Below are 72,089 nucleotides of genomic sequence, written 5' to 3'. Positions count from 1 at the left end.
ATGGGAGATGATATCTTTTACTCAGAACATTAAGGGGCTTGAAATCAACTTCATGAATGAAATCAACACATACTCTCAATTTACCATTCTTCTTTAGAGTGATTACCACTAGAGAAGCCCATTCACAATTATCAAGTGGAAACATAATCCCTACTTTCAACAATTTATCCACTTTCTCTCTCATCTGGTGTTGTATGATTCCCAATCTTCTCAACCTCTATACAATTGTTTTAGCCCTTGGTTTCAGTTGGATCTAATGATGCACTATAAACACCTCCCTAGAGCCTGTGTATGAAAAGAGATGAATAGGTTTGGAAATTTCTACAACATCCCCATATACTTCCTTCTCTTTACCTCACTGATCCTTGGCCACCATCTTTTGCAAAAATTCTTCCCCACTTGGCTGTACTTCAATTTTAGAATTCAACTTATTCCCTTCCTCTCCACATAGCTATACATAGTAGAGTTGGTTTCCTCATCTTCTTCTTCTGATGTACCACTCTCCTGAATCAACTCCCTTCCCTTAGCCATATCATATCTAACTTATCTTCTCATAGGCTGGTCCAACCCCAAAATCAGATGGCCCCTTCACCAGTCTTGTCTTGCCCTCATAACAATTAGCCATGGCCTCCTAAGAGCTAGTGGGTATGCTCTTAACTTTGCTAGTATCACATGTACATATAGTTCAGATTCTTGTCCCAAAACAATCACCTACAACTTCTTTACAATTCCTAAGCATTTGAACCTTGCATTATTTGCCATTATAACTCTGAATTCAGATGGTCCTCCTACTTTCAATATCAAATCCTCCATTGTCTGTTGGGTCATTACACAATCTTTATCCCTTTTCACTTGCACTGCATTAATCTTACCTCCCTTCTTCTCTTTCTTGGAGCTTCTTGTGTTGAGACCAAATTACTCCACGTCCTCCTAAGTCTAGGACATATGTACAAGAGCTAGTGACTAGGCTCCTTCTGTTGAAGATCTTTCATCAGATCATATGATTCCTCATGAAGACCTCAGGGAAAATGCTACATGCCAATATGTCTTCTAGACCTGGTGTTCTTCTTACTCTACTTGGGGTTGATCTTCCACTTACTTCCCCTTCTTCCTTTTGGAAGGTCCTGGCTCATCATCTACCTATGTTCCTCTGGTTCTCTTATTTGCTAAAATGTTGACTTCTTCATCCAACCCAATTAACTTCATCTCTCCCTGTCTTGGACCATTCCCTGGCTGTGTGCTGAGCCTCTGGTACCTGTTGATTTGACATTTCCTCTTCCCTCCTGACATCCTGCTTGTCTTCCCTCCTAGGTACCAAAGGATAAACATCACCTCCCATCTTCCCGGGGTAAGGGGATTGAGGAGATATATGAACTATCTCCATACAGTTGAAACACACAACATTCGTGCTTGGTCCTCCTCTTCCCCTAACTCTTAGACCATCTATGTCTCCTACCCTGGGAGAATTCTTGCCTCCTTGCAATAGGTTCAAGTTCAGATTCTTCATCTACTAAGTTAGATGGGTGATTCCTTGCATGAGCTGATCAATAACCACTAGGACTACTAGAGCAACTTTGCCTTCTTCTACTCTTCTCTCCCCAGACACATAGCTAGCCTTCCTTCAGCCTAAACTTTCCTTTTCTTCTGAGGCATCCTCTCGAGCTTCCACTCTTTCTCCCTAGCAATTCTTAAGGCTTTTTCAAAATTTCTTGGCCTATTTAACTCCACTTTCTCCCTCAGATCTACATGAAGGGACTGGATAAACATGTCCTTCTTGAGAAGAATAGGTGGGTGCTCTATTCCCACGAAAGTGTCCCATCTTCCCCACATGTCTTTAAAATGATCCAGAAACCTATCTAAAACATCACATAAGTTACACTTTAAATTATTAATCTCCTTCCATAAAGCCTGAGGGGATTCACTTGGCTTATAGTACTACACCAAAGCCACTTTAATGTCCTCATAGGTCTACAGGTTTGTGGTTGGGCTCTCCATGTCTGTAACCACCTTTCAGCATCTCCTTTCACCACCACCATAGTCAACAAAGGCATCTTATCCGCATCTCTCTCTCCTTTCCAAAGGTAAAGACTGTCAATTCCATTCCTACCAAGAACTCCTCTAGATCTCACCAACATGGCCATGAAACACCAGATATATTATCATGGTATAAGAAAAAGTTTGTATTAGTGTAAATTTGGGTAATGTACTTATACTTACATGTTAACTTACTCAAAAAAAGTTAATACTAAAGGCATAAAACAAATCGAGAGAGGGAACAACTAGTTATAGTATCAATTCTTCATGATTATCCATTCTTGTCCTTATTTAATCTCTATTGAATGCATCAATAATACATAGATGAATATGCACCTTGTAATAAGCAATGTGAAAATATATGGGAGCAAGTTTTTTTGAGGCACTCCCTTACCTAACATTTTGTGTTAAAAAGGGTTATTGAAACTATTTCAATGAGTCTTAGTATTTTAAAGAGACCATCTCCTTCTACTTTAGAGATATAATATCCTTATATGTGTTTTTAAAATAAACAATTTCTCAACAAGCTAAAAAACTAGCACTTTTTTCCATTTCTTTTAAAATTGACAAACTTTAACTCATTTGGTAGTGCCTTAAGCCTAGTGATCCGTGGATCTAGCATACAAAACTTACAAGTTAATATATTTAAGCTAGAAAATAGATAAATGAACTTCAAGATGCACAACATTGAAGTTTGGGATATTAAACAAGTTCTTTAAACTATCTATTTTTAAGGAAGTACAAGACGATGATAATTAAGTTTGAGATATTGAAGTCATTTTCCAACTTTAAAATACTTACTTTAAAGGAACACAATAACAACCTACATACAACTCTCTCATAAGATCTCTTATAGCCAGATGTGAATCTACATCTTAGCTTTGTGTTTTCAAATTCGATATGTCACTTGAGGCTAGCTTATCAAAATTTGGAATGTGTCTTGTTTATCAAATTTTCATTTTAAGATATGAATTCTTACACATTTTTCATTTTTCTTGATTAGTACAATTTCATTTGATTATTAATTTTAGTGATATTACCTTAATAAAATTCTTTTTAAAAAAAGTAAAGGTTCTATGAACTTAATGCATTACAAATATAGTATCACAATAACATGTAACATAAAATCAATAGATAGATCTTCACGAGATAAGTATTATGGCATTTCTCAAAAGAGAAAGGAGAAGGGAGACACAAAAAAATGCACATGACTTTCACAAAAGAGAAAGGAGAAGGGATACACTAAAAAAAGCACATGAATTTCACAAAAGGAAGTATATTTCCTTGTAAAGTCATAGAGAATTTAGATAATAAGGGGGTTAAAGTTGATAAAGGGATAGAACCTATACGGAAGGTGTAATTTATTATGTTAGAATTTAGACCTATAAAAGAAAGAAAAAAAAGAAAAAATGAATATACCCAAAAAACGCATGATAAATGAATAGCTATAGGCTTATTAAAAATTTTGAACAATGATGCTAAAGCTTGGGGATGAATAAAGAAATATGTAAGATAGCATACTTGGGTTTTCTTTTCTTGTGGAATCACCCAAAACTTTACATTTAAAAAGGTGTTGTTGATTCAAAAATTAAAAAAAACATGTAGAAGGTGTACTTTATGATTTTAAAATTTACAAAAGAGTTGTATTTAAATCACCAAAAATCATAGGTAGGGGTTTTCCAATTACCCCTTGCACACACGTGTATAGTCTCCACCCTCCCGTCACAATGACAATGTCCTCCTCCTCATCGTCTTTGCTAGTCCTCTCAATTTTTATCAGTAATGTTTGTTTTCATGGCTACTTCTCAATTGGAGACTTTAAGGTATAGACTGTGAAGTCCAGTATTGGTAATGACTATTACAAACCTTCTTTATGATCATTGACATCCAACAAGGTTCTTTGATGTTTAATTTTAATAAAGTCGTAAGATAAAATTATTATGATTTTTCTATATACACTACAAAAAAATATCTCTACTTTCTAAGCATAATTTTCAATCAACTAGGTATATGTTCTAAAGAGAATGAAAATTTAGAATCATTGAAATACTTTCTTAAAATTTTAGTTTTTGTATAATAGTGAAAAAACTCTTATTTATTCTTACTACTTTCAAATCATGACATGGCATGTTTGTTATCATGGCTACTTCTGAATTGGAGAGTTTAAGTTACAGACTATCAGGTCCAATATTGGTAATTACTATCACAAACTTTCTTTATGATCATCGATATCCAAAAATGTTCTTTGATGTTTAATTGTAATGAAGTTGTAAGATAAAGTTATTATGATGTTTCTATATACACTAAAAACAAATATCTCTACTTTCTAAGCATAATTTCAAATCAACCAGGTATAAATTCTAAAGAGCAAGAAAATTTAGAATCATTGAAATACTATCTTTAAATTTTAGTTTTTTTACAATAGTGAAAAAATCTTATTTATTCTTACTACCTTCAAATCATGATGTTTTTGTGTAGTAAAGCAATTTTTTTCGTAAAGCAACCCAAAATGTATTATTTTTATATTTTTATCGAGAAAAGGGAAAAAAATTTGTATAACTTTCATTGAAATCATCATAAAAAAAAGTAAGTGATGCGATACACTAAACAAAAATCCCCAAAAAGAAAGAAAGTAACAGCTCATAATAGTCATTATGTTCTTGGTAACTTTTGAATCCTTTATCTTTATTATTCCATGAATGAAACTTTCCACATTCTCTAGAATGGTAAGAGCTTAAATTATATATTTTTTCACCTTTTGTGTTTGCATTATACATCATAATCTATGTAAATATATATATTAAATAGATAAAAGTAGCATCTCCTTTGGTGTTCGCATTATAGATTGTAATCCATGAAAAAATACATGTTATAGAGTAGATGTAGCATCTTATTGGACTTGTTCACAAAACTAATACTTTTAATATGAATTTCTCTATTTTAATGAAAGTTTAAATTATAAAACTTCTACCCTTAATATGTGTAAGCATCCTAGAGTTATCAAAGAACTATTTTTTTCATAAGTTTTTAGTTGAAAACTCAATTATCATAGCTTAAAATCTTATTGGTGTGTGTATCATTGTGTGAAAGCTTCTTTAATGAATTGAGAAGAAGCATGGATATAGGATTCATACTCAATTGTTTTCTCCAAACAATACCATGAAAATGTATTATGCTAAAACAACTTGGATATTATCAATTTTTTTACCATGCTAAAAAGGCGTATTTCTACTCTCTTTTGATCTTTTTATGTAACCTAATGGATTAAAATAAATTATAATTAAATATGTAGCTGTATTTTTAATTTTTGGTAATGTGGTTATTAAACTTAATGTCTTATAGTCTAATCAAATTTGTATAATTACATCATAGTTGTGGATCATGGATTCGGTGTATTAAAATATCTTATAGAACACATGTTTGTAACTTTGAACCTCTACATAATGAATTATTTCTAAAGAGATTTATCATTCAAATTCGAAAGAAATTTGGTATCCAAGAAATCAAGTATGAGATTATGATAACAATTATTTCAAGAGCTTAAAGCTCTTTCAAATGTGGGCCATGGCACCACCATGGATTGAAAAATCACTTTTTAGGCTTGCAATTCCTATGCACATTCTAAGCCAAGGGAGAAAAAAAATACTCTCCTTTAGAATCCACTGGGGATTCTAGAAAAAATTGGTTTTCATTTAGGTGATGTGTCAAATAACAATAGCGCTAGACATGTAAAGAAAAAACCACAAATGTTTACTTTGTTTATTCCCTAGATAGTCCACACATAAAATAAGTCAGTAAGAGTTTGGCTATATTATTATTGTATAGGAATCATAATATCCAAGCTTGGAGAAGAGTTTTTGGTTGATCATTTCTTTATATTGTAACAAGAGATGTATTTACAAACTTATTTGGACTCAATGTTTTGGATTTAAGAATCAAAAAATGATTTTTAACACTCTTAAAAATCATTGTAACAAGAGATGTATTTACAAACTTATTTGGACTCAATGTTTTGGATTTAAGAATCAAAAAATGATTTTTAACACTCTTAAACTAAAAGTGTTTTCTAGTAAATCAATATTCAAAGACCTTTATTCCAACCTTCAAATTATGATTATTCTTGTATATATATTTTTCATGATGAGAGGAGAGATTTTGTGTAATTAAGGTTGCATTATAGGTGACATGCAAGGTTGAAGACCTGTTAGTTTCATCAACAAATCCTAACGTTATATTAAGAATTTAAGTGTGGTTGTCTTGCCAAGTCAATTGTTTGGGGTCATATTACTCTCCAACAACCAATGTAAAAGGTATACCATAAAGAATTTGTCATAAATATAAGCAACGAAGGGTGTAATAATTTGGCAGTAAGGGCGGGGGGAGGGCATGCAACCTTAGGATATAATGCTGGAGGTGGATTTTATGTATCTTGTATGCATAAAAGAGAATGTAATATGTATAAGAATCAGACCCAAACTAGTTTAAAAGGAGGTCAAGTGGGCTATTTTATGCACTTAAACATGAGGGAGGTGGACCTTGATTAGTGGGAGCTTCATTAAGAATGATTATGGAGGCAAAATAGTGGCTATTAATATAAGGATATATTTAAGAGGTACCATATAATGTAATTCGTGTGTGTTTATCTCATATCATAATATAATGATATATTTAGGAGGCACCATATAATATGATTTATGTGTATTTATCTCATATCATTTCCAATGGCTAATTATCATTGATCTCTATTATGCTGAAAATGAGGAATGCATCAGATCTTTATGAGTGCAAAGTAGAGAGGTGAAATTGGTGATCTTTGGAAAAACATTAAAATATTAAGTTAATTTGGATATGATAAATTAATTACATGTTTTTCATCTTCTTCTTATTATTATTAAGTCGTCATTATCATCATCCTCATCACATCATTATCTTTTTCTTCTATTTCTTATTCCTCTTCTTCCTCCTCCTCCTCTCCACTCCCCCTTCTCTATTTCTTTCCTTCTTCTCCTTCTTTCTCCTCCTATGATACCTTTTCTTCTCTTCATGTTTCTTTAGTTTTTTATAACATTATTTAAAAATCCTTAGCTTACATGTCAACATATTTATTTTGTTAAATATACTAGCTATGCAGCAGTACTTTCAACCGTTATGCATCATAAAGCGCATGCATCAGCATGTTATTATGAAAATTCTTGTGTGGGAAGAAATAATGGTAGCATGCTATGAGAAGTAAAAAAATACATTTCTTGTAAATATAAAATATAAACAACATGGAATAGTTGAAAGATATAAAGCTAGAATTCTTAACATAATATTTTTTTTTTAAAACATGGTTTTAATTAAGATGGGGACCATATGCCCCCTAGTGGAATAAAATACAATCATAATAAATTAATGGAATGATGATCACATGGATATATATTTAATAACAACAAAGAAGAGGTGTATACATGTCTATCCTTTGATCAACTAAAGTACCCAATGAAGAAGACATGACCCTGCTATGACTAGCATACTCGTTCCACTTACCCTTATACCCATGGACCCATAAGCCTATAGACCTACCAACCCTCTTGGTTTACATGGTTTGTTAATATGATCTACCTATTGAGGCTACCTAGTTTACATGGGGATATTAGTTACAATCGACCCATCAACCCACTAATGTACACTATAAGAGATTTAATCTAGTACTAATGTTCTCTACCACTGATGTTAGTATTATTTACAATCGACCCATTGACCCACTAATATACGTTGTAAAACATCTGATCTTGTACCGATGTTTTCTACCAACATTTTAAAGTAGATGGTTGCTTCCAGGCATGCGATCTTACAGGCCTTATTGTTGTCACCCAATAATTGTGTTGGTAGAAGACATTAGTATTATCATCAGTATATGCATTAGTATTTTCACCGATATGTGCATCAATATCTGAGGATAAATTTACTTACTATATTTTATAAAAAATATTAGTAAACACACTTGATTTGAGAATATACAAGAAATTTTTTATTGTTTATCCTATACAAGGTCCATGGCTTTGAAGAAGTAATTTTTTGATGCAATGATATACGAATACATTCAAGGCCTTGGAATTCTTTACCTTCGAGGTAGAGGGGTCTCCCTCGTAAGTAACACCCTAAGCTTTCTATGATGAATATTTCCTAATAGAGAGCCAATTCTTGACTATCTGATATACGAATACATTAATGGTCTCGGGAGCCTCACCTAATATTTATCTATATTTTTCGCTATGGAAAGTACCCGACTAATCAGATCCACCCACTTTCCAGATTCGGGATACGGTCAGCTATGAGGTTTTTAATTACTATAAGCACATTTGTTGGTACAGATGCAACACATAACGGAATTCCTTTGTTTAGTTCCCTTCACCTTTATCCCTTGATGCCAACAAATCATTTTAAAAACAATATATATACATTCATAAACTTGAATTACAACACAATTTGGAAAAAAAACATCCCTCAGCACACCAAGTTATATACAATCTAGGCATTGTGATCGTGGCAATAAATTATCACATATTAGTAAGGTGAAATATCCCCTCACTCACCTACACTAGCATGAAACCTATCAAGCTTAGGTTTGCAATCCTAGAAGGAACCCTCGTCCTACTTTGTGGTGGGTTAACCATCATAAGCAGTTACCCCAACTATGTAAATACTCAAGAGTTGGATTCCCTTGGTGGGGAAATACCCAGTTGCCCCAGACTAATCACTTGGGAATGGTTATCTCTAAGAGAACACATCCCTTATTTTATCTTACAGTTACAACTTTACAATATATTACCAATCTTGTCATAATCTTGCATCCACATTTCATGTAGTAATCCATGAAACAAACATACTCACATTAGAGAGATAACCTTTTCTATTTTCTTAAAGAAACATTCGCTAGTTAATAGCATCAGAAAATCCATTTTTGTACTCAAAAACTTCTAGGGCTGGTCCGACTTACACGACAAGTTGGAGGTCCAATATTTTCAAGTTATCGAGAGGTGAGGTGGTCCTCCACTTCCTTGGGAAACATTTGCATCTACTGCTATTTGAGGTTCAGTTGTATCCTCATCACGATTAACTACCCTTGGGCACCCACATCCTATGCATTTTGCACATCCTCTATTACCCATTATTCTTTGTCATGGTTAAGCCTTTGTTTATTTCCAGGAAGTAACTCACATAACTTGGGAGTTGAGTGGAAATCCTCTCTCAGGTAAAATAAATCGAGAACTTCTTTGTAGATAGAACCTCTCATCTCTCAGTTTATTCCTTCACCACCAGGATTTATGAATAATATATGATTAATAAAATCAAGTTGTAATTAGTAATGAAGAATGGAAGAAATAGAGAAATACATTGAATGATTGAGAGAGAGATATATATATGGGAGAAAGAGAGTAAGGGATGTGGAAGTAGTTGGAGAATAGACCGGGACAAGGAAAGAGGGAAGAGTGTGAAGAAGACTAAGATAGAGAATCTCAGGGGGAGAAGGAAGTCTGTGAGTGGTGAGGGGTTGGTTGGTGAGGAGTTTGCTAGTAAGAGAGTGTAAGACTGGTGGCGAGGGCCGAGAGAGAGGGTGTGCATACTAGTGAGGGTGGTAAGGGACTACGCATGAGCAAAGCAAGGAGAGTGAAGGGGCTGGTTGCTAATGAGTGAGTGGGGGAGGACTCTCAGCGAGAAAAGGTGAGGGTAGCAAGGGTGGTGAGTAGATGAAATGAGGGAGTTGAGAGGGGAGTGAGTGCAAGAGATAGGTAAAGTGAGTGAGAGCTGGACTCGAGGGTCACCAGAGGGGAGGGAGAGGCTGGGAGAGTTGGAGAGGGGCAGATAGCACACGAGGGGTGGTGAGGAGGTGGTTGGATAGATCCACGAGAGAGAGTGCGGTGCCATTGCATGAGAGAAAGGGAGTGCGAGCGATTAATCCTGGAGAGGGGGTCGCCATTAGGGAGGAGGAAGGAGAGAGAGTACGAGAGTGGTGATGAGGAGCCGTAAGGGAGGGTGGGGATTGCTATACCCAAGAGACGAGGGGGGCTGGCTTCATAGGAACAAGGGATTGGGGCATGTAGGAGAAAAGGTCAGTGCCGGAAGCACATTGACATGAGAATGCCAACCAAAGGAGATTAGAATTCTTATGCGACCGTATGGGCTGGGTGGCCGTTGGAGAAAAATTGACAAGAAGATCTATGCAGAAATCATGGGGCTGGCCACTACCGACATGCAAGGAGGGTCCAGCCGATGCCAACATAAAAGGAGTACTTGTCTGGTGTGGCCATAGCACTGACGTGCACAAGAGGTCGAGGGCTTAGTGGGCCAAAAGAAGAAGAAGAATGGTGGTGTGGTCCGCCGCCTCTATTTTACTATATATATATATATATTATGTATGTATAAGTAGAGGGTCACATTTGCAAGCCACAAAAAGCAAGTATTTTACATCCTTCCCCTTGAAAGAAATTGAGATGTTCTTATCTTAAAAATAGGTAGGGAAAATCTTGATACAAATTAGACTCATCTTCCCAGGTAGCATCTTCTATTGAGAAATCTTTCTACTGAACTAGATGTTTCCTAATGACTCTATTTTTGAGAGTCCTTTCTCTAGAACTAAGGATTCTATTGTGTTGAATCTCCAAAGTGCTTTGGTATGGCATAACAATTTTCTCATCATCTAGGATATGGTCAGGACTAGATACACAACCTTACATGGAATACATTATGGACTTTTAGATGAGGGGGTAACAATAGCTCATAGGCTTGGTCATTGACTATTTTGGTGATGACATAAGGTCCAGAGTAATGAGAGCTCAACTTTTTATACTTCTATGAAGATATAGAGCTTCTTTTTGGATGTAATCTTAGGAAGACCATATCTCCTTCTTTGAATAATTGTTGAGTTCTTTTGGCATCAGCGTAATGCTTTTGTCTGTCTTGGGAAGCCTTGATCTCCTTTTAGATAGCTTTCATTTATTGATCCATGTCATCTAGCATTTGTTTAGAGGCTTCTAATCTATTCATTAGATCCAACCAATTTAATTTTGTTATACAATCTTGACCATATAAAGCCTTGAAAATGGGAAATACCTATACTCCTCTGATGGACTGGGATACAGGAAAATTCTACCAGTGTGGTAGGTAATGAAACCATATATTTGGCTCGTGCAATTGCAATAAGCCCTGAGTATGTCTTCAATGACTTGATTTACCCTTTCAATTTGACCATCTGATTTTGGGTGATAGGCTGCTGAAGTTTAACTATGTTCCAATCACCTAAAAAAGAACGGTTCAAAACCGATAAGTATACTTTGTATCTCTATTTGACAATCCTTTTTTGCAAACCATGTAGTTAAAATATCTCTTTCATGAATATTCCTGCAATATCCATTGTCTTCAATGACTTGATTTATCCTTTCAATTTGACCATCTGATTTTGGGTGATAGGCTGCTGAAGTTTAACTATGTTCCAATCACCTAAAAAAGAATGGTTCAAAACCGATAAGTATACTTTGTATCTCTATTTGACAATCCTTTTTGGCAAACCATGTAGTTAAAATATCTCTTTCATGAATATTCCTGCAATATCCATTGTCTTAAAGGTCTTTTTTGACAAGAATTAAATGGGATATGTTCATCAGCCTTTCCCACCAACCACCATGATAGAGTCATCACCCCCTTATATAGAAAGAAGACGTGATGAAATCCATACTGATGCATTCCCACTTTATTTGTGAAATGCCTAGTGGGTGCAACTTGCCTGGCATTTTTACCTTTTCAGTCTTGTTGCTCCGAAAAGCAAAGCATTGTGTGACATATCTAAGAACATCCTTCTTTAACCATGGCCAAAATAAAGTCCTTTGTAGAACATTCAACATCTTCACATATCTTGGATGGTCGATAGATGGTCACTTTTTAGAATCAAAACACACTTGTATGAAACCTCACAGCCTCCTCACCTCCCTTTCTCTCCCTATGTTAAGATAAAGATAAACACATCAAAGGTGAGATCATAATTCATGGAAGGAAAGATAAAAGGCTCAGGAGAAGTAAGAATTTCTGCCAGTCTTGTAGCTCCAAACAAGAGGGCAATTCTCTGTTGGAAGAAAATCTTCCGACTCAGGATTATGTGAACGGAAACATACGGGGAATGTTGGTAAGGTTCATCTGTTCGAATAGAGCGATTTCGACGGAACACCTTAAAGTAAAAGAATATAGCAATCACTTACAAGAGGATAAGATACATGGGATTTTCTTTTTGATAATAGATTAAGAGGAATTATTATTAAGAAGAAATAATGGCCAAAAGTCTATAAAAACAGAGATACACAGAGAATTACAGTTTTAACTCCATATAGACTGTACAAAAGACGATTACATAGGTATGTAGAGTTTGAAGAGAACTTCACGCCTATATAAAAACTTTTGAAAACGGGCAACCGAGCGAAAAGTTATGAAAATTTTACTAAAAGTTAGCAACTTTGGGAAAAATTTTGATCCATCAATGAAGTAAACGATTAAGAAATTAGTTACATGAGTGGAAAGAGCATATAAAGAGATTCCTAGCCATATGATCAATTTTAGAAACCAATACCCGAGTGATTAGTAATTACCGATTGAAATTTGGGTATTAGACCACAAAAACTGCACTTCCCTCTCTTTGCATGAAACCTCAATTTTCACATACCCTCTTGCCTTTCATCACCTTCATGATTCAAGCTAGAGGGTAAATTAACATTGCTCAGCGGACAATTGTAAAGATCTACCTATGGTCCCCAAAGTCTTTCCACATACTCATTACCGCTAAAACCATTGGTACCTCTAAAGGAGGGCGACAATAAGGCAAGGGCTACCTTGAGAAGTCACAGGCCCACCAAGATAATAACTCCTTATCCCACTTATCATGAATCATCAAAGAGGTCCAAAATTGGGTTAAACATGAGGAGCTAATGCTAAATGAGACATTCACATGTAAAGAGAGTGTTTGAATAAGGGTTTGAATGTAAGAGAATGGCAATGACACAAAATGCTCAATTGAGGAGGCTTCATTCACTAATTTGAAAGGGAGAAGAGGGCTCCTTTTATAGGTGGAGAATCACCCTCTCTTCCATTGTTACAAATTACAATATAAAAATCTTCAACCCTTCAGTGACATAAGGGTAGATGTCACCATCAATTGTCCTCTTAGGCTAAGTCTTCTATTGATTATTAAATTGAAGACTTTTTTACTTTGAATAATAGCCAAGTCTAAGTGGCATCTAGGTGGAGGTCCCACTTACACATGGCGGAATTCTCCTCTTCCATGTAGGCATTCTAGAAGAATCTTTTCCAATTATGCACCTACACACACTCTTCCACATGCCTTCCACACTCCCCAACTTGTAGCCTTATGGTGAATACTATATTAATAATACGATTAAAATCCATGTGAGCATAAAGGCCCACTTTTATTTTCCACATCACTAGCCTATCTACCACACCAAAGTATTTATCAAGCATACTTGTGGCATTTACAATGTGTGCACCCTAAATCAAGTAAAACCATTATATTTGAAGATAGAATGCTATTATCACGGTAGCTGCCAAGCTGTCGCATCACCACGTCGTTATTCCATTGTGGGCACCCCAATCTTCTTGGACAAGCTTCCACCTTATTACCATTGAGAAACCATCAAAATATGTACAAAATTGAAAATGAAAGATATCAATTTTTCATGTCACATCTTTCCCCCCCAGCAGATCCTCCATGCTTGTCTTGGGGGTCTACTGGCCATGGTGCTCGAGAGTAAATTATCTTTAGCCAGTACTCATTGGCATGTCCGGGAACCTCTTGGCTACTTGCATCCTCTAGAAGATAGGTGTTATTTTTGAACTTTTGCTTTATCCTGAAGGGGCCTTCCCAGTGTCGAAGAAGCTTTCTATCTAGCCGTTTCTCCACGCGGCCATCATACCTCATGAGACCCATAAGCCTCAAAGTGTTGGAACCTTTTCAACCCGCTTTAGCTTCTTGTGAAACGGCACAAAGAAAGGTTGTCTTTTTTTTTTTGTTTCAACCTCTACCCAATCCTCTCCACCCAAATCAAAAGGAAACTCTTGAGAAGGGTCAAGAGTAGGCTCTTCTATCACCTCAGTTGCATAATCTTGAAATTCAGCCTCATCCACATAATCCAATGGTACCTCTTCATCTTCAACCACCTCAAAGATCATGTTAGTTATCGCCTTCTTTGCCTTGCAAACCTTTTTATGCTCACGACTCCATTTCTCATTGCAAAGGAAGCAAACCCCTTTCTTCCTCTTATATGGGAGTAGAAGTTGGAGTGAAGCTTGCATGAGTTACATATGGTGTTGAAGAGGTAGAAGAAGACCATTTTACTGCATTTGGGCTGAAAGTAGATGGCTTAGTTGCTCCTGCATTTCATCTATTTGCAACATTCCCCTTATACTTAGATTCAAAAATCTCCACATAATACATGGCATCTTGCAAAGTTTGAGGTCTTTGAGCCTTCACATCAGCTCCAAGTCAAGTGAGGACTCCAATCCAAGTATGTACTTCACCATTTTGTTGTATTCGTTCATTCCTCCAACAAACATGGAAAGCTTCCTAAATTGGTTGATATATTCCTCGACGGAACTTCCCTTTTTCTCCAAGTCATACCATTATCCCACCAATTGAGCCCGTTCCAATGGAGATGTGAAGTTTTGAAACATGGCATCTTTGAATGCTTCCCAAGTCTCAAAATGCAAGCCTTCATGTTGAGTAAACCGTCATGATCATGAATGGGAATAATCTTCCAAATGCAACACAACAAATTATACTTTGTCTTCTTCATCACGGGGATACAATGCAAAGTACATCTCCATCTTGCTAGTCCATTCTTCAAATTCCTTGGTGGTTGTGTTCACCCCTTTTGAACTTGGGAAGTGTAATCTTATCTTTCACATCTTTGGCTCTTGGTGATTCCAATGTAGAGAAACCAAGGGTATTGTGCGGTATATCCCATCTCCCACTAACATTGTAAACATCTCTTAAAGAGCCTTCCACCATGGGATCCAAAACTATGGGCTTCATCCCCAACCTAGAACCCAGAATATGTCTACTTTAATGGTCTCTTGAAGGCATATTGAATTTCCTTGCATACCACCAAGATTCCCATGTGGATTTGATGCATGATCAAACCTGTCCACACCTCTTTGTACACCTAAAATCTAGTCTTCAAGAGTTGCAAACCTTTCCTCCAACTTGTCCACCATTTGATGCATCAACTTGGCATTCCCATTTCCTTGCCGCACAATCTCACTACTAATGTAGAGCACCTCTTTTTTAGCATCCCTTTGAGCATCTTTAATTACATCGATGAGGAAAATCCTTAACATATCCAAAGTAATGTTACCCAATGATATTTGATCATGTCCATTAGTGTGTGGTGGCATTCCTTCATTGACTATTCTCCCACTAATGTCATGAAGAGGTACTTTATCTTGTTGCATAGCCCTTGAACATTGCCCATGTTCAACATTGGAATGTGGATTCTCACTCAATGGAGCATCACCCACCTATACCATATCATCACGAACAACTTCATTGACATCATCACATGATCTTGGTTGTCTTCCAACGAGAACTTGTGCTTAAGATCTCGATGGCCTTCCAAAGTTCCCCATGCTACCAAGTGGTTAATATAGCAAACGGCAACCAAATTCGGATTTCTTTAGTTTTCCATGTTTGCGTTGATGAGATGAACACTTCTATCACCCTAGATCACCACTTTTAGCACCCCTATACCTCTCTATTTTGATTTTTAGCTGAAAGTAAACTATGAGGGTTTGACTATCCAAACGGTCATGGAATTGGGAATTTTTTGGCTCATTGGGAAGCTTTTTAGTAGTGTTCTTAAGCTATGTAAACACCTTCAATTCAATCCACCCCATTTTTCACTGAATTAAGATTTTTAGCCTGATAGAACTGTCCACTTTGTACCCTAAGATGGTGTCCAAACCAACCACTTGATGGCTAGTTAGGACCGCCGTAAGACATCTTTTTAAGGCTTCCAAAGACCCTTGAGAGATCTTGAGCGGATTGGGACTGAATTGCACTTCTTTACCCACTGTAGAGTGCAGGAAAATCACAAACATGTTGCCATAGTATCCCCACAATTTGGCCCAAATCTCAATCAAAATGCATAAGCACTTGCCCAATATGCACTCATGATATCATGTCCCAAATGGTCATCATAAAAAGCATATACTTGCTCATGTAACCCTTATGCTTTGACCACTATCAAACATCCATGGCATGCCCTTGGAATCAAGTGACAATTGGCTTCCATATTCTCAACATGCTTGCAATATAGTCGAGTGTGTGTCAAAGAAGAGTTTTATGCTTTGCCAATCTCTCGGCCAACCCTTCCCACCCTTGTACCTAGTCCGATTCTAGGCACAAGATGGGGCCAAGTCTTCACATCCAAGTACCTAATTCCCCTCCTTGTTGCCACTTTACCAAAAGCACTGACGATAAGAAGAGTTCATGCCATGGTCCCCCCTAGGCCTTGCCTCCAATGCCTGAGGTACCCTCACAAGCATACTAGTTACTATGAATTGAAGTGGGATACAAGTGAAGTGTATGTGGATACAGCTTCAAAAGGATAAGGTAGGAGCACTTACAATATTTTTAGCATGACTCATGCTATGTCATTTCATCATTACTAAGAGCATGTACTCATGCTTCCCCATTCATCCAAAGTGGCTCCGTCACACCAATCACCACAAAAACAACATCCACATAGCATCCAACCTCATGTGATTCACAAGCACAACTCACTGATTTGCATCACTTTAACCCCTTTGCCTTTACTCCATAGCCCTCATCAATGAACAAAACAATCAACCAATGGCGGATGTAATGGCCATGCAAAAACTTCCCCATGTCATGAGTATTCCACACTTGCAATTAGCATGCAAGTGTTTGAAAGCATGCAAGTGTTTGAAGCATTGACAATCAAAGAATTCAATCTATGGTTTCAAATAGCTTGAGAAGAGGTTTTCAAAAAGCCTAGAGCCATAGTGATCAAAAAGCTGGAAATGCCTTCATGATGCAATGCTTTCTTCAATGGTGTTCAAAGGTATAAGAAATCTTACTCCATGATGGTTTCTTGATGGTTGATCCACATCATGTGAAATCGCAGCTTGAGACATCTTTCTCACGGCCTCTTCACACATCCACTTCAGTAGAAAATGCTGACTACATGAAATCTTTGTTGTCAAGCTTAGACTTTTGAATGCGTGTAGTGGTACCCCTTGACTTTTGATATGCTAATTAATTACTGCAGTATGTGTATTTGAGTAGGTTATCTATCTGCCAATGGTGCATGACATTAAATGGTGGTACGTCATCCCTATTGCACCACGTTCCAAAGTGATGTATAATACATTCACTGATATGGAGCATATGGAGGATGTAACAAGCCGCAATGAAGATGATGTCGAACATGCCAATGAAGATGTTGTGATCGATGATCAAGAAATAAGAGATGATCATGATAATGAGGATGAGCGTGCCATTTCTCATGATCATGAGAATGACCCTACCATTGAGGATGATGGTGATGTTGATGAGGATGATCAGGACATCGATACCAGTATCAATGGACATAATATCGATAGTGGAATAAATTTAATCGTAGCCTTACAAATTGATCAAATGGATATTGATGTTGATCGTTTGGCAAGGATGGATCTTATTGAAGATAAGATCGAACCCTAACCAATCCATCACTGTATCATTCTAAATTGATGACATTTCTATTGTATATGTTGTCTTTTAATTATCATCTTATGATTTATTTTTGAATATATTTCATTGTTGTCAATGCATGTAGTGGGATTGTGTAATGATATATACTGTAATGTACTATGAGATGGTTTAAAGAAATTAACCTAGGGAGAGAAAGGGAGGTGAGGAGGCTGTGAGGTTTCATACAAGTGTGTTTTGATTCTAAGAAGTGATCGAAGTCAAAAACCCAACTTTGTGTCACATCTTTTGGTGGAGACGACGGGTAGGTTTTACTTAGAATTATTCTATTTTAGCCTGAAGGTCCCGCATGATTAAAGAAAAGTTATTTTGAAATAAGTAAGTTTTCCTTGTTGCTACTCATCTTTTGGTGCAAGATGTTCAACATTCCGGTGTTCCAAGGATCGGAAAGAGAAGACCCAAGGAGTTATCTCCAAGTGTTTAACCGAGCATGCCACTTGTTGACGGGTTGGTCTATGAAGGAGAGGGCAGAAATACTTCCAGATTTCTTGGAGGGTGTGGCCTTAACTTGGCATGAGGCTTTGCCAGAGGAGTCCAAGAATGATTGGGAAAGGTTGACCAAAGCCATGAAGGAGAGATTTGGGATAATGGAGTCACCAAATGCTTTACTATTGCAATTGGATCAAATTTTCCAAAAGGAAGGGGAGTCAGTTTCTGCCTTTTCAGTGAGGTATGAAGCTTTGTTCATCAATATCAACAAGCGGCTTTACATGTTGTTGCTTCTTCTTTTTCACCTTCTATGGGAGATTCAAAGAGTTCTTTAGCAATGGAGCGCCTTAAGATTAGCAAGTTTATCATGGCTTCGGATCCGTGCTTGCATGGAAAATTTCTTAGTAAAGATTCCACTAATTTTAAAGAGGCTCTTTGTATTGCTTTGAAGAAGGAGGCCACTCTTCATATTGAGTCCACATTCCAATCTTCTCCGAGTGTGCCAATCCCACCACAAGTAGAGATAGCCTCAACATCTCAGGTACAAGCTCCATCCTTGGATCATAACATTGCACAATTTATGGTAGAGTTTGCTGATTTGAAGTTACACTTAGTCAACGCAAGGCCACCTAACTAGGGTTCCACGAGTTGAGGATAAACCTAGGGATAGAAGTAGTGTCACGTGCTATGAATGTCAAGAGAAGGGGCACTATCGCACTGAGTGGCCAAAATTGAGAAAAAGAGAGAATAAAAGTTTAGCACTTTTAGAGGAAACATGCTCAGAAGAAGAAGAGGAAACATTGATGCCATTAATGGCAAAAAGGGGTCTTAAAACTAGGAGCCAAGAAGAAGAAGAACAAGAAGATAAATCTGAAGAAGAGGAGAAAAATAAGAAGAAGAAGAAGTTGTCTAGGAGAAAAATTGGACAATCTGACTTTTCTCTTGGACAAGGATATCTTAGTTATAACCTCTTAACAGATCTTAGGGAGAAAACGGCACAAATCACATTTGGGCAGCTTTTGGCACTCTCTCCAAAGCTCAAAAAAGAATGGGGTAAGCTGTCTTGCACAAGGGAATCTAAGAAAAAGAAGAAGAGGGATAATGGGACTTCTATGGTTCAAAAGGTGGATATTGATGTAGGAGATGATGTGCCTGTGGATTGATGTCATCATTGAGGGGCAAACAATTTCTAATGCATACATTGATGGAGGTGCGTCAATCAATGTCATGAGTGAAAAAAACAATGAAAGATGTCGATTTAAAGTTGTCTTCTACTAACTCTCCCTATCGCATCAAACTTGCTGATAATACTAGGGTGAAAACCTTAGGAATTGTCAGGAATTTGGCAGTGGATGTATGTGATATTTCTATGCCTACAACTTTCCAGGTCATTCCTACAAAGCCTAATGCTAGGGCTTACCCATTGATATTGGGTAGGCTGAAGGGCAATTCAAAAGTGGGAGACAGGTGAGAATAAGAAGGTCCACTACAACATCAAGAGTCGTCACAAGAAAGTGGTAAGAGGTGAACCTTCTACTTTCGAAAGTTCAAAGTCAAAGTCATCCGATAAAGAGGAGACAAGTGGTAGCTCCAAGGATTCCATCTCAAAAGGGGAGGTGGAGGGAGTTGCATTTGGTCTTTCCCCGTGGGAAGGGATCGAGGGGATGCTGAAGACAATGGAGCCTTGAAAGGGGAGGTGGAGGGAGTTGCATTTGGTCTTTCCCCGTGGGAAGGGATCGAGGGGATGCTGAAGACAATGGAGCCTTGAAAGGGGAAGCTTCTTCAACCATGTTCAAGAAAGGAGATGTGGACCTCACTAGTCTTCACCCCAATAGAATGAACTTCTTTTTGATGAGTCCATAGCAGGTACTGAAAGGGAGAATTACTTTAAAATGTTGGATGGATTTCCTAACCTTTTTGCAAACAGCTACTCACAAGTACGCCAAGCTACCCTAGTAGAGCACAAGATTGATCTCAATCCCCAAAGTAAGCCAGTGGTACAGCGGCTAAGGTGTTTGTTTGGGAGTAGTACAAGGAGGTGCTTAAGAATGAGGTAACTAGATTATTATCCTCTACCCTTTCAAGATGAGATTTAGATCAAGTTGCAGGTCATGAGTTGTATTGTGTGTAATGGATACTCTAGATACTTTGAAATCTGGATTTGTGAGTGAAGACGATAAAAGGAAAACCTCATTTATCACCCCTTGGGGAGTGTATGCCTATAGGGTGATGCCATTCGGCTGCTTGACCAATGCACCAGGGCAACTTTTCAATGCTTCATGAGTCAGGTATTTGCACCTTACTTGGGAAAGTTTATAAGGGTCTTTTTGGATGATTTTTGCATTTATTCAAGCCGCATGGATCACTTGGAAAAGTTGAGGTAACTGGCCTTGCAAAGTATTGATGATGCAAAAGGGTGTCTTAATCCTGGAAAATGCCACTTGGCATGAAGGAAGGTGGTTCTCTTGGGACATGTTATCTCAGAAGAAGGCATAGAGATGGATCCTGAGAAGGTGCAGGCAATTGTGGCGCTCCCACCACCTACCAATGTAAGGGAGGTAAGGAGGATTTTGGGTAAAACAAAGTATTACCAACGCTTTGTTGACATGTTATCTGAGAAGATGTATCCTATAAATCTGTTGATAAAGAAGAATGTTTCTTTCCAATGGGGGCCCGATCAAATTCAATCTTTTTGTTTTCTCAAGGAATGCATGCGTCAAAGTCCAATTGTGCAGCCTCCTAGGTGGGGGGAGGACTTTTATGTAAATCCAAGTGTCTCATCACATTCAGTGGGCGCTATACTCTTGCAAAAGGGAGAGCAAGGGCGTATGCAACTAGTGTATTATCCAAGCCGACAACTCACTGATGTCGAGGAGAGGTATGGTGAAATGGAGAAAGGTGGTTTGTCTCTTGTTTTTACAGTAAAGAAGTTCAGGTCATACTTGTTACCTCGCCCTTTTTTCTTCCTCACATCTCAACCTTCTTTACAATTCTTGGTCCCCAAACCCAATCCTACAGAAGGGAAGTTTGCAAAGTGGATTTGTGAGCTTCAAGAATTCTCTTTCACTTTTATTACTATAAAAAACACCACTAGGGCATCTCTTGCAGATTTACTTACCCAGGAAGGAAGAGGAAGAAAGAACAGGAACAAAGGAAGAAGTATATGAAGATTTGGAGACACCACCAACTGCTTTCACTATGCATTTCGATGGAGTCTTTAGCCCTTCCAGGCAATGTGGGACTGGGGGGATAGTTTTATTTGATCCAGAAGGAAAAGAGGTATGGGCCAAGGGTAGGGAATTTCCAAAGGCTATATCAAATAATATGGCTAAGTACAATGCATTAATTTGGGGATTAGAAGATTGCATAAAGGATAGAATTAAAGAGGTAGAGGTTAAAGGAGATTCGCAATTAGTCATCTGACAAATGAAAGGTGAATGTAAGGCAAGGAGTCATAATCTCCAAGAATTGTATAAAAGGGCAATGGAGTTAAAAGAAGCTTTTGAGTTTTGTAAATTTGTGCATGTTAACACGAAGGATAATCAAAAGGTTGATGAATCGGCTACTAAAACTTTGGCTTCTTTCAAAGTAGCTATTCTTGCATTAATGGATACAGGTTGGCCTGAGCTCCAAGATGTTCAACACTATTTAGATACAGGATACTTTCCTCCTGGATTGAATCCTCAACAGAAGTAAAGGCTTATAAGGAAAGCTCATCCTTACACGATTCTAGGGGATGCTCTTTACAAGCAAGGTAAGGATAAGATTCTTAGGAGGTTAGTGAGCTTGAAAGAATCTAAAAGGATTATGGAATTATGTCATGAATGTTCAAGTTACTTTGCCTTAGCCAGCACAACTCGGAGGATCCTTAACGTAGGTTATTATTGGCCTTGACTCAACAAAGATGTCTATGAGTGGTGCAGAAGCTGTGAATTATGCCAGGCATATGGGCATAAGCAATTGGTTCTCAGACCTTAAACCATATCCCAACATATGGTCCATTTAAAAGGTGGGGATTAGATTTTGTGGACCCACTTTCTCGTTCCTCACATGGGAAGTATTATATATTGGTGGCCACAGATTATGCAACAAGGTGGGCAAAAGCAAAGACCATGGTCAATAATAAAGCAGTGGTTGTGGCATCCTTTCTCAAGGAATACATATGTGCCCGATCTGGGTGTCCATTAGACATCCTTACGGATGAGGGGAGGTCTTTCAGGAATGACTTGATTGAAGATTTGGTGCAAAAATTAAAAATAAAGCATGCTATGTTCACTCCCTATTATCCCCAATGTAATGGTTTAGTAGAAAAAACTAATGGACTGCTTCTTGGATCTTTGTCTAAGCTAGTGGATACTATGAAGAGAAAGTGGGATGTGCATTTGCTAGAGGTCCTATGGGCCTATAGGACAACTCACAAACTCTCTCTTGGTTTCACACTTTTTCAGCTAGTTTATGGAATGGAGGCTATTTTGCCAATAGAATCGGAAATCACAAGCCTTCGCACATCTTTTGCACGCTTGAATAATTAAGAAGAAACATATGCCCAATGCCTAGTACAACTGGAGACCTTGGATATGAGAGGTGACTTCAGGCACTTCAAAATTTGGAGGCTGCACAACAACGATGCAAGGCAAGGCATGACACTCTCACAAAGAAGAAGAAGAAGAACCCAGAACTCAAGCTAGGAAGCTTAGTCATGAGGTATGATGGCCGTGTGGAGAAACGCCTAGATAAGAAGCTTCTTCGACACTGGGAAGGCCCCTTCAGGATAAAGGAAAAGTTCAAAAATAACACCTACTATCTTCTAGAGGATGCAAGTGGCCAGGAGGTTCCCGGACGTGCCAATGAGTACCGGCTAAAGATATTTTACCCTCGAGCACCATTGCCAGTAGACCCCCAAGACAAGCATGGAGGATCTGCTGGGAGGGGAAAGATGTGACATGAAAAATTGATATCTTTCATTTTCAATTTTGTACATATTTTGATGGTTTCTCAATGGTAATAAGGTCGAAGCTTGTCCAAGAAGATTGCGGCGCCCACAATGGAATAATAGCGTGGTGATGCGACGGCTTGGCGGCTACCCTGATATCAGCATTCTATCTTCAAATATAATGGTTTTACTTGATTTACGATGCACACATTGTAAATGCCACAAGTATGCTTGATAAATACTTTGGTATGGTAGATAGGCTAGTGATGTGGAAAATAAAAGTGGGCCTTCATGCTCACATGGATTTTAATTGTATTATTAATATAGTATTCATAAGGCTACAAGTTGGGGAGTGTGGAAGGCACGTGGAAGAGTGTGTGTAGGTGCATAATTGGGAAAGATTCTTCTAGAATGCCTATACAGAAGAGGAGAATTCTGCCATGTGTAAGTGGGATCTCCACCTACATGCCACTTAGACTTGGCTATTATCTCATCACACTTTCAAAGTCAAAAAGTCTTCAATTTAATAATCAATAGAAGACTTAGCCTAACAGGATAATTGATGGTGACATCTACCCTTATGTCACTGAAGGGTTGAAGATTTTTATATTGTAATTTGTAACAATGGAAGAGAAGATGATTCTCCACCTATAAAAGGTGACCTCCTCTCCTTTTTAAATCAATGAATGAAGCCTCCTCAATTGAGCATTTTGTGTCTTGCCATTCTCTTATCTTCAAACACTCTCTTTACATATGAATGTCTCATTTAGCATTAGCTCCTCATGCTTAACCCAATTTTGGACCTCTTTGATGATTCATAATAAGTGGGATAAGGATTTATTATCTTGGTAGGCCTGTGACTTCTCAAGGTAGCCCTTGCCTTATTGCCGCCCTCCTTTGGAGGTACCAATGGTTTTAGCGGTAATGAGCATATGGAAAGACTTTGGGGACCATAGGTAAATCTTTACAATTGTCCGTTGAGCCTTGTTAACCCTTACCCTCTAGCTTTAATCATGAAGGAGATGAAAGGCAAGAGGCTATGTGAAAATTGAGGTTTCATGCAAAGAGGGAAGTGCAGTTTTTGTGGTCTAATACCCAAATTTCAACCGGTAATTACTCATCACTCAGGTATTGGTTTATAAAATTCATTATATGGCTAGGAATCTCTTTATATGCTCTTTCCACTTATGTAACGAATTTCTTAATCCTTCACTTCATTGATGATCAGAATTTCTCCAAAAGTTGCTAACTTTAATTTTGGCAGTTTTATAGTCTTGTAGTAAAATTCTCCTAACTTTTCGCTCGGTTGCCCGTTTTTAAAAGTTTTTATATAGGCGCAAAGATCTCTTCAAACTCTACGTACCTATGTAATCCTCTTTTGTATAGTCTTTATAAATTTAAAACTGCAATTCTCTGTGTATCTCTGTTTTTATAGACTTTTAGCCATTATTTCTTCTTAATAATGATTAATTCCTCTTAATCTCTTATCAAAAAGCAAATCCCATGTTTCTTATCCTCTTGTAAGTGATTGCTATATTCTTTTACTTTAAGATGCTCTGTCCAAATTGTCCAATTCAAACGGATGAACCTTACCAACATTCCCCGTATGTTTCCGTTCACATAATCCTGAGTCGGAAGATTTTCTTCCAACAGAGAATTGCCCTCTTGTTTGGAGCTGCAAGACTGGCAGAAATTCTTACTTCTCCTGAGCCTTTCATCTTTCCTTCCATGAATTATGATCTCACCTTTGATGTGTTCATCTTTATCTTAATCTAGGGAGAGAAAGGGAGGTGAGGAGGCTGTGAGGTTTCATACAAGTTTGTTTTGATTCTAAGAAGTGACCGAAGTCGTGACCGAAGTCCAAACCACAACTTTGTGTCACAACACCATCTACCGACCATCCAAGATATGTGAAGATGTTGAATGTTCTACAAAGGACTTTATTTTGGCCATCGTTAAAGAAGGATGTTCTTAGATATGTCACACAATGCTTTGCTTTTCAAAGCAACAAGACTGAAAGGGTAAAAATGCCAAGCAAGTTGCACCCACTAGGCATTTCTCAAATGAAGTGGGAATGCAGCAGTATGGATTTCATCGCAAGTCTTCCTTCTATATAAGGGGGTGATGACTCTATCATGGTGGTGGTGGGAAAGGCTGATGAACATATCCCATTTAATTCCTGTCAAAAAAGACCTTTAAGACAATGGATATTGCAGGAAAATTCATGAAAGAGATATTTTAACTACATGGTTTGCCAAAAAGGATTGTCAAATAGAGATACCAAGTATACTTCTCGGTTTTGAACCGTTCTTTTTTAGGTGATTGGAACATAGTTAAACTTCAGCAACCTATCACCCAAAATCAGATGGTAAAATTGAAAGACATACTCAGGGCTTATTGCAATCGCGCGAGCCAAATATATGGTTTCATTACCTACCACACTGGTAGAATTTTCCTATATCTCAGTCCATCAGAGGAGTATAGGTATTTCCCGTTTTCAAGGCTTTCTATGGTTAAGATCGTATAACAAAATTAAATTGGTTGGATCTAATGAACAGATTAGAAGCCTCTAAACAAATGCTAGATGACATGGATCAATAAATGAAAGCTATCTAAAGGCTTCCCAAGACAGACAAAAGCATTACACTGATGCCAGAAGAACTCAACAATTATTCAAAGAAGGAGATATGGTCTTCCTAAGATTACATCCAAAAAGAAGCTCTATATCTTCATAGAAGTATAAAAAGTTGAACCCTCATTACTGTGGATCTTATGTCATCACCAAAACAGTCAATGACCAAGCCTATGAGCTATTGCTACCCCCTCATCTAAAAGTCCATAATGTATTCCATGTAAGCCTGTGTATCTAGTCCTGACCATATCCTAGATGATGAGAAAATTGTTATGCCATACCAAAGCACTTCGGAGATTCAACACAATAGAATCCTTAGTTCTAGAGAAAGGACTCTCAAAAATAGAGTCATTAGGAAACATCTAGTTCAGTGGAAAGATTTCTCAATAGAAGATGCTACCTGGGAAGATGAGTCTAATTTGTATCAAGATTTTCCCTACCTATTTTTAAGATAAGAACATCTCAATTTCTTTCAAGGGGAAGGATGTAAAATACTTGCTTTTTGTGGCTTGCAAATGTGACCCTCTACTTATACATACATAATATAGTAATATATAGTAAAATAGAGGCGGCGGACCACACCACCATTCTTCTTCTTCTTTTGGCCCACTGAGCCCACGACCTCTTGTGCACGTCAGTGCGATGGGTGGCCACACCAGACAAGTACTCCTTTTATGTTGGCATCGGCTGGACCCTCCTTGCATGTCGGTAGTGGCCAGCCCCATGATTTCTGCATAGATCTTCTTGTCATTTTTCTCCAACGGCCACCCAGCCCATACGGTCGCATAAGAATTCTAATCTCCTTTGGTTGGCATTCTCATGTCCTTGTGCTTCCGGCACTGACCTTTTCTCCTAAATGCCCCAATCCCTTGTTCCTATGAAGCCAGCCCCCCTCGTCTCTTGGGTATAGCAATCCCCACCCTCCCTACGGCTCCTCATCACCACTCTCGTACTCTCTCTCCTTCCTCCTCCCTAATGGCGACCCCCTATTCTCGCACTCTCTCTCGTGGATCTATCCAACCACCTCCTCACCACCCCTCGTGTGCTATCTGCCCCTCTTCAACTCTCCCAGCCTCTCCGTCCCCTCTGGTGACCCTCGAGTCCAGCTCTCACTCACTTTACCTATCTCTTGCATTCACTCCCCTCTCAACTCCCTCATTTCATCTACTCACCACCCTTGCTACCCTCACCTTTTCTCGCTGAGAGTCCTCCCCCACTCACTCATTAGCAACCAGCCCCTTCACTCTCCTTCCTTTGCTCATGCGTAGTCCCTTACCACCCTCACTAGTATGCACACCCTCTCTCTCGGCCCTCGCCACCAGTCTTACACTCTCTTACTAGCAAACTCCTCACCAACCAACCCCCCTCACCACTCACAGACTTCCTTCTCCCTCTGAGATTCTCTATCTTAGTCTTCTTCACACTCTCCCCTCTTTCCTTGTCCCGGTCTATTCTCCAACTACTTCCACATCTCTTACTCTCTTTCTCCCATATATATCTCTCTCTCTCAATCATTCAATGTATTTCTCTATTTCTTCCATTCTTCATTACTAATTACAACTTGATTATTAATCATATATTACTCATAAATCCTGGTGGTGGAAGAATAAACTCAGAGATGAGAGGTTCTATCTACAAAGAAGTTCTCGATTTATTTTACCTGAGAGAGGATTTCCACTCAACTCCCAAGTTATGTGAGTTACTTCCTGGAAATAAACAAAGGCTTAACCATGACAAAGAATAATGGGTAATAGAGGATGCGCAAAATGCATAGGATGTGGGTGCCCAAGGGTAGTTAATCGTGATGAGGATACAACTGAACCTCAAAGAGCGGTAGCTGCAAATGTTTCCCAAGGAAGTGGAGGACCACCTCACCTCCCGAGAACTTGAAAATATTGGACCTCCAACTTGTCGTGTAAGTCTGACCGGCCCTAGAAGTTTTTGAGTACAAAAATGGATTTTCTAATGCTATTAATTAGCGAATGTTTCTTTAAGAAAATAGAAAAGGTTATCTCTCTAATGTGAGTATGTTTGTTTCATGGATTACTACATGAAATGTGGATGCAAGATTATGACAAGATTGGTAATATATTGTAAAGTTGTAACTGTAAGATAAAATAAGGGATGTGTTCTCTTAGAGATAACCATTCCCAAGTGATTAGTCTGGGGCAACTGCGTATTTCCCCACCAAGGGAATCCAACTCTTGAGTATTTACATAGTTGGGGTAACTGCTTATGATGGTTAACCCACCACAAAGTAGGACAAGGGTTCCTTCCAGGATTGCAAATCTAAGCTTGATAGGTTTCATGCTAGTGTAGGTGAGTGAGGGGATATTTCACCTTACTAATATGTGATAATTTATTGCCACGATCACAATGCCTAGATTGTATATAACTTGGTGTGCTGAGGGCTGTTTTTTTTCCAAATTGTGTTGTAATTCAAGTTTATGAATGTATATATATTGTTTTTAAAATGATTTGTTGGCATCAAGGGATAAAGGAACTGGTGAAGGGAACTAAACAAAGAAATTCCGTTATGTGTTGCATCTGTATCTATAGTAATTAAAAACCTCATAGCTGACCGTATCCCGAATCTAGAAAGTGGGTGGATCTGATTAGTCGGGTACTTTCCATAGCGAAAAATATAGATAAATATTAGGTGAGGCTCTCGAGACCATTAATGTATTTGTATATCGGATAGTCAAGAATTGGCTCTCTATTAGGAAATATTCATCATAGAAATCTTAGGGTGTTACTTACCAGGGAGACCCCTCTACCTCGAAGGTAAAGAATTCCAAGGCCTTGAATGTATTCGTATATCATTGCATCAAAAAATTACTTCTTCAAAGCCATGGACCTTGTATAGGATAAACAATAAAAAATTTCTTGTATATTCTCAAATCAAGCGTGTTTACTAATATTTTTTATAAAATATAGTAAGTAAATTTATCCTCAGATATTGATGCACATATCGGTGAAAATACTAATGCATATACTGATGATAATACTAATGTCTTCTACCAACACAATTATTGGGTGACAACAATAAGGCCTGTAACATTGCATGCTTGAAAGCAACCATCTACTTTAAAATGTTGGTAGAAAACATCGGTACTAGATCAAATGTTTTACAGCGTACATTAGTGGGTCAATGGGTCAATTGTAAATAATACTAACATCAATGGTAGAGAACATTAGTACTAGATTAAATCTCTTATAGTGTACATTAGTGGGTTGATGGGTCGATTGTAGCTAATATTCCCATGTAAACTAGGTAGTCTTGATAGGTAGATCACATTAGCAAACCATGTAAACCAAGAGGGTTGGTAGGTCTCTAGGCTTATGGGTCCATGGGTATAAGGGTAAGTGGAACAAGTATGCTAGTCATAGCAAGGTCATGTCTTTTTCATTGGGTACTTTAGTTGATCAAAGGATTGACATGTATACACCTCTTCTTTGTTGGTATTAAATATATATCCATGTGATCATCATTCCATTAACTTATTTTATGATTGTATTTTATTCTACTAGGGGGCATATGGTCCCCATCTTAATTAAAACCATGTTTTTTTAAAATATTATGTTAAGAATTCTAGCTTTATATCTTTCAACTATTCCATGTTGTTTATATTTTATATTTACAAGAAATGGATTTTTTTACTTCCAATAGTATGCTACCATTATTTCTTCCCACACAAGAATTTTCATAAATAACATGCTGATGCATGCACTTTATGATGCATAACGGTTGAAAGTACTGCATAGCTAGTATATTTAACAAAATAAATATGTTGACATGTAAGCTAAGGATTTTTTAATAATGTTATAAAAAACTAAAGAAACATGAAGAGAAGAAAAGGTATCATAGGAGGAGAAAGAAGGAGAAGAAGGAAAGAAACAGAGAAGGGGGAGTCGAGAGGAGGAGGAGGAAGAAGAGGAAAGAAACAGAGAAGGGGGAGTGGAGAGGAGGAGGAGGAAGAAGAGGAATAAGAAATAGAAGAAGAAGATAATGATGTGATGAGGATGATGATAATGACGACTTAATAATAATAAGAAGAAGATGAAAAACATGTAATTAATTTATCATATCCAAATTAACTTAATATTTTAATGTTTTTCCAAAGATCACCAATTTCACCTCTCTACTCTGCACTCACAAAGATTTGATGCATTCCTCATTTTTAACATAATAGAGTATCAATGATAATTAGCCATTGGAAATGATATGAGATAAATACACATAAATCATATTATATAGTGCCTCCTAAATATATCATTATATTATGATATGAGATAAACACACACGAATTACATTATATGGTACCTCTTAAATATATCCTTATATTAATAGCCACTATTTTGTCTCCATAATTGTTCTTAATTAATCTCCCACTAATCAAGGTCCACCTCCCTCACATTTAAGTGCATAAAATAGCCCACTTGACCTCCTTTTAAACTAGTTTGGGTCTCTGATTCTTATACATATTGCATTCTCTTTTATGCATACAAGATACATAAAATCCACCTCCAGCATTATATCCTAAGGTTGCATGCCCTCCACCCCCGCCCTTACTGCCAAATTATTACACCCTTCGTCGCTTATATTTATGACAAATTCTTTATGGTATACCTTTTACATTGGTTGTTGGAGAGTAATATGACCCCAAACAATTGACTTGGCAAGACAACCAAACTTAAATTCTTAATATAACGTTAGGATTTGTTGGAGAGTAATATGACCCCAAACAATTGACTTGGCAAGACAACCACACTTAAATTCTTAATATAACGTTAGGATTTGTTGATGAAACTAACAAGTCTTCAACCTTGCATGTCACCTACAATGTAACCTTAATTACACAAAATCTCTCCTCTCATCAAAAATATATATACCACAATAATCATAATTTGAAGGTTGGAATAAAGGTCTTTGAATATTGATTTGCTAGAAAACACTTAGTTTAAGAGTGTTAAAAATCATTTTTTGATTCTTAAATCCAAAACATTGAGTCCAAATAGTTTTGTAAATACATAGCTTGTTACAATATAAAGAAATGATCAACCAAAAACTCTTCTCTAGGCTTGGATATTATGATTCCTATACAATAATAATATAGCCAAACTCCTACTACCTTATTTTATGTGTGGACTATCTAGGGAATAAACAAAGTAAACATTTGTGGTTTTTTCTTTACATGTCTAGAGCTACTGTTATCTGACACATCACCTAAATGAAAACCAATTTTTTCTAGAATCCCCAGTGGATTCTAAAGGAGAGTATTTTTTTTCTCCCTTGTCTTAGAACGTGCATAGGAATTGAAATAATTGTTATCATAATCTCATACTTGATTTCTTGGATACCAAATTTCTTTCGAATTTGAATGATAAATCTCTTTAGAAATAATTCATTATGTAGAGGTTCAAAGTTACAACCATGTGTTCTATAAGATATTTTAATACACCAAATCCATGATCCATAACTATGATGCAATTATACAAATTTGATTAGACTATAAGACATTAAGTTTAATAACCACATTACCAAAAATAAAAAATATAGCAACATATTTAATTATAATTTATTTTAATCCATTAGGTTACATAATAAGATCAAAAGAGAGTAGAAATATGCCTTTTTTAGCATGGTAATAAAATTGATAATATCCAAGTTGTTTTAGCATAATACATTTTCATGGTATTGTTTGGAGAAAACAATTGAGTATGAATCCTATTTCCATGCCTCTCAATTCATTAAAGAATCTTTCACACAATGATACACACACCAATAGGATTTTAAGATATGATAATTGAGTTTTCGACTAAAAACTTATGAAAAAAATAGTTCTTTGATAACTCTAGGATGCTTACACATATTAAGGGTAGAAGTTTTATAATTTAAACTTTCATTAAAATAGAGAAATTCATATTAAAAGTATTAGTTTTGTGAACAAGTCCAATAAGATGCTACATCTACTCTATAACATGTATTTTTTCATGGATTACAATCTATAATGCGAACACCAAAGGAGATGCTACTTTGATCTATTTAATATATATATTTACATAGATTATGATGTATAATGCAAACACAAAAGGTGAAAAAATATATAATTTAAGCTCTTACCATTCTAGAGAATGTGGAAAGTTTCATTCATGGAATAATAAAGATAAAGGATTCAAAAGTTACCAATTGTGGAGAGAGCATAATGACTATTATGTGCTATTACATTTTGTTTAATAAAGATAAAGGATTCAAAAGTTACCAATTGTGGAGAGAACATAATGACTATTATGTGCTGTTACTTTTTGTTTTTTTTTGGATTTTTGTTTAGTGTATCGCATCACTTACTTTTTTTAATGATGAAATCAATGAAAGTTATACAAATTTTTTCCCCTTTTCTCGATAAAAATATAAAAATAATACATTTTTTGTTTCTTGAAGAAAAAAATTGCTTTACTACACAAAAACATCATGATTTGAAGGTAGTAAGAATAAATAAGATTTTTTCACTATTATAAAAGAACTAAAATTTAAAGACAGTATTTCAATGATTCTAAATTTTCTTGCTCTTTAGAATTTATACCTGGTTGATTTGAAATTATGCTTTAGAAAGTAGAGATATTTGTTTTTAGTGTATATAGAAACATCATAATAACTTTATCTTACAACTTCGTTACAATTAAACATCAAAGAACATTTCTGGATATCGATGATCATAAAGAAGGTTTGTGATAGTAATTACCAATATTGGACGTGATAGTCTGTAACTTAAACTCTCCAATTCAGAAGTAGCCATGATAACAAACTTTATCAATAAAAATTGAGAGAACTTGGAAAGAGGATGCGGAGGAGGACATTGCCATTGTGAGGGGAGGGTGGAAAATTAAATGAAATTATACTAATCAAGAAAAATAAAAAAGTGTGTAAGAATTCATACTAAAAAAATAAATTTGAAGAACAAGACACATTCAAAAATTTGATGAGCTAGCCTCAAGTGCCATATCGAATTTGAAAACACAAAGCTAAAACATTAGGTGAAATATGGACTCTCATTTTTTCCCCTTAAGGATTTCCACACCTCCTCTCTCTAGAAAAATGGGCTTATGGTAAAAATTTTGCAAATCAACTTAAAAGTGAGCAGAGTTTGGAAATTTGGAATCTACTCTTTGATAGCTTTCCAATGATATATAGGATGATGGACAATTTTGCATAGTAAGAAAGTCCCCAAATTGGTGATGTCATTTGGCAAAAAGTAACATGCCACATCATCACCAATTGTTACATACCATGTCATGATTTGAAAGCAGTAGGAATAAATAAGAGTTTTTTCACTATTATACAAAAACTAAAATTTTAAGAAAGTTTTTCAATGATTCTAAATTTTCATTCTCTTTAGAATATATACCTAGTTGATTGAAAATTATGCTTAGAAAGTAGAGATATTTTTTTGTAGTGTATATAGAAAAATCATAATAATTTTATCTTACGACTTTATTAAAATTAAACATCAAAGAACGTTGTTGGATGTCAATGATCATAAAGAAGGTTTGTAATAGTCATTACCAATACTGGACTTCACAGTCTATACCTTAAAGTCTCCAATTGAGAAGTAGCCATGAAAACAAACATTACCGATAAAAATTGAGAGGACTAGCAAAGACGATGAGGAGGAGGACATTGTCATTGTGACGGGAGGGTGGAGACTATACACGTGTGTGCAAGGGGTAATTGGACAACCCCTACCTATGATTTTTGGTGATTTAAATACAACTCTTTTGTAAATTTTAAAATCATAAAGTACACCTTCTACATGTTTTTTTTAATTTTTGAATCAACAATGCCTTTTTAAATGTAAAGTTTTGGGTGATTCCACAAGAAAAGAAAACCCAATTATGCTATCTTACATATTTCTTTATTCATCCCCAAGATTTAGCATCATTGTTCAAATTTTTTAATAAGCCTATAGCTATTCATTTATCATGCGTTTTTTGGGTATATTCATTTTTTCTTTTTTTTCTTTCTTTTATAGGTCTAAACTCTAACATAATAAATTACACCTTCCGTATAGGTTCTATCCCTTTATCAACTTTAACCCCCTTATTATCTAAGTTCTCTATGACTTTACAAGGAAATATACTTCCTTTTGTGAAATTCATGTGCTTTTTTTAGTGTCTCCCTTCTCCTTTCTCTTTTGTGAAACTCATGTGCATTTTTTAGTGTCTCCCTTCTCCTTTCTCTTTTGAGAAATGCCATAATACTTATCTCGTGAAGATCTATCTATTGATTTTATGTTACATGTTATTGTGATACTATATTTGTAATGCATTAAGTTCATAGAACCTTTACTTCTTTTTTTAAAGAATTTTATTAAGGTAATATCACTAAAATTAATAATCAAATGAAATTGTACTAATCAAGAAAAATGAAAAATGTGTAAGAATTCATACCTTAAAATGAAAATTTGATGAACAAGACACATTCCAAATTTTGATGAGCTAGCCTCAAGTGACATATTGAATTTGAAAACACAAAGCTAAGATGTAGATTCACATCTGGCTATAAGAGATCTTATGAGAGAGTTGTATGTAGGTTGTTATTGTGTTCCTTTAAAGTAAGTATTTTAAAGTTGGAAAATGAACTCAATATCTCTAACTTAATTATCATCGTCTTGTACTTCCTTAAAAATAGATAGTTTAAAGAACTTGTTTAATATCCCAAACTTCAATGTTGTGCATCTTGAAGTTCATTTATCTATTTTCTAGTTTAAATATATTAACTTGTAAGTTTTGTATGCTAGATCCATGGATCACTAGGCTTAAGGCACTACCAAATGAGTTAAAGTTTGTCAATTTTAAAAGAAATGGAAAAAAAGTGCTCGTTTTTTAGCTTGTTGAGAAATTGTTTATTTTAAAAACACATATAAGGATATTATATCTCTAAAGTAGAAGGAGATGGTCTCTTTAAAATACTAAAACTCATTGAAATAGTTTCAATAACCCTTTTTAACACAAAATGTTAGGTAAGGGAGTGCGTCAAAAAAACTTGCTCCCATATATTTTCACATTGCTTATTACAAGGTGCATATTCATCTATGTATTATTGATGCATTCAATAGAGATTAAATAAGGACAAGAATGGATAATCATGAAGAATGGATACTATAACTAGTTGTTCCCTCTCTCGATTTGTTTTATGCCTTTAGTATTAACTTTTTTTGAGTAAGTTAACATGTAAGTATAAGTACATTACCCAAATTTACACTAATACAAACTTTTTCTTTATTTAGCAAATAAAGAGAGAAAAGAATCATTGATTTTGAGATAATACCCTTGATTTCAATACTTTCTATGAGCAAAAGAAATCTACGCATTCCAATCTTTTGGTTGTATTGGAATACATTTTCATTTTTATTTGGATCTTATATGCTATGGTGTTTTATGGTTTTATCTTCTAATCATTTCTCATATAAAAACCATGGACCTTATACGCTATTGGAATACGTTTTCATTTTTATTTGGAGCATACATGCTATGGTGTTTCATGGTTTCATCTTCTAATCGTTGCTCATATAAAAACCTTGCATATTTTATTTTCCATTGAGTATTGATCATGCTATTGGTTAAAAACATGTGCAAATACACAGATGGTGTGAGGGACATTCATGAGTGCAAATGTTTAAAGTAGGCTTTTGAAAGTGGAGGTCTTAATTTGGCTACTATACATCAAGTATTATATTGGATTTCTATGGTATTGGTATTGATGATGAATGATGAAAGGTTTCTAGAAAGAATCCAAATTTTATTAAATATATCTCTTTAAATTTTATTAAGACATGTATTTTCTTGGTGAAAAAGATCACCCATGCTACACTCTATGATTCAAAATGTCTTTTGGATTCAATAATTATGAATGAGACAAGGCATAAATATAGTGTTACCATTTCCTCATGCCTTTTGACTGTTTGACTTGATATTAAAAAACCTGAAACATTTTATAACACAAATAGACTTGTTGCATTTAGGCATTCCACTAAGACAGTTTTGAATCAAAACAAAGCAGTAAATTTGAGGTAAGGATTGCTTTTTACCTTGAAACTAGGCATAATTTTGCATGAAACTTTATGCAGATCACGGATGCTAGGTCCCCCTAGCTTAAAGAGGGGCCTGAAGCAGCTACATGGCATCCAAAACAAGTTTGTCACAAGGATAAATGGGGTTTTGACACGTATAGTGGGACCATTACTAATGCATACTTTATACTCAACCGTAGGATTAACGTGGCACTTTCTTCAAGATGCTTTCCTATATCCGAAGACATGAATGGACTTGCTAAAAGGAGATATAAGAAAAGGCGAATCACTTTTAAGATTAACTACATCAAGCTTAGAACTATGCACCTTATTCGAATGTCTTTTTTTGTTATTTTTTACCTCTACGTTATTTGAAGGAGATTAATCGATATTTTGACATGATTTTTTAAGGGTGTAGGGATGTTGGCAGTTTGGTGACACACAAAACTTAGGCATCAATTGTTGAATATGGTACGAGTGTAAGTTGGTGTGGCAATCAACCATTTGATGCCTAATTGATCTAGATTGTCATCAAGAAACATGATGAATTTCATCAATTTATGGGCCCAAGGTCACCTTTGGGTCTACTTTAACAATCTAGTTTTGTACTTTGATCGAACGCGCTTTAAATAGTTTGGATTATAATTATTGCGATGGATGTCAACATCCTCCAATGCTTTTTATAAAAAAACTGGTTGGGCTACTTTAACAATATCGTTGTGTACTTTGATCAACCTTGGGGGGCATGCTGGTTGGGCTTCTTTAACAATATCATTGTAGCTCGGGGAGCATATGCTCTCGATGCCTCAGATGTAGCGTGCGTGTGGTCCCTTTAAACTTAATAGAATTCCTTTGATCATCATGCTAGGGTACTTGTTGTTGCTAAGCCTATAAAAAGTACACACAACACTACCTCTAGCAATAATCCAAGCTATCTCTAGCAATAATCCAAGCTATGAATGGTTCATACGTTAGGCGTCACGCTTCATCTAGCTGCTGAAGAGAGAGAGCACAGCCCACAAAACATATCCATATGTGGTGGCGATGGTCTAGTAATACGAGGGCTGTGCTCTCTCTCCTCTGCCGCTGGTGTGATCAGCGCCCCCCACCATCATGTGCCAGATCTCGGCCGCAAACACGACGTTCAAAGCTGCTTCGCAATCCCGGTAAACGTAATTGCATCCTTTTGTAGCCATGCGGCAGACTTGCTTATTAGGCTGTACTGGAGCGGACTTCTTTTTGCAGGGTTTTAAACTATTTTGCATTCTGCTAGCCTTTCGGCTTCGGCCAATGACTGAAGGAGATGATCGGTAAGGAGTCTTCCTTATGCTATTCCGCACGCTTCAATTGGACGAGAGAGTCCTTCCTTACAAATTCTGGACTTATCATAAGCACACATTATTATCATGCTAGTAAGCACTAGTGGAGTCTTAAGCACTGTTGAATCATTTTTTTCATACTTTTACACCAAAATCCAATGGATTTGCTTGGAAGGATGCCCTCTTATCTTCCCCTCTCCTCCTTGGCAACTTTGTATCATCTCTCTTCTTTCTTATGTGTGCTCTAATAGTGCCTATTGCATTCATCCACCGAATCATTCAATCCACCACCTACTACCTTCATTGTCTATTCATTGTTTAATCTTTGGCTACCGGTATTGCTCATTCAATCCACCGCTACCTTCATTGTCTATTCATTGTTTAATATTTGGCTACCGGCATTGCCTATACTGAGTAGTTATGAGAGAATCTCATGTCTAACTTGCCATTCTAATTTCACGTGTAGTCGAACTTACAACGTTTTGACTTGATCTTTAGCTCGTATCTTAACTCTTTGGTTGTAAGCTTCATCTTCAACAAGATCCTAGAGGTGAGTTCAGCAAGTTCTAGCAGCAAATCATGCTCAACGCATTGTGGCATCCTTCAAGACCTTGTGGAAGCTCCATTAAAGATCCATTCGCTACGTTTTGAACCTCTCTGTGTGAGCTCACTTGTTGGCTTTAGAAAGGGCTTCCCTATAGCAACAACATGGCATTCTTGTGTGCATACAAGCAAAGAAATGATAACATATGGCACATGACGGTAGAGGCATAATGCCCCCCATTCACTGTGCTTCTAGAGGCAAGGAGAAATTCAATTTGGGTGCTAACATCAAGGTGATTTTCCCACATTTCACCTGGGAGGGAGCACCCATTACCCTTTTAAATATTTGTGGCATTTTTTAAAAACCTTTTTGGGATCATTATTGTAATGCTCTATTGATAAAGGGCTTCATTCCTTGTATAGTGATTAAAAGGCAAGGAAAATTCAGTTTGGGTGCTAACATCAAGGTGATTTTCCCACATTTCACCTGGGAGGGAGCACCCATTACCCTTTTAAATATTTGTGGCATTTTTTAAAAACCTTTTTGGGATCATTTATTGTAATGCTCTATTGATAAAGGGCTTCATTCCTTGTATAGTGATTAAAACCTTTTTCAAGGCCTAGTCTTTCTGTGAGGAGACCTTTGTGACCAATTCTCTAAGCTCCATTGTAGTCCTCATGTATAAAGAAGGACATTCCTATGTGTGTGTAAACACTTTTGTGTGAGCGATGGCCAACATATGTGGTGCTTATGTTTATGAGTGTGGTGACTTTACACATTCCCTGCAAAGGAAACCATTAGAGGCTAATCTTCGCCAATTGGCTATTTTTTAGGGGGTTTTTCACAAAAATATTCGCTCGATATCTTAAAACATTCACCTGAAATTAGGCCGTCTTCAAGACTCATTTTAGAAAATATTTGCAAAATTTTGGACATTTTTTGAAAACGTTTGCCCCATTTTCTATAACTTTAGATTACAAGAGGAATAATCAGTAGCCCACCTACACTTGTATATTCATGGAAGCTCTTATCTTTTACCCTGATTCCCTATGTGAGATAGAAATACTTTTGTCATTATCATTAACCTTTTGAAGATATTTTATGGATCCTTTCTTATATGCAATCCCATGCCGCATACATACTTGGTGAACCTTATTGGCTCTTCATTGGCATGAGTGGTTACATGTCATGTGGAATGAGTAGCTACATGTCATTTGAAGACATACCATTTTGAATGAGTAAGACTAGGAACTATGTACTCCATAGTCATCACTATCTTATCCCTATAAGTTAAGCGAAATGGGGTGTAACCTATTGCTACCTTGTATAATTGGTTTGGTATGCCTATAGAGTCATTGTAAGCTTGCTCCCAATTATAGTCATCACTATCACTATCTTATCTTATCCCTATAAGTTAAGTGAAATGGGGGTAACCTGTTGCTACCTTGTATAATTGGTTTGGTATTCCTATGTATTCCTATAGAGTCATTGTAAGCTTGTGCTCCCAATTAGCTCAACTTGCCGAAACATTTTTTATAAAGATGCCCCATAGTATCTTGTTCTTTCTTTCTACCTAGCCATTGGCTTGTGGATAGTATGGTGAAGATTTCATGTAGACTATCATAAAGCCTATCATGAGGTGATGAATCACCTCCTGAAAAAGTGTGTCCCTATATCACTTATAATCTCCAAAGGACATCCAAATCTGGGGATAACTTGCTCGCAACAGAATTTGGCAGTGGTACAAGTGTCATCAGTTTTCCTAGTAGCTCTAGCTTCTGCTCCTTTGGTGAAGTAATCAATAGATACTATGATGCAATAGGCTTGGGTTGTTTTTGTGATAGGATTAATGAGTCCTACCAAGTAAATTCCTAATTTCTAAAAGGGTTGCTGGACTAACTAGGGTGAGGAGCATTCATGCCCTTTCTTGTGGTACAAAAGTCATTAATACCCATCGCACTCTTTGACATATTTAATCACATCACCAAACAATCTACGATAAGTTAGCTCAGAGAACCTTCCCTACTGCCACTTCCCAAACAATGCCCTTTAGCACTTTTCGAGTGTGCTTCCTCTAGAGCTTGCACAAATTCATCTTCACCTGTGCTAGAACATCATCTTTACCTCACTTTTATAGTTTTCTAGCTATCAGTTTGATATGGTACTGCTAGCTTGATAACCTATCACATCTTATCTTTATTCGATTTGGTCGATGTTATGGAAAACCATGAGCAAGGTATTTTGAGATTTACTCCACTCAAGTACCATGTCAATCTTAAATAGGACCGTAGGTTTGAGTTCGAAAGCTCTAATCTTGAGTCAGCAAGGTCTAACATAGTCATCTAGTGATCAGTTGTGTATCTGGATTAGTCATTTAAGGTTTTCAAGTGTATATTTTATCTTTTTGGAAGCCTTTGAAGTCTGGGCTCACAATTAGAGAACTGTCAGAAGTCACTCAGATTGGTTGTGGCCTGGCTAGTGGTCTAGGTCAACTGAGGGCTATTTCAGGGGGGCTGGTGTCAACTAGGGTTAGCTGAGTATCAGAAGGAGTCAACTAAGGGTATACAAGGGTAGATATGATGTTTATGGGTTAAAGGGAAAAGATTAGGGTTCCTATTTTACTGTCAACTTTTCAATCATTCCACAACAGTCAAATTTGTAGAATTGAAGGGGAAAGTGTTCCAGAGTTAGTAGATAGTCAATTGTTGTTAGCCTTCAGTGTGTGGGGTTGAGTCCTGGTAGGACTTGAGGTTTTTAAGGGATTGAAGGTAACAGCAAACACTGGGGTGTTGAGATTTGACTCAAGGCTGAGTCAGCTGAGGTATTTAAGTCCACTCTAAGTCAACAGGAAGTCAACAGTCATGAGGAAGTGAGTAGGAAGCTTAGCTCAGCGAGAAGTCAGTAGGAAGTCAGCACGAGGCAGCGAGCAGTAGGGTAGGCAGGAGAAAGTCAGCAAAGTTAGCAGGAAGTCAGCAGGGGAGTGGTGATAGGTTTAGTGAAGTTATGAAGCAAGGAATTTAAAGTTTTGTGATATTGGAGGACATATTTCTAACTGGTGTTTTTGATCAGGTGGTTGTTAATTATAAGAGAATAGTGTGTCTCCAGCAATAGCTGAAGAATAGAGAACATTAGTTGAGTGGATTAGTACTTTAGATATGTGCTATGTTGTTGTGGTGGTAGTAGATATTAATTTCATCTGATCCAAACTGACATTCCTTCTAGGAGATTAGTGAAGTGGTTGTTTGGTAGAATTGCAGGAATTTTAGTTTACAAATATGATGGAGAACATCACTAGACCTACATTGGCTGACATTCTGACATATAGGCAAAACCCTGTGGTGTTGAAGGAGGAAATTGTGAGAGAAGAGAGTGAGAGAAGTGAGTGACTAGATAGAAAGACCCCGAAAAGGGCTGTTAGCTGCTTATAATCTATTTTTATTTGATAGGGGTTTCAAGAGAAGCTCAGATATTGCAACAAGTGGAGGTGTAGTCATATTGGATCCAGAGGGCAAAGAAGTATTTAAAGAAGGGATTAAGTTGTAGGTGTAGATCAGCAATGAAGTTGAGTATGCTATTTTGGAGTATGGGCTTCAGTAGTGCATTAAGAAGGGAATCATGAGGCTCATCATCAAAGGGGAAATCTTTTTGGTCCTTAGGCAACTTCAAGCTGTTTGGAAAGCCAAAAACACCAAATTGAATGATTGGAATTTTCAAATAAAGAGGATGCTGCATAGATTCTAGGAAGTGCAAATACATGTGAAGAGGGAGCAAAATTGTAAGATCCCTGTTCCCACCGAGCAACGGATTCGGGGTACTGACAGCGGAAGTAGCGCTTCTCGCGCGGGACAGGGGTCCCACACTCGGGGCCTCGCCCACGGATATCCGGATAAGAGACTAATCCGTCGGTTTGTCCAAAACCGAACCCGGAAAAACTTCCTTTACCGGAAAGCACGGGCGATTCCACCAGGATAACTTTTTACTCTAACGTAGTCAAGATCATTTCTGATCGAGATGATCCGATTACATCTATAAGATACTTAGTCAGTTCAAGGAAGAAACTTGCACTTGGATCATTGGGATCAACGTTTTTTTCCCCATTCAAGAGGCACAGCCGTTGATTCCTATCCATAGAACAGTTTCTGTCCGGGATTTTTTTTTTTTCTATCGTAAAAACAAAAGTTTGAGTCTCGATTTACGGATCCATCAGTCCAGCCTAACCCCATCCAATCCCATGGGTTAGCCAACCGCCCAACCACTGTAGTGATGGGATCCAATTAAAAATTTGGTTAGGTTTTGTCCCGGGTACCAAGGAAAAGAGTTCCAAGGCCCCCTAGCCGGATGTTCATGCAAAATAAAACTAGTCACACCACTCACACACCCAATATGAAATTGCCTTTTTCAACCAGATTCAACCAGTTTAAAACAATCCTTTAATAAAACCATAGTATCATTGATCACCATCTTCCAATTTATCCAATTGATTCTTAATTTCCCATCATTCCTTCATCAGAGTATCTATGGCATCATTGGCAACTAGAACGCTCAGGAGCCGTTTCGATAGTTCCTAGCCCATAATACTTGGCAATGTAATCACTTAACAAGATGGAATCTCGTTGAAGATCAGCAAGATCAACCAACAGATCCATATAAGGAGCCATGGACTCATCCATTGAAGACCAGCAAGGTCAATCAACCAGATCCATGCTCGATTTCAGAAAACAACTCCAACTCTGTTCCAATATCTTCCTCGACGCACGCGTGGGTATCCTAGGCGACCCAGAGCCCGAGCACCGTATGGTCAGCACCCTCTAGGATCCTTCGCAGGTAACCTAGCGCTTCACGCATAGGCCGCTTCCTTGGCCCCTCATCCACCGTACCGGAAGCTCACCATTTTAATCGCACCGAGGCTGGTCAAGACCTCGGCCGACCTTGCTACGCGAGACGTCCTTCATTGACTCCCCGTCAGCAGTTGCAACTTTCTCATCACGACCTTAATCACAAGACGGTCAAAATGCTCCCCCCAGCATTCTTGACATAAAACAATCATTTACAGACAGCATTTACAAACAGCATTTACAAACAGTTTACAATACAATTTCTATTTTAACTTTCATTTTTCCACATTATCCCTCCTCAATCTACATTACTTATTCCATATTCCATTTATATGTATACTCATCCCATCATATCATTTCCATCTCATCACTTCAGATTCCCTCACATCACAATCGTATATTCACATCCATACATCCACAACTATATGCGTACATTCACATCTACATGCATACATCTACATCCCTATGCATACATCCACATCCACATTCACATTCACCTCCATACATCTACATCTACATGCATACATCCACTCCACATTCACATCCACATCTATACATCTACATCTACATGCATACATCCACCTCTACATCCACATCTACGTCTATACACCTACATCTACATGCATACATCCCCATCCACATCCACATCTACATCTATACATCTACATCTACATGTATACATATACATCTCCATTCACAACTACATCTACATGCATACATCCATATCTCCATTCCCATCTACATCTATACATCTACATCTACATGCATCCATCCACCTCCACATCCACATCTACATCTATACATCTACATCTACATGTATACATCCACATCTCCATTCACATCTACATCTATACCTCTACATCTACATGCATCCATCCACATCTCCATTTACATCCTCATCTACACATCTATTTCTACATGCATACATCCACGTCCCATGCATACATCCACCTCCACATTCACACTCACATCCATACATCTACATCTACATGCAACATCCACATCTCCATGCATAATAAAATTCTTTTAATTAATCTAGGATGATAGTTCCTAGAATATGGTAGGAATTCCTCTTTTTATGCTTTGAATGAATTTATTTTATGCGTAATTTCTATAAAAAATTTACCATAGCTCCGCTACTATGACTGATAAATCTCAATTTTTTTCTAAGGGATAAAGCTCATTATTAAAGAAATAATTAGAATGGTCTCTAATTGGATCATCAATCCATAATGGTCTCTAATTGTATCATTAAGAAAACAATTAGAATGGTCTCTAATTGGGTCATCAATCCATAATGGATTGAATCATCAATGTGCATAAACTAAAAGCATAGCAAAAAGCCATTAATTTGGCCTCAAGCATAGCTTAATCTTGGATTAAGGAAAGGCTTTATGAAAAGCTTCATTTGAATTGAGAATGGGTCATGAGTATGACCATTTCTTGAGTGAGAGAGAGAAATTACATAAAAACCATTAGAATTTAAACATAAATGGAAATTAACTTCTATAGCATTTATTAAATTATGTAACTCTTCACTACTATTCACCAATTAACTTCAATAGCATTTAAAAAAAACCATACCAATTAAACTTCTCAAGCTTGAGAGGGGTTGAGAAGAGAGAATCATTGAGTAATTATAGAAAAGATCAAAATTCAATATACTTACCTTATAATTTGCTTGATTCTTTATTCACGGTAGAGGCCCCCAACCAATCAATTGGTTTAGTATGTTGATGGAGCCACCAATGGGGATTGAAGAAAGAGAGAAGTGTCAAAAACTAGTGAATTATTAAAGAATTCACAGTTCTTGGCTTAGGTGGAGTAACATAGCATAAGACACTATATATTTTGGCTTAGATGGAGTAGAGTAACAAAGCATAAGACACTATCTAATTTGGCTTAGGTGGAGTAGAGTAACAAAGCATAAGACTCTATCTTTTTTTCAACAAGGGGAGGCTTCTATTTATAGGAAAATTTGAGCTCCTAACCAAACAAACCGATTCTAGAATTTTCCAAGTCAGTTTGGTCACTTTTTGACCATTTTTAGGTCAGTTAAGCTAACTTTTTGGAACTAGACTTGAATGAGGAGAGAGGAGAGATGAAATATCTCAATTTTTATGAGTTTAAAACTCATTCAAGCATGTGAAATATGCACCTCCTTTAAAGAATTCCCCTTCCTTACATATGTGTCAAAATTTTATTACTCATAGTTTTTTTACTAATAAACCTTGTACATTTTCAACTCTTCATCTTATGTGAAATATGCACCTCCTTTAAAGAATTCCTCTTCCTTACATATGTGTCATAGTTTTTTTACTAATAAACCTTGTACATTTTCAACTCTTCATCTTATGTGAAATATGCACCTCCTTTAAAGAACTCCCCTTCCTTACATAGGTGTCATAATGGAATCGTTTTAATATTGCTCATAGTTTTTTACTAATAAACCTTGTACATTTTCAACTCTTCATCTTATGTGAGCATTTAAGGGACTCCCCTTCCTTACATATGTGTCATAATAAAATCATTATACCCAAAATATCTCATATTTTTAATATTGCTCATAGTTTTTTTACTAATAAACCTTGTACATTTTCAACTCTTCACCTCATGTGAGCATTTACTCATTTTTGGGTATTTTCTTTTTACAATTTGGATTTATCTCCTCCCTACACATGGATTGATGCTATTGGCCCATAGGAACCTTAATTGGACCACAGTCTAAAGATTTATGAAAATCTAGACCCTTAGGCTAAGGTTCTTTATACCTCTTTCCAATTAATTCCAATTGCACATTGGAAACAAGGCCTTTATATTTCTGAAGAGGGATTGATTACAGGAGAAGATACTAGACATCAAAAAGGGGGTGGGGGAGGAATCTTACATTCTACCCCACTTAAAAAACGCGAGATGTCCTCATCTCGCAACTTGGGATAATTTCGCAAGATACACGAATATGAGACTTAGAGAAAAATTTTAATCAAGATTAACCACCAAGAAAAGTCTTAAAGAGAGCAAGATTCAAAATAAGAACAAGATTTAAACTTTATTCATTCTCGAAACTTATACAGTAAAGATAGAAGAACTCTTTACACTTCCATAAGCCCGTCCATCATATGGTCACAAAAGCAGCACTCACAAGCTGCGCAAGTATAGGGTAACTCGTCTATGGGAATGATTCTACTGGTTATTGCCGCACCTATCTCAGTGGTATGAGGTGATCTAACAAAAGGACCTCTGAGAGGCAAGCCAAAAATGAGATAAAGGCATATCTTCTCATGAGGAAGAAACATGCCAGTAAGAAGACCCGCTCAGAAAACCCAAGATGCCTTGATCTCATGACACAGTAGTATCGGGGACCCAAACCTAAGGCTTCAATAACCATGGCCAAGCGGACATTGTTACGAAAGTGCTGCTGACCCCAGGGTGTTACCCTAGTTATGTCTTGATAGGTCCGCCATTTGGTCTGCGCTACAGAAGTTCCTAGGTGAGAAAAAAGTGAGCGCTCATACTGTTCTATAAAGTCTTTCTTCACAGACTCTCTTGCGTCTTGAAGGTGAGAAATCATCAGGGATAAAACTAATTCCTGTTGCTAAGCCATGAAGGAGATTAAGAAAGAAAGGAGATTGATGGGAGTAAGATTACTGTGAGCGACAAGTAAAAGTTATGACTTATATAAAGGAAGGAGCTAGCGTAACCTAGAAGCCAACGGTAACTTGCCACTGAAGTTTTACCGTCTTTCCATGATTTGAGTTTGACACATTTTTCTATAGAAGGCATTAAGAATTTTTGAGATGAGGAGATAAAGGAAACTTGTAGGCTAAGTCACCTTCTTTCATTGAATTTAGATATAAGGTCACAATATCTGGGGGATAACTTCTTATACTCCCCAAGAGATAAAGAACTTCTTTTGGGCCGTACTCGAATGAAAACCAAAACCTTGGTATCCAAAACACCGATTCTCACTTCTGAACTCATTGTTCTAAATCCTTAAAACAGGTGGGACTCCTGAGAAGTATTCTAGGGAAGGGTCTTCCTTTTTTTAAACAGAACTTTCTTTTAATTTAGAGAGGGAATAATTATAAGATCAGAAAGGGAGATTCTTACTCCTGTATACCTCGAAGGTTGGGGAGGAATCTTACATTCTACCCCACTTAAAAGTGCGAGATGTCCTCATCTCGCAAGGTAGAGGACAGCTCTTATTCTTAAGATCCAATTTTTATTCTGGGGTTGCTTATATTCTGGTCAACCCAACAGAACACTGGGATAAATATCCCTTATATAGAATTCATCATTAAATAACAATTCATTCAGATTATATCATTCATATCTTTAACATGATAATGGTCCATTAGACCGAAAAGTTTCCTTCGGAACATTCCTCCACACGGAAATTTCAGTCAAGCAAGTTCTCAATTTGACATCCTTTAACTTGATCTACCGGTCAAGTATTAACAGTAGCAATCTGACAGCACAACCCACTAATCTCATAGTGATTTGCTGAATTCGTTATCATCAATCTAGTTATGAATATCATCACAGGGACTCGTCCCATTCCCCCTCATTGTGGTTTCATTATATTTCAACTAATTTTTAAAAATCAACATTTTTCAATCAGCATTTTCAATCAGAATCCAATTCAATTCATTCATTCTCAAACAGAATTAAAAATCATATCAATCACATTCGAAATCATCATCTAGATAGCATTAACGCTTATAATTTCAAGTCTTAGATTTACTCGTATATACTGTCAGTAAAGAGCTGCAGTATACTCTCGGTATATACGAGTAGTCACGGCCCTTGGAATTATAAGGTAAATACTATCATGTCTAGGCCTCAAGCAAGTCAGGGATTCTATATAATTGCGGTACTTCCATCTGAAGACCCAATTACCAAAATTACGAATTTCAGTTTGAATATCAAATTGTATGAATTATCTCACACAATTATAACCTTTTTGTGTTTCTTGATAAATTTTTGACATATTTGTCTTCTCAGTTGATCTTTATAAACCAAATGCTCTGATACCAACTGTAAGATCCCTGTTCCCACCGAGCAACGGATTCGGGGTACTGGCAGCGGAAGTAGCGCTTCTCGCGCGGGACAGGGGTCCCACACTCGGGGCCTCGCCCACGGATATCCGGATAAGAGACTAATCCGTCGGTTTGTCCAAAACCGAACCCGGAAAAACTTCCTTTACCGGAAAGCACGGGCGATTCCACCAGGATAACTTTTTACTCTAACATAGTCAAGATCATTTCTGATCGAGATGATCCGATTACATCTATAAGATACTTAGTCAGTTCAAGGAAGAAACTTGCACTTGGATCATTGCGATCAACGCTTTTTTTCCCATTCAAGAGGCACAGCCGTTGATTCCTATCCAGAGAACAGTTTCTGTCCGGGATATTTTTTTTTTTTCTATCGTAAAAACAAAAGTTTGAGTCTCGATTTACGGATCCATCAGTCCAGCCTAACCCCATCCAATCCCATGGGTTAGCCAACCGCCCAACCACTGTAGTGATGGGATCCAATTAAAAATTTAGTTAGGTTTTGTCCCGGGTACCAAGGAAAAGAGTTCCAAGGCCCCCTAGCCGGATGTTCATGCAAAATAAAACTAGTCACACCACTCACACACCCAATATGAAATTGCCTTTTTCAACCAGATTCAACCAGTTTAAAACAATCCTTTAATAAAACCATAGTATCATTGATCACCATCTTCCAATTTATCCAATTGATTCTTAATTTCCCATCATTCCTTCATCAGAGTATCTATGGCATCATTGGCAACTAGAACGCTCAGGAGCCGTTTCGATAGTTCCTAGCCCATAATACTTGGCAATGTAATCACTTAACAAGATGGACTCTCGTTGAAGATCACCAAGATCAACCAACAGATCCATATAAGGAGCCATGGACTCATCCATTGAAGACCAGCAAGGTCAATCAACCAGATCCATGCTCGATTTCAGAAAACAACTCCAACTCTATTCCAATATCTTCCTCGACGCACGCGTGGGTATCCTAGGCGACCCAGAGCTCGAGCACCGTATGGACAGCACCCTCTAGGATCCTTCGCAGGTAACCTAGCGCTTCACGCATAGGCCGCTTCCTTGGCCCCTCATCCACCGTACCGGAAGCTCACCATTTTAATCGCACCGAGGCTGGTCAAGACCTCGGCCGACCTTGCTACGCGAGACGTCCTTCATTGACTCCCCATCAAGCAGTTGCAACTTTCTCATCACGACCTTAATCACAAGACGGTCAAAATGCTCCCCCCAGCATTCTTGACATAAAACAATCATTTACAGACAGCATTTACAAACAGCATTTACAATACAATTTCTATTTTAACTTTCATTTTTCCACATTATCCCTCCTCAATCTACATTACTTATTCCATATTCCATTTATATGTATACTCATCCCATCACATCATTTCCATCTCATCACTTCAAATTTCCTCACATCACAATCGTATATTCACATCCATACATCCACAACTATATGCGTACATTCACATCTACATGCATACATCTACATCCCTATGCATACATCCACATCCACATTCACATTCACCTCCATACATCTACATCTACATGCATACATCCACTCCACATTCACATCCACATCTATACATCTACATCTACATGCATACATCCACCTCTACATCCACATCTACGTCTATACACCTACATCTACATGCATACATCCCCATCCACATCCACATCTACATCTATACATCTACATCTACATGTATACATATACATCTCCATTCACAACTACATCTACATGCATACATCCATATCTCCATTCCCATCTACATCTATACATCTACATCTACATGCATCCATCCACCTCCACATCCACATCTACATCTATACATCTACATCTACATGTATACATCCACATCTCCATTCACATCTACATCTATACCTCTACATCTACATGCATCCATCCACATCTCCATTTACATCCTCATCTACACATCTATTTCTACATGCATACATCCACGTCCCATGCATACATCCACCTCCACATTCACACTCACATCCATACATCTACATCTACATGCAACATCCACATCTCCATGCATAATAAAATTCTTTTAATTAATCTAGGATGATAGTTCCTAGAATATGGTCGGAATTCCTCTTTTTATGCTTTGAATGAATTTATTTTATGCGTAATTTCTATAAAAATTTTACCATAGCTCCGCTACTATGACTGATAAATCTCAATTTTTTTCTAAGGGATAAAGCTCATTATTAAAGAAATAATTAGAATGGTCTCTAATTGGATCATCAATCCATAATGGTCTCTAATTGGATCGTTAAGAAAACAATTAGAATGGTCTCTAATTGGGTCTTCAATCCATAATGGATTGAATCATCAATGTGCATAGACTAAAAGCATAGCAAAAAGCCATTAATTTGGCCTCAAGCATAGCTTAATCTTGGATTAAGGAAAGGCTTTATGAAAAGCTTCATTTGAATTGAGAATGGGTCATGAGTATGACCATTTCTTGAGTGAGAGAGAGAAATTACATAAAAACCATTAGAATTTAAACATAAATGGAAATTAACTTCTATAGCATTTATTAAATTATGTAACTCTTCACTACTATTCACCAATTAACTTCAATAGCATTTAAAAAAAACCATACCAATTAAACTTCTCAAGCTTGAGAGGGGTTGAGAAGAGAGAATCATTGAGTAATTATAGAAAAGATCAAAATTCAATATACTTACCTTATAATTTGCTTGATTCTTTATTCACGGTAGAGGCCCCCAACCAATCAATTGGTTTAGTATGTTGATGGAGCCACCAATGGGGATTGAAGAAAGAGAGAAGTGTCAAAAACTAGTGAATTATTAAAGAATTCACAGTTCTTGGCTTAGGTGGAGTAACATAGCATAAGACACTATATATTTTGGCTTAGATGGAGTAGAGTAACAAAGCATAAGACACTATCTAATTTGGCTTAGGTGGAGTAGAGTAACAAAGCATAAGACTCTATCTTTTTTTCAACAAGGGGAGGCTTCTATTTATAGGAAAATTTGAGCTCCTAACCAAACAAACCGATTCTAGAATTTTCCAAGTCAGTTTGGTCACTTTTTGACCATTTTTAGGTCAGTTAAGCTAACTTTTTGGAACTAGACTTGAATGAGGAGAGAGGAGAGATGAAATATCTCAATTTTTATGAGTTTAAAACTCATTCAAGCATGTGAAATATGCACCTCCTTTAAAGAATTCCCCTTCCTTACATATGTGTCAAAATTTTATTGCTCATAGTTTTTTTACTAATAAACCTTGTACATTTTCAACTCTTCATCTTATGTGAAATATGCACCTCCTTTAAAGAATTCCTCTTCCTTACATATGTGTCATAGTTTTTTTACTAATAAACCTTGTACATTTTCAACTCTTCATCTTATGTGAAATATGCACCTCCTTTAAAGAACTCCCCTTCCTTACATAGGTGTCATAATGGAATCGTTTTAATATTGCTCATAGTTTTTTACTAATAAACCTTGTACATTTTCAACTCTTCATCTTATGTGAGCATTTAAGGGACTCCCCTTCCTTACATATGTGTCATAATAAAATCATTATACCCAAAATATCTCATATTTTTAATATTGCTCATAGTTTTTTTACTAATAAACCTTGTACATTTTCAACTCTTCACCTCATGTGAGCATTTACTCATTTTTGGGTATTTTCTTTTTACAATTTGGATTTATCTCCTCCCTACACATGGATTGATGCTATTGGCCCATAGGAACCTTAATTGGACCATAGTCTAAAGATTTATGAAAATCTAGACCCTTAGGCTAAGGTTCTTTATACCTCTTTCCAATTAATTCCAATTGCACATTGGAAAATTCTTTTTAAATTTCTGTTTCAGGGGAACTCATCTGAATTATAAGAGATATTTTTCTATCCAGAAATATTCAAAATCTGAATATTCTCTCTCTAGAATTTTTTTCTCTCTCTAGGCTAAAACAGTTAGAAACAAGGCCTTTATATTTCTGAAGAGGGATTGATTACAGGAGAAGATACTAGACATCAAAAAGGGGGTGGGGGAGGAATCTTACAAAAATCAAGCTATAGATGCATTGGAAAAAGGGGATTTGGGCAAGGATATAGAAGTGTATGCCATTGTTGTCGCCCATCCCAGCTATGTTGGAAGAGAGAACTTACAGGAAATTGAAGATTTTTTACAAATAGGTCATGCAACTTCAGATATATCCAAGAGGCGGAAGTATGGCTTCATAAGGAAAACTTTATAGTACATAATTTTGAATGATCAGTTGTACATGAAAGGAAATGACTTGTTCCTTAGGAGAGTTCCAAACAAGGAGGAGATATTTGCCATTTTGGCCTCCTACCATGAGGGTTTCTGTGGAGGACATTTTTCCCTAAAGCTAACACTAAGGAGAGTCTTAACAACTGGGTATGTTTGGCCTAGCTTGAGAAGAGATGTATATCATTGGTGCATGAGCTATGAGCCCTGTAAGAAACAAGGTAGAAGGGTTTTACAATATAATTTGAGGAAGAGTATTGTATCTTATGGAGCCTTTGAAAAGTGGGGATTGGATGCAATTGTTCACCTGCCCACTACTGCTTGGGGGAACACCTACATTCTGACTAAAGTAGATTATCTAACAAGATGGGTTGAAGTGAGATATGTGAAGAATATTACTGATAAAGAGGTGGCCAAGTTTGTATTTGAAGACATATGTACCAGATTTGGCATGCCTTTTGAGCTTCTGATTGATCAGGGGCCTAGATTCAGAGGAGAGGTTGTACAAGAGCTGATGCAGAAATTACATATTACACAGAGGTACTCCATTCCATATATATCCGAAGTGCAATGAATTAGTAGAGAGATTTAATGGAGAGTTGTGCACTATGCTAACCAAGTGCCTGGAAGAACATCTAAAGCAATAGGATTTTCATGTATCCTCAGGTTTGTGGACTTATAGAATAGCTATCAAATCCACTACTAAGTTTTCACCTTATCATCTTGTTTTTGGGAAAGAGGCCATGATGCCTATTGAGGTTGAGATTCCTAGTTTATAGTTTCTCCTTAAACATCCAGATAGTGGCTAAGATGAGTATGAAGAGGGTTTACTGGATCTTTAAGAGCTGCAGTTGGCTTGAGGGGAAGCTTAGGACCATTACATTCAATTAAGCAATTAGAGAGCTAAGCATTTCAATCAAAGTATTAAAGATAAAGATATTAAAGAAGGAGATCTGGTTCTCAGTTACAACAATAGACTCGATAATACCTTCCATACCAAGTTTGAGATTAAATGGGAGGGTCCCTTTAAGGTGGTACATTTATATGAGAATGGTACTTATCATCTACCTGACTTGGATGATCAGTTGCATTCCAAAAGAGTCAATGATTACAGGCTCAAGCCATATTAGTGCATAATTATAACTGTTTAGAACGATTCAAAAATGTTGGATTTTAGCTTGCTTGTTGATGCAAATGTTTTAGCTGATCATGGAGATTCTTTTTTGGATTTGGATGTACTTTTCTTTGAGGATTGTTTTGGTGAGCCAGCATGTGGTTGAGCATGAATGATCTAACCAAGGGGGTTTGGCCAAACTAGGATAGGTTTTTTTGTGTCAAGACCATTGTGCCCATTAGATGTGCTTGCCAAACCCTAGGAATAAGATAAACTTGTCGAGTATGTTTAGAACTTTAGGATGGCCATCTTCTAAAGAGAGCTAGTTGTTGTCAACCCCAGTCAAAAGAAGAAATATATCGTGCATGAAATAGTGGAAGAAGAGATATATGCTCATGAACTAGAAAAGAAGCGCAATGGTGGTGGGGAGGAGTTGTGATAGGAGAATTATGTGAAAGCATAGTTGTGGAGAGAAACCTTGTGTGAGAACCAAGGGATCTCTTGGTGAAGAAGCTTTGTGGTAGCTTACTGTTGAATATTGTTTTGTTTTGGGAAGAATGCGATGCAGGATTTTCTTGAGGAACTTTGGGATTTGTCTAGAGAAGAGAGTGCTAAAGATATAGAGGGTCATGTAGGCCCTACGACCTCTAGGAAGAAGGTGTTGAAATATACAAGTGAATAGGGTGTGTGTGGGAACAAGCTCTTGGATAGAGGCTGTAAAAGAGAAGATGTAATTGTGAAAGAACCTGTGAAAAGGTGAGAAGAATCTACTGGGAGAGAATAATGGGTAGCATGAGGGAATTTAGGAGTGTGAAAAGGTGAGAAGAATCTACTGGGAGAGAATAATGGGTAGCATGAGGGAATTTAGGAGTGTGGAGTTATTCTGGGAGATATTCAAGGAAAAGAGAAGAGGTGGAGAGAATCAGGCAAGAGGTGGAGATATTCTGGGAGTGAATCATGGAGAAATCAATGGGATTTGATGCTTGATGTAAACTCTATAAATTGAGGCATAGCCCTAATGAGAATTTGCTAGTTTTTGAGTATCCATGCCTACATTAATCTATTTGTTAATTACCCACTAATTACGTCTTAATTATTTACTAATCACTTTGTTAATGATGTTGATTCTAGTGTTTGATCCACCATAGCTCATCATTATGCTCAAATTTCAACATGGTATCAGACCCATGCCTAGAATCAATTAGGTTTATGAGCCCATTAGTTAATTAATTAGGATTAGTAGATAATTAGCAAAAAAATCAAATTTTTAGTGAGTTTTTCACTTCCCCTTCACCCCCAGCCAGTGGAGGACTCCATTCTCCTTGCACAGTCAAAATTAGGTCTTGTGCTTCTAACACAAGCTAGCTAACATCCTTGGCTACAAGCTCAGTGAAACGACGCAGCAAACTGCCAAAGGATTCAGGAGATTTCGCGTATTTGGTTGGTGCATTTTTTCAGAAGGGAATTGAAGATTTCTCCTTGCTCAAATCAAATGCTTCTAATTCCTCTTACCCCAAGGTGTAATCAAGCATGCTCTACAAGCTGGTGAAGACAGAATTGAGTTTCATCAAGTCTACAGTGAGATCCAAGCTCTTCATCAAATCTGCAGGTGACTTTGGTAAAACAGAGATTAAGCTTTCAATATTTGGTCAAATCTTGTGTTTCTTGGCTTAATCCTCTACTAGACTCATTGCTATTGATGCCTTTGAAAGCATTTGAGCTCATTTGAAGTGGAAGGCACCAGATCTGGACTCCCCGCATACTCTGTTTTCTGCACACAAAATAGAGCATTAATTTGCTAATCAGTGATTAATCAGTGCTGATGATCACTGTATTTTGGTGCAATTGAGGGTTCAAATTAATCATTAGGTATCTGATACAGATCCCTAAAGCTTCAGATTGCAAATGGGAGTTGGTTTGATACTCCAACCATCCCGTACAAATTGGTTACCCTTAATTTAGTGTAATTTTTGGTGATTTTATGCTGATAAAATTGTTGTAATCATCTATTAAACACCAGATTGAGTTGTAAAGGGGTAGACACTACCCTTGAATCTTGAAATTGGATCAAGAGGTAAGACCCCCTTCACATCACCATGAGTTCAGCACAGGAAATAGCCAAATTTAATGGGGAACAATTTTATACATGGCAGACAAAAACCATGAGGAAAAATCTGTGGGGATTAGTTGAAGGGAGAGATGAATGCCTAGAGAGAGGGAAAAATGAGTGGAAGAGCAGGAATGAAAAAGCATTGGAACTTATTGCACTCAGTTTAAATGATGAAATCATTCATCACATCACAGGGATACAGTGGGCAAAAGATGCATGGGATGAACTCAATAAATTATTTGGTACACAAGCAAAAAATTCAAAGATAAATCTATTCATGCAATTCTACAAATTGGACATGAAGGAAAGTGAACCTTTAATCACACACTTGAACAAATATAAAAGCATTAAGCAATAGCTGGCAGCTATTGGCAAAAAGGTAGAAGATGATGAAGCATTAGCTGTACTTCTGAAGAGTGTGGACAAAGGAGATTATGAAAACATTGTAGCAACACTAAAGAATGTACCTGAATTGAAGATACACGAGATAGAAGCAGCTCTACTAGAGCAAGAGAGCAGAGGCAAAGAGAAGAAAGGGCTCGACTCAACAGCAGGAGAGGAAAAAGCATTCTTCACCCGAGGAGGATTCTCTCGAGGACGAGGACGAGGAAGAGGCAGAGTAGGAGGGAGGACCTTCACTTGCCACAAATGTGGAAAGCCAGGACACATGGTGAGAGACTGCTACAGCAAACCCAGTGAAGAAGGAACGACATCGGCAAACTTCATGGAGGCTCCAAGGGAAGTGGAGTCGGATCATCTTTTCTGAGAGAGAGAGAGAGAGAGACACCCCACAACCCAATGTAACCCTCCCGAATAAATAAAAACCACCTCTGAGCCACCGATGATGTAGGCCACGTGGTAGCTGTATGTGTGAGCACTTTAGTCAAGGTCGCGGGCACTTATAGTAGCCTTGGACACATAGAGAGAGAGAGTGTCAAGGACTATGGAGTTTAGGGACTTGAGGCACTGGTCGCGGGCTATCAAGTAAGAGGGAAACTTGATACAGGGTCCAGGTGTGCTAAGATTATTCACTTGAGGGGAGGTGTTGAAATATACAAGTGAATAGGGTGTGTGTGGGAACAAGCTCTTGGATAGAGGCTGTAAAAGAGAAGATGTAATTGTGAAAGAACCTGTGAAAAGGTGAGAAGAATCTACTGGGAGAGAATAATGGGTAGCATGAGGGAATTTAGGAGTGTGGAGTTATTCTGGTAGATATTCAGGGAAAAGAGAAGAGGTAGAGAGAATCAGGCAAGAGGTGGAGATATTCTGGGAGTGAATCATGGAGAAATCAATGGGATTTGATGCTTGATGTAAACTCTATAAATTGAGGCATAGCCCTAATGAGAATTTGCTGGTTTTTGAGTATCCATTCCTACATTAATCTATTTATTAATTACCCACTAATTACGTCTTAATTATTTACTAATCAGGAGTAGAAACTTTGTTAGAACTTGGACCAGGCCAAATCTTTGCTTAACAATTCTCTGTTGTATTTGATGGTGGAAGCTTGTAGAATGTAGCTACAATTCTTTCGTTGGTATTGGTTTTGTGGAGTTGAAGAAACAAATTTGAAAGGGTTTTTGTTGGGGATAATCATGTGGAGAGTCCCTTGGTTTCATGTGGTGTTCTGTGGTTTTTGTTTAATCCCGAGGTCTTATGGTTTTTGAGACAAGCTCTTTTATCTTCTATATGTAGAAGGGTTTTGGTTTTGATCGATGAGTTGTTTATGCTCTAGTATGAATTATTTGTTTTGGGACTGCTGAGAGAATACATGTGTGAGTGAAGATCTGAGGTTTCTTGAATCAAGTCTGAGTTAAAAATATCTAACTTTGAGTCAGTAGGGCTAACAAAGTCAATGTGTAGCCTATGAAGTCTGGGCTAACAATCAGAGAACTGTCAAAAGTTAGATGAATTGGTTGTGGGCAGGCTAGTGGTCTAGGTTAGATGAGGGCTATTTCAAGACAACTAGGTGTCAACTAGAGTCAACTCAGTATATCGGAAGGAGTCAATTGAGGGTATACAAGGGTAGATATGATGTTTATGGTTTGAAGGGAAAAGATTAGGGTTTCTATCTGCCTGTCATCTTCTCAATTAGTCAACACCAATCAAATTTGTAGAATATAAGGGGAAAGTGTTCTAGATTCAGCTAACACAGTTAGCCTGTTTCAATTAGCCATAACTGTGTGAAGTTGAGTCCCGATAGGAATTGAGGTTTTCACGGGATTGGAGGTGTAAGTGAACACTAAGGTGTCGAGATCTAACTCAGGGTTGAGTCAACTTAGGTATTTAAGTAATCTCTAAGTCAATAAGAAGTCATCACGGGAGTGGTCATAGGTTTAATAAAGTTCTAAAGCAAGGAATTTTATTTTTTCTGATATTGGAGGTTTTTTTTGGGAGCTTGGCGGACATATTTCTGATTGGGGTCAGCAGGAGTTATCTGATTTAGTTTATAGTCAGAAGTTGATCAACTGAGTGTTAGATGGGAGTGTTTTTGGTCACATGGTTGTAAGAATATGTCAATTGAAGATTTTTGACTGAAGATTAGGGTTGTGGGAGGTCAAGTCTGATCTGGGAGGACAACTAGTGGAGTCAGCTGAATCAGTTTAAGGGGTTTGGAGAGTATTCATATGTTCGACTCTGTCAAGCTAAAGGACAAAGGACATCAACTGAGTGGATTGGTACTTTAGATCTGTGTTGCCTCTTCACTTGAATAACTTCTTCTTATGCCACCTTAGCTTTGGATGACAAATTAGCTCTTTAACTCCCATACTCAAAAGCTACTATTCATATGGATCCTTGACATCAACTACCACTCTTATCAAAGCAGGATCCCAATCCCATGAGCTACAACAATGATAGAAGAAGACAAAACACTACAAGAAAAAGAGAGAAAACCAACCCCCAACAAATCAACAGCTACGGGAGCCAAGATACCCATTAAGGTGTCTTTCTCAAGATGTGATAGCTCTCGGGGGGTGCACTACTAAGAAACCCTATGTATCACGTGCATTCAAGGGGTATTTAAAAAACCCCTTACGTGTGAATTCTTTATGAATAAAATGACCCCTTTTTCTTTATAGACTTATGGGTTTTTTTCAAAATTGATTTAAAAACTCTTTCTGTAAATATATTTTTATAAATTTACCTTAAAATTTTGAATTAAAAAATCCCTTACATATTTTTACGTGAACCCCCTGAGCTATAGCTACATGTAAATCATCACCAAAATACATCTCCGAGTGCAAGAAGTTTCCATGTGGGTTACCTCCTTGTCCCTCCCGAATCCACCCCTTGCTGCTGGATTACTAACACCATTGTTTTACTAAACCCTCCTTACCACCACCTCCCACTTGGATACTGGTCATTACATTTTTCATTCTAGACTACTCATTCAAGTACTCTAACTTCTCTCAAGAGGATGTCCAGCTGCAAAGGTGACAAAAATTTTAAAAAACACCAAAAACAAAATAAAGAGTACTACTAGGCACAAACAAGAAAGAAAATTCATAAGAGCCCATATGACTAGATCGATACTTAATCGCCAGTACTCCACAAACTTCTTTCCATGTTACTAACCCCCCCAACCGCCTCTCATTTCCAAACAATCAAGAGAACCAACCATGTGCAAGACTTCCGAGCGTGCATCCACAACCTCCTACTGATCACAAGGACATGATCAAGTTTAGAAAGGTGAGTATGTTAACCACATATGGTTAACACATTCCTATGACAACTATTCCTACACACTCATGTAATGGGCACCCCCACTATATTGTAAATCCCATCATTTCATGAGGGAAACACCCTAAAGATGCTCCCAGGTCTTTAGCTTTGAAGGAAAGACAAGAGGATCTCAGTCAATTGGCCAAACCATAGAGAAAAACATTATAACTATGTTTTGGGCACCTCGTGTCACTTGCTCTCGGGCGGCCTAGTGGGAAAAGGCATGTAAATATAAAAGCCAATTCCTCTTGTTTGTAACTCATTCTACCATTTGTGCAATAGAAGTGTAGTATTCTCTCTCTCTCTCTCTCTCTCTCTCTCTCTCTCTCTCTCTCTCTCTCTCTCTTCCAACTCTATCTAATATGTGTGGTGTGCTTAGGGTTAGGGTTTGGGAGTAATTAGTGCTAATTACTTGTTCTCTCTTTCTTACCTCTTGCTTCTTCTCTTCCTCTTACTTGAGTGATTAGGTTATCACCGTGCAATCATCTTCCATGATGAAGATCCCACACAATCTTTGCAAGAGAGGTTGCACCACCTGTTGGATTAGCTAACCACCTCAATGTGACAATGGGTGCGGGACGACAGTGGCACGACTATGGTGGTGGAGATCTTGAGCATATCTCAATCTTAGTGGATTGGTAACTTCCCAGACACATTAGGGTGAGATTAACACACATATTTCCAAACCCTCATGGTGGTGAAACACTTTTAAGTGTTTCACATCTCATTCTTGTGCTCTGAACACTTGATCCTTCCACCTCAATCAAAAGGATACAACATCTTTCAAAGCCACCTAACTAAATTGATCCATCCACCTAGATCAAAAACCTTCAAACAACTTGTAAACACCATCTAATTCTTGCCCTATCAAATGGATACATTATCCATGCAAACCTAAGATCCATATTTTTTTGAATCCCTCCATTTATGTTAGATTTGAGCTCTTGATAATAGCTCGAGCATGGTGGATTGGTAAGCTCCCACCATGACACATTAGGGTGAGCTTAGCACTCACATATTGCCCAACCCTCATGGTGAAACACTTTTAAGTGTTTCACATCTCATTCTTGCACTTGATCCTTCCACTTGGATCAAAAGGTAAAACAACATCTTTCAAAGGCACCTAGCTGGGAAAGCATTTTGACCGTCTTGTGAATGAGGTTGTGGGGAGACCTATCTAATCAACGGAGGATGTCTCGCGTAGCAAGGTTGGGCGGGGTCTTGACCAGTCTCGGTTTGATTTAAATGGTGAGCTTCCAGTATGGTGGATGAGGGACCAAGGAAGCCGCCTATGAGTAAAGCGCTAGGTGACCTGCCAAGGATCCTAGAGGGTACTGACCATACGGTGCTCGGGCTCTAGGTCACCGAAGATACCCACACGTACATCGTGGAAGATATTAGAACAAGGAGTAAGAGTTGTTTTCTGAATTCGGGCATGGATCTGGTTTATTGACTTGGCTGGTCCTCAACGGATGAATCCATGGCTCTTTTATATAGATCTGTTGGTTGATCTTGCTGATCTTCAATGGAGATTCCATTTTAATTTTTATAAATGAATATATTACCAGGTACTATGAGCTAGGAACTATTGAAAAGGCTCGTGAGTGGACAGGTGGTGAGCATAAATGAATATATTACTGGGTACTATGAGCTAGGAACTATTGAAAAGGCCCGTGAGTGGACAGGTGGTGAGCATTCTGGTTGCCAATGATGCCAGAAGTACACTGATGAAGGAAAAATTAGAAATTAGGATTCAACCGAATATTTTTGAAGATTATGATCAATGATACTATAGTTTCGTTAGTTGATTGTTTTAAAGACACCTGAATCTGTGAAAAAGAAAATTTCATATTGGGTGTGTAAGTGGTGTGACTAGTTTTAAATTTGTATGAATATCCAGCTAGGGGGGCCGGGGAACTCTTTTCCCTGGTATCCAGGACAAAACCTAACCAAATTCTCAAATGAATCCTATCACTACAGTGGTTGGGGGCAGTTGGCTAACCCACAGGACTAGATGGGGTTAGGCTGGATTGATGGATCTCTAAAATGAGACTCAATTCTGTTATGGTACGTTAGATGAAGTAAATCCCAGATAAAAATTATTCTATGGAAAAGAATCAACGGTTGTATTTCTCAATGAGGAAAAAAGTGTTGGTCTCTATGATCCAAGTGCAATCTTTTCCTTGATCAGACTATGGGACTCACAGGTTTGGTCAGATCTGTTCAGTAAGTTAAGGCTCTTGACTACGTTAGAGTAAAAATATCGAGGGAGGAATCGCCCGTGTTTTTCGGGCGAGGGAAGTTTTTTCGGGTTTGGTTTTGGAAGAACCAAGGGATTAGTCTCTTGTACGGATATACGTGGGACGAGGCCCTGAACGAGTGAGGGACCCTGCCCCCTGTGTAAGAAGTGCTATTTTCGCTGCTAGTATCCCTGAATTCCTTGCACAGTGGGGACAGGGATCTTTCAGTTTAAAAGTTTAAGGGCAAGTACCTTTCCTTGATAGCTCGCTTGATTTGTTCCTAGGTGGTAATGCTTTCTTGGACTTCCTTTTCTCTACAACACTCCTTCCACCATATCTTAGCATCCCTAGTTAGTCGAAAATGAACCAACATAGATTGGTTGGTTTCATTAGTACCAACAAAGAGGAATAGTCGATCATGGACTCTATCGATGCCTCTACATATTTAGCCACATCTTTTGCCTCTCCTAAGAAGGAAGAGGGTTGCATTTTTTTAAGTAGGAATTTCCTTTCATCTTGATCATCTTGTTGGCATGAAAAGAAAGAATATGCTTTACCAAAATTGAGGAAAAGTGAAGAGGTGGAAAACATAATATTCATTTTTTATTACATTTTATGAATAAGGTTGAGTGTTGATTTATAATACTTTCTTGAGAAGATTTTTTTTATCCCTAGGAGAAACTTTAGAGGTTGTTTGGTAAGATCCATGGCATAGATTTTTGTGAAGTCAATGATCCCAAATTTTTTTGGGTGAAACCTACCCATCCTAATATCAAAACATCTACCTAATCATTAACTAATGACAACACTAATCTAAGGTGGATAGAAATTAAAAAATCTCATAATGAGTATGTACTACTTAAGATGCACTCAAGTACAATTAGACATCAAGATAAATTATCTTGGATAATTAAAGGGACTTGAGATAAGTGCAAGTGATATGTTTGCATTGCTTGAAATGTACCCCTTTTATATGAGGAGAGTACAAGTTGGATTTTCTCTTGTAGGTGGGATAATTCTCATTCTCTCATCACATTCTCTCTAGCTCTCAGTGTCACCTCAAATCTTCACATCCCCCCTTGATGGTGACTTGACCTATCTTTGAGGCATAGAGGTCATCTCTAAGAGTGAGTTCCCCCCCTTGACAGATACTTGACCTATCTTTGAGGTCTAGAGGTCTTTTCTAAGAGTAGGATTAGAAATTTGGCTATTTCTTCTACCTTGGCTACATCATCGATCCTAGAGGGTAGGACATACAATGTTTTTTAGAGGATAGTTTTGGAAATAGAGGCATGTTTTTATTTATAGTTTCTACACACACGCTCGTACACTCATGTGGCTGTGGTGGCATTTTTACATAGGTTACATTCTTCTCTTTCACACAAACTAGCGTGGTCATTTTGGCCGCCTTTACAAGGGTTAAAATTTTTTATGAACTCTTTTTATCGATGAAGGTGGCATTGTTTATGCTTGTGCCAGCACGTTGATGGTGATATTAGTGCCCATATTAGTGTCAAAGACCGTGATCTACTTGATGTCGGTGTGATGCCCATATTGGTGCATCCTACAGAGATAATGCACTACTATTGATGTGAACAAGCTCTTGTATGAATCCATGTAAAAAACTTCTTATGAGGATAAGGTTTATTAAACCTTAGACATTTATTTTTTCTACTGTAATATTTTTTAAGAATTATATCCTCTTTTCCTCTGCTGATCCATGATGTTGTGAAGAAAGGACTAGCGATGGCGAGACTGAAGTTGTTTTGCTCACACTGGTCTTTGCTTCTTTTTCTCTTTGCGTGACACCCTGGTTCTTAGGTTTACAATAGACAATGCCTTTGGAGATGGGCCTCTTCCGTCCTCCTCTCCTAACACGAATATGATAGATCACATAACCTTGTTTGGCCTTATAGCCAAGGCAATGAGCTTTGTCAGGTGGATTGATATGGATGGATTTATGGATGATGTGGATTGATGTGGATGAATGCATGGATGATGTGGATTGATGTGGATGATAATCATTTAAATACAGTTTCTATAACAAACTCTCGTCTTTCCACATTGTTCCACATCAATCCTCATTTATTTCATATGTATTCCCATTCTCATCACATCATTTTCCATCTCATCACATCTTTTCGCATTCATCTGCATCAGATCTTATCACTCCTATCTACCCATATCCACATCTCATATCATATTCATTCACATCACATATCACATCTATCCCAATTTACATCACATCTCATTCACTCACATATCACATCTATCCCAATTTACATCACATCACGATTCACATGACATCACATCTCATTCATTCACATCACATGACATCGATTCACGTCCATCAAATTCATTTACATCACATCCATTACATCCATCACATCACATTCATTCATATCCACCACAATCATTCTCATAACCATCCCATCACATACATTCTATTCACATTATATCACATCACTTCTATCCACATCATATCTCATTCATACACATCCCGATTCACATGACATCACATCTCATTCATTCACATTCCGATTCACATCACATGACATCTATTCACGTCCATCACATTCATTTACATCCATCACATCACAATCATTCTCATAACCATCACAATCATCCATCTATTCACGTCCATCACATCACAATCATTCTCATAACCATCCCATCACATACATTATATCACATCACTTCTATCCACATCATATCTCATTCATACACATCTCAATCTCATTCATCCACATCCTTCCAATCATTCACATGTATGACTACTAACATCTATCCATACATTCATATCTATCACTTCACATCCACATATATTCATGTCACATCACATCACATTCTTTCACATACACATCCACATCCATTCTTTCACATACATCCACATCCATTCTTTCTCATACTCATCCACATCCATTCTTCACATACACATTCACATCCATTCTTCACATACACATCCATATCCATTCTTATCACATACACATTCACATCCATTTTCACACACACATTCACACCCATTCACATCCCATATCATTCATTTACATCCCGATTCCTATGACATCACATCTCATTCACTCACATCCCGTTTCACATCTCATCCATTCATTCATTCACATCTATCTGATTCACATCACATTACATCTCATCCATTCATTCACATCTATCTGATTCACATCTCATCTCATCCATCCATTCATTCACATCTATCTGATTCACATCTCATCTCATCACATCTATTCACATCACATCTCATTTCTATGCAAGTTTTCAATTTGATTTTCTTTTGAATACAAGGAGTATTTCTTGAATCAATATCCCCAACTTCTTGATCGAAATTCTGAATTTCATACCAGAATTCCTTGAATTTTATAACCTTGATCCACATATCAATTTGAAGGGTCTCAAACTTAGTTTCAGATTTGGCAGAGTTTTGAGTGTATTTTTTTAAACTGGTCCCACCTTCTTTCTTCGAAACTGACGAAAGAGTTCGGTCTTGGTCATAGTCTGACTCAAGGTTTGAGTCGGATAAGATTTTTCCTGATCTATCTTTTTTCAAAAGGTTCCATAATTCAGTTACTATTTTACTAAATTTATTTCTTTGAATATTCATTTAACTGGTAATGGTAAAATTTTCTAAAATTTTGTGGAAAAGAAAGTTTATTTTTATGTTATTCCAAAAGAGTAATTTCCACCATTTTTGCATCTAAAAGAAATATTCTAATTACTCCATGTACATATTCACCTATGAATATGCATGGATATCACTGATAATAATTATTAAAATTGATTTCTATGCATAGAAAGATGCATAAAGGATTTTTTTTTAATTACAAAAGTGTTACTCTCATTAAAATTGATTTTTATGCATAGAAAGATTCATAAAATGGGAGAGAATGTAAGATTCCTCCCCAGCCTCTCAAAATGTCCAGCATCTTTCCCTGTAATCAATCCCTCTTCAGAAATATAAAAGACTTGTTTCTAACTGTTTTAACCTAGAGAGATAAAATATTCTAGAGAGAGAATATTCAGATTTTTAATATTTTTGGATAGAAAATTATCTCATCTTATTAAAATAAGTTCCCCTGAAACATAAATTTAAAAAGAACTTTCCAATGTGCAATTGAAATTAATTGGAAATGGGTATAAAGGACCTTAGCCTAAGGGTCTAGATTTTCAAAAAAAATTGGATTATGGTCCAATTAAGGTTCCTATGGGCCAATAGCATCAATCCATGTGTAGGGAGGAGATAAATCCAATTTGTAAAAGAAGATACCCAAAAATGAGTAAATGCTCACATAAGATGAAGAGTTGACTATGTACAAGGTTTATTAGTAAGAAACTATGAGTAATATAAAAAAATATGAGATATTTTTGATATCCAAAAATGAGTAAATGCTCACATAAGATGAAGAGTTGAAAATGTACAAGGTTTATTAGTAAAAAACTATGAGCAATATTAAAAATATGAGATATTTTGGGTATAATAATTCTATTTTGACACATATGTAAGGAAGGGGAGTTCTTTAAAGGAGGTGCATATTTCACATAAGATGAAGAGTTGAAAATGTACAAGGTTTATTAGTAAAAAACTATGAGCAATATTAAAAATATGAGATATTTTGGGTATAATGATTCCATTTTGACACATATGTAAGGAAGGGGAGTTCTTTAAAGGAGGTGCATATTTCACATGCTTGAATGAGTTTTAAACTCAAAAATAATGTGATATTTTTATCTCTCCTCTCTCTTGAACCAAACCAAATCAAAATGGAACCAAACCGAATCAAAAAGTAACCAAACTAGATCCAAATCTAGTCCAAATTCAACCAAACTGAATTTAGAAAATTCTAGAATTTAGTTAGCTTTGGTTAGAGCTTCCCTCTCCTATAAATAGAACATGAGTCCTTTGAAAAAAATAGAAGAATTTTACTATACTAGAGTTATGCTGAAATAATGCTAGTTTCTACTATTCTCTAAAATTCTCTCCAAATTGAAGAAATTGGAGCTTCCCTCTTTCTTCAATCCCCATTGGTGGCTCCATCAACATACTTAACCAATTGATTGGTTAGGGGCCTCTACCGTGAACAAAGAATCAAGCAATTTGTAAGGTAATTAGTGAATTTTGATCATTTCCTATAATTTCTCAATGTGTCTCTCTTCTCAACCCCTCTCAAGCTTGAGAAGCTTAATTGGAATGGTTTTTGAATGCTATTGAAGTTAATTGATGAATGGTAGTGAAGAGTTACATAATTTGATGAATGCTATTGAAGTTAATTGATTAATGATAGGTAAGAATTACATAAATTTCTATTTATGCTTAATCCAAATGGTTTTTATGTAATTTCTCTCTCTCACTCAAGAAATGGTCATACTCATGACCCATTCTCAATCCAAATGAAGCTTTTCATAAAGCTTTTCCTTAATCCAAGATTAAGCTATGCTTGAGGCCAAATTAATGGCTTTTTTCTATGCTTTTAGTTTATGTATTTCATGAATATTGATGATTCAACCCATTATTACGTTAATGATCCAATTAGGGATCATTCTAATCATTTCCTTAATGATAAGCTTTATCCTTCAAAATAAATTGAGATTTATGAGTCATAGTAGCAGAGCTATGGCAAAATTTTTATAAAAATTACACATAAAATAATTTTATTCAAAGCATGAAAAGAGAACTTCCTACCATATTCTAGGAATTATCATCCTAGATTAATTGAAAGAATTTTATTGTAATCATGGAGAAATTGATTTTTATGTTATGCATAATTGATGATTATTTTATTGTAAAAGTGTTACTTTTATCATATTTGGATTTCATGCATAGAAGTATGCATAAAAGAATTATTATTTTAATATAAAAGTGTTTCTTTTTTCATATTTGGATTTCATGCATAGAGGTATGCGTAAAAGAATTATTATTTTAATATAAAAGTGTTTCTTTTATCATATTTGAATTTCATGCATAGAGGTATGCATAAAAGTTGATTATTTTATTATAAAAGTGTGACTGTTATCATATTTGGATTTCATGCATAGAAGTATGCATAAAAGAATTATTATTTTAATATAAAAGTGTTTCTTTTTTCATATTTGGATTTCATGCATAAACATCTCGATTCACATCACATGACATCTATTCACGTCCATCACATTCATTTACATCCATCACATCACATTCATTCATATCCACCACATTCATTCTCATAACCATCCCATCACATACATTCTATCCACATTATATCACATCACTTCTATCCACATCATATCTCATTCATACACATCTCATCTCATTCATCCACATCCATCCAATCGTTCACATGTACGATTACTCACATCTATCCATACATTCATATCTATCACTTCACATCCACATATATTCATGTCACATCGCATCTCTTTTCATCACATCACATACACATCCACATCCATTCTTTCACATACATCCACATCCATTCTTTCTCATACTCATCCACATCCATTTTTCACATACACATTCACATCCATTCTTCACATACACATCCACATCCATTCTTCACATACACATTCACATCCATTCACATCCCATATCATTCATTTACATCCCGATTCCCATGATATAACATCTCATTCACTCACATCCCGTTTTATATCACCTTACATCTCATCCATTCATTCATTCACATCTATCTGATTCACATCACATTACATCTCATCCATTCATTCACATGTATTTTATTCACATCGCATCTCATCACATCTATTCACATCACATATCATCACATCTCATTTCTATGCAAGTTTTTAGTTTGATTTTCTTTTGAATACAAGGAGTATTTCTTGAATCAGTATCCCCAACTTCTTGATCGGAATTCTGAATCTCATACTAGAATTCCTCGAATTCTATATCCTTGATCCACAGATCAATTTGAAGGGTCTTAAACTTAGTTTCAGATTTGGCAGAGTTTTTAGTGTATTTTTTAAACTGGTCCCACCTTCTTTCCTCGAAACTGACAAAAGAGTTTGGTCTTGACCATAGTCTGATTCAAGGTTCGAGTCGGATAAGATTTTTCCAGATCTATCTTTCTCGAAAAGGTTCGATAATTTAGTTACTATTTTACTGAATTTCTTTCTTTGAATATTTACTTAACTGATTTCTAAATTAGTTACGAATTCCAATGAGGAATAGATTAATCATTTATGTGAATATTTCGATCTCGATAGATTTCCTAGATTCTCTTTTTATAATATGTGTGAATATAAAACCATAGAAATTTCTCTCTTAGAGTATTTAATTATTCATTTATCAAATACTCATAGAATTTAAACATAAAATTTAAGAGAATTATAATCTTGATATAAAAATTCTTTATGCATCTATTTATTCATAAAAATCAACTTCAATGAGAATAACACTTTTATAAAAAAAAACTTTAATGCATAAAATCAAATTTTATAGGAATAACACTTTTAAAATAAAAAGAATTTCTTTATGCATCTGTTTATGCATAAAAGTCAATTTTTGTAAGAATAATGCTTTTATAATAAAAATTTTCTTTATGCATCTTTCTATGCATAAAAATTAATTTTAATAAGAATAACACTTTTGTAAATAAAAAAAATCCTTTATGCATCTTTCTATGCATAAAAAACAAATTTAATGAGAAAAATACTATTTTATTAAAAAAAATTCCTTTATGCATCTTTCTATGCATAAAAATCAAATTTAATGAGAATAACACTTTTGTAATAATAAAAATTTTCTTTATGAATCTTTCTATGCATAAAAATCAAATTTCATGAGAATAACACTTTTGTAATAAAAAAATTTCTTTCTGCATCTTTCTATGCATAGAAATCAATTTTAAAAAGAATAACACTTTTGTAATAAAAAACAAACTCCTTTATGCATTATTCTATGCATAGAAATCAATTTTAAAAAGAATAAAACAAACTCCTTTTTGCATTATTCTACACATAGAAATCAAATTTAATAAGAATAACACTTTTGTCTATGCATAGAAATCAATTTTAAAAAGAATAACACTTTTGTAATAAAAAACAAACTCCTTTATGCATTATTCTATGCATAGAAATCAAATTTAATAAGAATAACACTTTTGTAATAAAATAATTTTCTTTATGCATCTTTCTATGCATAAAAAATAAATTTAATAAGAATAACACTTTTGTAATTAAAAAAAATTTCATTATGCATCTTTCTATGCATAAAAATGAAATTTAATGAGAATAACACTTTTGTGATAAAGAAAATCCTTTATGCATCTTTCTATATATAAAAATTAGTTTTAATAAGAATAATACTTTTGTAATTTAAAAAAATTCCTTTATGCATCTTTCTATGCATAAAAATCAAATTTAATAAGAATAACAGTTTTGTAATTTAAAAAAAATTCCTTTATGCATCTTTCTATGAATAAAAATCAAATTTAATGAGAATAACACTTTTGTAATAAAAAATTCCTTTATGCATCTTTCTATGCATAAAAATCAAATTTAATAAGAATAACACTTTTGTAATAAAAAAATTTATCTTTATGCATCTTTCTATGCATAAAAATCAAATTTAATGAGAATAACACTTTTGTAATTAAAAAAATTCTTTTATGCATCTTTGTATGCATAAAATTTAAACTTAATGATAATAACACTTTTGTAATAAAAAAATTCCTTTATGCATCTTTCTATGCATAAAAATTAAATTTAATGAGAATAATATTTTTGTAATAAAAATTTTCCTTTATGCATCTTTCTATGCATAAAAATCAAATTTAATGAGAATAACACTTTTGTAATAAAAAAATTTTCTTTATGCATCCTTCTATGCATAGAAATCAATTTTAATAAATAATATCAATGATATCCATGCATATTCATAGGTGAATATGTACATGGAGTATTTAGAATATTTCTTTTAGATGCAAAAATGGTGGGAATTACTCTTTTGGAATAACATAAAAATAAATTTTCTTTTCCATAAAATTTTAGAAAATTTTGCCATAACCTCCTGTGTATGGTTGACCATTTCTCATTTTTATTATTCTTTATTTAACTTTAATTAATCCAAATTAGATTTATAGAACTCTAATCTATATAATTTGCTAAATTCAAGAGAGTAAACAATAAGAAGAGCTTAATTAATCCTTTAGTTAATCTTTCTAGGATTAAGAAAGGTTGGAATGTAAAGAGGAGAAGGGGGTGGCCTTTTTATCAAAGGCATAGCATTAGAATTCAATTCAACATCTGCAAAACATAAAGATTAAGAAAACCATAGATTCTTCATTAAGAAAATTAGCTTACATGGAGCTTGTAAGCTCTCCTTTGGCTTGAGGGATTGAGGGTTCTACTCTTATTTGAAGCAAGAATGGCCACCAATTCACTTTGGAGAGGATTAGGCCAAAAATAATTGAATTATTAAAAAATTCAATGTATACCATTAAGCTTTTACAAAGGGGGAGGCTTATATTTATAGGAAAAAGTGAGCCTCTAACCAAGCAAACTAGTTCTAGAATTTTTGAGATCTGTTTGGTCATATTTTGACCATTTTTTTGTCAAATTAGCTTACTTTTTGGATCTAGTTTTGAAATAGGAGAGAGGAGAGATGAAAATATCTCATTTTATTGATTAAACATTGGGGGTAATGATGAGAAAAATGTGCCTACTTCATGAGGGGAGATCCCCACACTGAGGTGTGAAAATTTAATTTTTTAATTGTTTTCTTTGGTCCTTAGTCCACTCTTCATCTTATGTGAGCATTTACTCATTTTTCAGGGGTTTTTCTTATATTCTTCAATTTATCTCCTCCCTACATTTGGATTAATCTTGTTGGTCCATAGGAACCCTAATTGGACCATAATCTAAATTTTTTTGAAAATCTGGATCCTTAGGCTAAGGTCCTTTCTACCTATTTACAATTAATTCCAATTGCACATTGGAAAGTTATTTTTGAATTTCTATTTCGGGGAAAACCATTTTTGACACTAGAAGGATTTTTATATCAAAAAATATCTCAAATTTGAATTACCTCCCTCTAGACATTTTCTCTCTCTAGGCCAAAACAGGGTAAAACATGATCTTTCTTTTTTTTCAGAGAGGGGAATAATTATAAGATCAAAAGGGGAGGTTCTCATACCTGCACACCTCAAAAGCTGGGGAGGGAGGAATCTTACAGAAACCCTAAAGATGAATGAGATCTATAGCTTGAGCCAAAATAATTTAGATGTAGTGGATGTGTACTACTCCTAGTTTGTTAAGAAGTATGCTCCAACTATGACCTTGGCTCAACCCATTAACCAATTTGTGCAAGGATTAAACCCTCTCCTTAACCATTGACTAGAATCCATGCGCCCCACCAACCTTCGGGATGAATTCGGGATGAAATTTTTTGAGCTAAACCTTTAAAAGAAGAACTAAAGGATAAAAATAGCAACAACTTGAAGAAGAGACCTTACCCTGAGTCATCTAATTCAAGGAGACCCTTTGGATTACCCTTCAATCGATGAATCAATGGTCAAATTTCACAACCACTCTTCCCTCGTCTAGAGATTAGGCTACAAAATGATCTAGCATGGCAAACTGGACTGTGCTATAATTGTTATCAACCAAGTCATCTTGTCGTGGTGCTGAATGGCTTCATCTAGTTAACGCTAATCTAGCATGGCAAAGTGGAGTGTGCTAAAATTTCCATCAACCAGGTCAAAACCATGTTGAATTTCCTCATCCACCTAAGGCTTTTAACCTTTCAAAATTACCTCCTCCAAGCTTTTCTAGGAACCCATAAACTAATCCTAGAGGAGAAGAACTACTTCCATTCAACAACCCAATTAAGCAAGAAACAGAGTTCAAAGCCCCATAGGTGGATATCATGGACGAGGTCATGGAAGAGGAAGAGTTGCTATGATCCAAGCTGAAGAAGAAACTCTTGGAGATGAAGAGGAGGCTAGATGCTGGGTTCAAGTTGTAGAGTA

The sequence above is a fragment of the Cibotium barometz genome, chromosome 34, assembly GCF_041138505.1.
Source record: "Cibotium barometz isolate CiBa-2024 chromosome 34, ASM4113850v1, whole genome shotgun sequence".
Classification (NCBI taxonomy): domain Eukaryota; kingdom Viridiplantae; phylum Streptophyta; class Polypodiopsida; order Cyatheales; family Cibotiaceae; genus Cibotium; species Cibotium barometz.
Note: the sequence above shows the minus strand (reverse complement) of the source record.